General features: G+C 48.7%; 1 long non-coding RNA gene across 1 annotated transcript; it reads right to left on the reverse strand.

Annotated features, from left to right (window-relative positions):
• Positions 1–16,692: 16,692 nt before the first annotated feature.
• LOC105069459 (uncharacterized) lies at positions 16,693–55,615 on the reverse strand. The gene is made up of 4 exons (XR_006725052.2): positions 55,486–55,615; positions 25,643–25,802; positions 17,189–17,247; positions 16,693–16,933 (listed from the first exon to the last, which is right to left on the reverse strand). It is a non-coding gene; the product is annotated as an uncharacterized LOC105069459 (long non-coding RNA).
• Between the last annotated feature and the right edge of the window lie 16,474 nt (positions 55,616–72,089).

Here is a 72,089-nt window from a genome sequence, read left to right on the forward strand (position 1 = left end):
GTCAGGGGCTGGCACTCGCCCTGGGCCCCTGGACCGGCGTCCTTCTCCCACTGGTCTTCTCTCTCCTCCACTTTCCACCTGTTTCTGAAGGGCCCTCCAGGCTGCACCAAGGGTCACAGAGCCCTCCCTTCCTGCACGAAGGACAGAGCAGGGAGGCTGGCCCTGCCTTCGGACAGGCTCCCGGGGGCCTGACCATCTGCCTTCTCAGAGCTGGGCCTGCTCACTCAACCTTGTGTGTGCTCTTCCTCGGAGACAAGCCAAATTCCATCACCCGTCTCTCATGCTAGCCGTTCCCTGCCCCAAACCCGCCCTGCAACTTCCCCCAGGGAACTAGCAAGTCAGAAAATGTACCTTTTCCATGTGGCCGGAGTGGGCAGCCCTGAGAGGGGTGGAAACTGCTGGGGCGGGAGTCACGGTCCAAGTGTGAGTCCAACCCGGACCGCTGGGTGGCCGGGAACCTTCGGGGCATTTCTGCCCAAGTTCCGGCCCCGGGTTGCTGCCTGGGATGAGTGAGATGGTAGCAGCCTCACCGGCCAGTCCCCGTTGACAGGACTGGTGTCACAAGAGGAGCCCAGCCCCCAGCGCGGCGCAGGGCGCGGGGCGCACACACAATAGAGCACCGAGCATTGTTAAAGAAAGAAGCTGCTCTCGGGGCTGGCGGAGGGGCCTGCCGAAGACGTGAGACTTGAAGGCATCCCATGGAAAGAGCGGTGGCCAGGCCCTGTGCGCCCAGCAGGAGTGAAGGCCCAGGGAGCCTCGCGGAGATGCTCGGGGTGAAGGGGCAGGTCTGGCAGCGCTGGGGGGGGGAGTCGGGGAAGCAGCTTTTAGCGGTTAGCACAATGTGAATGTTACAGAGAAAGCAAAGTTCTGGGCTCTGGAGAGGGGGAGGGCTCCTAAGGACAATGACAGGCCTCAAGAGAGAAGCCGGGATGACACAGGACCCTGCAGTGACCAACGACTTAGCTCACGGCATCACTTACAAGCCCGTTCACAGGTACATCTTTTTCTCTTCATCTTCCTCACAACCCTGTGAAGCAAGTCCAACTGTCTCCTCATCTCCACTTTCAAGACCATTTCAAGCCAAAACGAGGCTCAGAGGGGCAGTGATTTCCCGAGGCCCCCACGGCAGAGTCAAGACTCCACCACGCGCCGGTGGCTTCGACCCTGTGCTCTGGGGAACCCAGCCCGGGTGAAGGCTGGGAGCTGCCCTGAGCGCTGAGGGCCTGGGTGACAAGGTGACAGAGTGGGTTGGAGCAGAGGTCTGCCCTGGGGAGCCCCCCTGGGGGCCCAGCGGTGATTCCTGAGGAAGATGGAGGGGCGGGCTGGGAGGCAGGGTGGACACAGAAATGCCAAAGCCACCCTGCCTGACTTCCTGCACCAAGGTGCTCCCTTTGGATGTCGCCTTCAGGGGAGGGGCAGGGGTGGAGCTTGCCCGCAGGGTCTGTGGACCCAGCTCAGCTCAGACAGCACCTCTGTCATTGGGTGAGCCTTCTCTGTGCCAAATTTTTTCACCTACCTCCTCTCCCCCAAGTGGACATTATAATTTCCACACTACAGTTCAGGACACGGAGGCTCTGAAAAATGAAGTCACTCACCCAGAGTCTCAGAAAAGTGGAAGAACTATCACTGAAGCCAGGATCTTCTGCCTCTAATGTCATATTCTTCCCAAAGCATGATCCAGAGTTAATGAGAATTGCCAAAGACTCGAGTAGCAACCAGGTACAGTGCCAGGTGCTTTATCTGGGTTATCTTTCATCTCTATGACCCTCCCTCATTTTATGGAGTAGGACTCTCAGGCTCAGAGAGGTTAAGTGATATGCTTGAAGCCACACAGCACTCAACGTAGATCTTCCTTGACTCCAAAGCCCATACTCTTTCCTCTATTGCTTATTTCCCAAACTGTATTCCATGGGATGTCCATTGGTATCCTGGAAAGGGTGGGTGGTGGGGAAGATGTTGGTGGACAAACATTTTGGGAAGCATTGGGTTAGACAACTATTCTTACATTAAGACTGTAATAATCCAATCTATTTTTTGAATCTCTGACACTGGAAACTGGTATATTGAAACTTACTTGGTCCACAGTCCCTTTTTATCACAAAGCATCGCATTTGTGAGGGATGTGCTGAACTCCAAGTAGAGAACCACCTCCCCAGGAGTGGCCAGGAACCAGTACAGAGACAGGCAGTCCAGGGCTGCTGTGGTGGCTCGGACACGGAGCTGGGGACCCAGGCTCTTTCTAGCTTCCCACTCTGCCACCCTTAACACATAACCTCCACCCTAGTGGCTGCAAATGACTGGAGCCCTTTCAGGCACCACAGCTCCATTCCAGGCAGGAAGAAGGGAAAAGGCAAAGAGCAAAGGTGAGTTGAATCTTTATACCCCCGAAGCTCCCCCAGCGGACTTCTGCTTCACCCCATCAGCCAGAAGCATGTCACATGAGCACCCTAGCTGCAAGGGAGCCGGGAAGGTTGAGTTAGTTTAAGGGGCACATTACCACCCAGATGGGATTCGAGGTCTGTGGGTGAAGGAGAATGGGGGAGTGGGTACCGTAAAACCCCTCCTGCGGTTGGGTTCTGCGAATCTGATTTGGAAAATGCTGCTCTACACTCATGCCATCTTATTTTTCCGCCCAGTGACAGTCAACTCATTCTTCCAGGCCCACAAATGGCCACTCCACCACCAAGGCCCTCGGAGTCCTCCGTCTCCTTCTCCCCACCCCTGGCTGCTTGGGAGACAACGTGCCCCTCATCACTGCAGCCTGTACCCAGGCGAGGAACAGGGATGTCAGCTCCCTGTGGCTGCTGGAGGGCAAGGGACATGACCCACATGTGCGGTGTCAGCCACAGGGCAAGCAAGCCCTGGCACGAATGTCCCATAACTGCACGAATGCGCTGCAGAAGCAGAATGTGGTCCAGGGTGCTTTGCTTGGTTAGCTGAAGCAGGTGCCAATCTGAACTGGCATAAATAGAACAGAAGGCACCTAAATAAGGCTCCAGGGCGGATACAGGTACCAGAGGGCAGCGATGCAGTCAGGGCTTGGGACGGGATGCTGCGGGTCTGGAAGGGCTTTGGGATCCCGTGCAGCCTCTCTCCACACGGGCCGCTTCATCCACCTGCTCTGAAGCCTGGCCTTTTCTGCTTCTCTGTCCAGGAGACAGAAACAAGATGCCACACTTGAGCTCCCGGTGAGATCAGCTCCAGACGCAAGCTGGCCCTCTTAACCCAGTTCCCAGGTCAGGGAGTGGCCCGGCTTGGGTCAGGTGTCACCCTGGTCCAATCAGTTGTGCCCCTCCAGCCCTGGGGGGAGGCCAGGTGGGGCTCACGTAATACAGTGGGTGGGAGGGGTAGTAAGGGCAGACACCCCCAAGACGTGACTACCTGCATTTCGAGTGTAGCGGGGGGGCGGGGTCAACAAATTATGACCCAGGTGCTAAATCCAGGCTGCCGCCATTTTTTATAAATAAAATGTTATTAGAACGCAGCTATGCTCATTCATTGCTGTATTGTCCACGGCTGCTTTTGTGATGCGACTGCAGAGTTGAAGAGTTGTGCCACAGACCGCGGGGGCTTACTACCTGGCCCTTTGCAAAACAAGTCTGCCAACCCCTGTATGACCAGGAGCAGGTGTGTCTGTCTGGGAGCTTGTGGGCAACTTGAGGGCAGGGATGTGTCATTCATTCCTGCATCCCTGAAGGACCCAGCACAGGTAGCTGGGTGAGCTAAGGAAGGAAGGAGGGTGGGAGGGAGGCAGGGCAGGAGCGGCGGGGGTGGGTGGGGGCCTTGCTAGTTTCCAGACCACTTCTCTGGCTTCTATGCTGGGGAAGGGGGTCGCTCCCTCTTGGTTCGCTCAGCCCCGCATCTGCTCTTAATTGAGGCGTAGTGGTACAAGCCTGATTGGGAATAGCAGGTGCTGGGCTGTGGTGAACATTAGGGAATCGTCACTTGGCGGGCTCCGGAGCTGCCAAAACGAAAGTGTGCCGACGGGCCAGATGTGCGCTCATTACCACCCGCTCTTCCTCTGAAACGTTTTAAGGGAACATTTGTTTGTGGAGGAGACACAGCTGTTCCCAGGGAAATGGGTTTCCCTCCTTTGGGCAGGGAAGCGGGGGAGGGGACTGTCGGGGGAGGGACGCTGGGGACCCAGGACACCGTGGCTGCATGACAGCTAAAGACCCTCCGTCTGGTCAAGGGCAGGGGTCCAGGAGGACGGCTCTTCGGAGGCTGGACTGTCCTAGAACGCCCATTGTGACTGTCTCCACACTCGTGTGAAGGAGATGGTTAGCCCCATTTCTCAGAGGAGGAAGCAGAGGCCAAGAGAGGCCACATGACCTCAGCCAAGGCCACACAGCTAATCAGTGATGGATTCCCAGCCCCAGCCCGGCCTCTGTTCTCCAGGACCACTGCTCTCACTCAGGCCTGTCTCCATCCCCTTCTGCTCTGAGCCGCATCTCTGATCTCAGCCTTGGGCCCTCTGCTTCCCAGCCTGTGTGTGTTTCTGTCTCTGCATCTCATTGTTAATTTCCCGCCTCTGGGCCTCTGTGTTTCCCATTTGATTTCACGCATCTCGTTCTCCGCCCTTCTCAGTGTCACGCTGTGTCAGTGGGTGAGCGGCTCTGTGCGTGCTCGTTCTCCCCTTCCATCCCTCTCCCTGCATCTCCCTCTCCATCTCTTTATGCCCAAGTCACCTCAGTGATGTCTGTAACATCTGAGGGCTTGAGGCCAGGTCTGTGTGATTTTGCCTCCTTGGGGTGGCTTGAATCCTTCCTTCTAATACACACACACACACTCACTCTCTCTCTCTCTCTCTCTCTCTCTCTCTCTCTTTCTCTCTCTTGTACCTATTTCTGTATATTTCAGAACAGTGTTTTTCAAGTTGTGTGTCGTGATCCTTGGTAGGTCAAGAAATCAATGTCCTAGACTGTGACCAGCAATTAAACAAACAAAAATAAAACAAAGTATCAGAGTGTGTGGCACGGACTATCTTGTAAATTGTTTTGGTTTTCTACGTGACTGTGTGTCCCGGGTTCCAGTGTAAAATATTTTCATTGTAAAATCTGGTTAAATAAATAAAGTTAGACAACCACTGAGTGGGGATGCTTTGGCTGCAAGTGCAGAAACCTCTGACCCAACAAGTTCAATAAGAAGGAACTTACTATCACCACTATAAGAAGCCCAAGGGCAGGGCAACCTCAGCACTAGTTAACCAATTGCCGGACAACATCACAGGGTGTCAGGTACTTTCCTTTCTCCCTCTGTCCTCGGCCATCCTCAGTGAGCCAGCTCACTGTCCTCATGGTCACAAGGTGGCTGCTGGGGCTCCACTCACCCCTGACAAGTCCATGAGAGAATGAGGGTCTGTCTGGTCCCATACATCCCTTTTTAGAATCCAGGAAAACTTTCACAGCTCATTAGTGCAGACACGGTCACAAGGCCACCCCTTAACCAATCACTGGCAAAGGAGTCAAGGCTCACTCTGATTGGCCAGACGACGCAGGAGGAAGTCGCTTCCCCGATGCACGGATGCACAGAGGATGGTGGACACTAGAGGCCTTGAGCTTTTTTTTATCAGGATGCAGAGGGAGAAGTCTATGGGCTGGGCTCCCACCCACACCTGCCACACCCTCTCACTGTCCCCTCTGCCTGGGTGCCTGCCTCAGTTTCCCTCCTAGTCCTCAGGGGATGCCACGGTAAGTGTGGGGTACCACTCAAGGGCTTTGTAATTATTTTTTAGGGCTGCTGTAACAAATGGCCACAAACTTGATGGCTTAAAACAACAGAAAGAGATTCTCCCACAATTCTGGAGAAGCCCAAAGCCAAGGTGTCGGCCGGAAGGCTCTAGGGGAGAAGTCTTCCTTGCTCTTTTGGCTTCGGGCGGTTCCTCGGCTTGTGGCAGCACCCCTCCTGCCTCTGCGTCCGTCTTCACACGGCTGTCTCCTCCTCTCCCCACGTCTTCCCTCTGTGTGTGTCTTAGAAGGACACATGTCTTTGTATTCAGGGCCTCCCTGGGTGGTCCAGGATGACCTCATCTCCAGATCCTTCATTACATCAGCAAAGACCCTTTTTCTCAAAAAAGGTCACATTCACAGGTTCCTGGACGTGGATGTACCTTTTAGGGCCACTATTCAGGCCACACCGGGGCCTCTGCTCACCGCAGCCCAGCCCAGCCTCTTACAGGCGCAGGGCCTGGAGTCGCAGACCCTCTCCCACTCGCCCCAGGAGGCCTTGACCTCTGAGCTGCAGTGTCTCCATCTGCCAAACAGAGACCCGGATGAGGAACTGAGGCAAACAGGCCTGGCCAGTATCCGGAGGCAACATGTTTTCCCAGTCTTTCTTGTTCCTTAAGAGGAAAAAGCCAATTGGCATTCCCACCCATTCTCCGGGGAACTGAGCCCTTTTTTGGAAACTGGGCTGAGGCAGTGGGGCCTGATGAGCTGTTAGAAAAACACCCCACGTCCTGCAGGAAGGTCAGGAGGCCTTAGCCAGCCTCCTGCTCCAGCCACTCCCTTGAGTCAAGGCACGAGGTCTAGAAGGTTCCTCTGATGAGGCTGCACCTGCGACCTGGGAGGGGCTAACCTGGCCGCAGCCACAGCCACGGTCAGGGGTACCGTCCCCCACCCCACCGAATGCCTCCCAGCTCCCCAGGGGCCCTCACACATCAGGCTCTGGCAACAACCCTCACGGCTCAGGTAAAGGGGCTGAAGTCCATTCATTCATTCAACAAACACTGACTGAGCACACCTGCCCCCCGCCGTCGGCCCCGCTCACTCACCACTGGGCTCCCCTCCGTCCATTCCAGGGGGTGTGTGTCCATTCTCCATCGAGGCTGCGAGTTCCTCCACACCTTGAACGGCACTTGCTACTGTCTCGTTGCTGCCACCACCAAAGGGTTTCTTTGTGGATGAACTAAACAGCCTTTCCTCCTCCGGGCCCGCAGCGCTGGCCTCCCCAGGGCCCCTGCGGTGGGGGCGGGGCGCTCGCTGCTGGGGTCCCACCTTACGAGTGGGCTTCTTTGAGCTGCTGCTGGGTTGTTCTTTGGAGGGGTCTCCAAGTTGCAGAGCGCAGGAAGGAGGAAGAGGGTTGTCCAGCTGTCACACGCTGCCCCCCCAAGCCCACCACCCCGACCTCTGGTCCCAAAGCCACCAAAAGAGATCAGATCCTCCTTCCCCAGGATGACCCCACCCTCCCTGGGGCCGGGGACTGTTTAATTAGAACACCTCCAGTCGGAAACGCTCATCCGTTGATGGGCAAAACAGACGCAGGCTTTTAAAGGACATGCCATAAGTTTGACAGTTATTGGATTTTTCAACTTGTTTACAAAAGCAATATTGTTAAATGGCCAACGGCCAGGCCTGGTTGTTTCTCCTCCTGTGCCTTCTGATGACAAGGAAGCATTTTATCTCCCCCAAGCCAGCTCCCGGGAGGTACGGGGAACAGCACTCCATTTTCCTATCTGTTTAATTATCCATTCAGCCTGTCTTATGCTGAAGCTCTCTCTCGTTCGTTCACAGCCAGATCTGTTCTGGAAGGCAGCAGAGAGCTCCCTCCCCATCCCGGACCCCTCGCAGCAGCTCCTGAAAGCAGCCTCGCTCAGAGAAAATGCCACCCACCCCAAGAAGCTGTCCCTTTGGAACAACGGATCCAAAAAGGGGATATAAGTGGTCTGGGTGACCCTGACGCTTGACTTAACATCCCTGGGTCGAAGGCTCCTTATTCAGAGGAAGAAGATTGCTTTCGGCAAAGTGGTTCCCAAACCAGGCTGCTGGACGCCAGGAGCCCGTGGGAAGATTTAAAACATAAAATAGACATGATTGTCATGTCTTGAACTTTCAGATTCTGATTTAGAGGAACTGGGTCCTCAAATCTGGATTTTTTCAAGTCCCCCGCCCCCCAACCCCACCCCTCAACAGGTGATTCTGAAAAACTAACAGCCAGATATAGAGGCTTTCAGACTGGAAAATCTCTGCCTGCCTTTGCCCCTGAGGTCCTGTGGTTTTCTGTCGTGGTGAAGCAAGAGGGGATGGGAGGCCTGGGTCTTTCTTCGGCTGTTCATCCCAGACCAAATGAGAACTTCACGGTCGCTCAGCTGGCTGAAACTGATGAAAGTCACACCTGATGGAAAGTCATCTCAGGTAAACATCCAGATGGATGGGGCTCCAGAACCATCAAGTAGCGATAAATAAACCGGCACGTACGTGCCCACAGGCAGATGTAAGGGCTTTGTGAAGGGTCTTATCACGCAACACTTGCCCTGGGAAAATTTATCCCTGTCCAGCTTCTGGTGGGAAAGTGCCTCCAAATAAAGGTGGACCGCACAGGGCAGCTGGCTTGGCTGCGGGATGCAGAGAGGAGGGCGAAGGTGGTGAGCCCCAGGTGCGAGCCCCACCCCCACCGCCCCATCCCGGAGCGCCCTCCTAGCAGCCCCAGTTTATCCCCCTCCCCAAGAAGTAGGCTGCAGAGCGGGGAGCAGGACCAGGAGCCCCTGCATTCAAACTTCCCCACCTGTCCCCTCTAGGTGGGTTGGAGGCTGGAGCGCAGACAACCACACGGGCAGTCACACTCACACTAAGGCTTAACCTCTGTGTGGCGCTCAGTCTCCAACACCCTTACACATCCATCATCTGGCTCCATCCTTACAACAGCTCTGTACGGGAGGCAGGGCAAGCCCATTTGACAGCTGAGGAAATGGAGGGTCCAAGACAGAACTGAGTGGCTTGAAAAAGGTCACAGGGCTGCCAAGCAAAGAAGCCAGAATTTGCCCTCAGATCTTCTAAGTCCAAGTCCAGAGCCCATGTGCCTTCTTTAGTATAACACGTGTACTTGGTTTCCATCCTTCTCAGAGTGCTTCCGTATACATGACTCTGCTGGACAAACTGAGGTCGGATCCTCAGCCAACAACTGAGGGAACTGAAGGTCCAAGAAGTTCAAGTGACCACAGCAGGAGCCCTTGTAAAGCAGGAGCTATATCTAAGAAGAAAAGATATAAAGCTGGCTAGGGGGGTGGGTAGCGGCAAGAAGATAAGGTTTGGAATCAGACTGCAGCTTTTACAAGCTGTGACCCTGGGCGAGGTTTTTCCATTTTAAGTTCTGTCATCTGTGTTAAAGGACAGTTTTTAAAATGTAAAGTAACCACTCTAATACAAATATAAAGACAAATGAATGTCAGAATGATTTTATTTAACTAATTAACGAGGGAACCAGTAAGGTGTTAAACACTGGTTCCAAGGAGAATTCAAAGATCTTACACACATAAGGCGATCTGAAATGAATTTATATAAATAGTTGCAAAACTGGTCAATATCCTCAGGCAATAGTTATTTGCATCCCAACAGGCAAAATTTATTTGCATCTCTGGACAAGAATCATTTGCATTATTATCAGTTTTCGACAACTTCTAGAATTGTTCAAATTGCTCAAGGACAATAAAATGTACAGATTACCCAGAAAGGCGCACTCTCCAAGACATCAAGCAATTTTTTTTTTTTTTTTGCTCATTTCAAAGAATTCCACAATTTTTTCCTAACATTATAAAACAGGGATGGTCCAAAGGGCTGTTGGGAGGACTGTGTGAGGTGGCATGTTTCCTGCCTGGAGCGATAAAGATGCCTACGAGGGCTCCCATCCCTGCCCCCATCAAAGATCGTCCCTTCCAGGATGGTTTGCTGGCTACCCAAGCCCCGGGGCTTTCTTGCCCTGCTGAGTTTGGTACAGGGGAAAGGGACATGACCCTGACGTCACCCAGACTTGGGGTCTGGTCCCAGCTCTGCCACATCCTCAGATAAGTAATTTCTCTGCTTCCTCCATCTCAATTTACCAGCAGTAAATACGAGGAACCGGACCAGCTGGCCTCAAAATTATCTTTAACTCCATAAATCTCGGCTTCACATTGACTGATATAGCACAACCGGAACTGTGGATTTTCTGAGATCAATCCATGGCACAGCTAACAGACATGGACTCGGGAACCAGACAGATGGATATTTGAATCCCAGTTCCGCTCTTACTATCTGTGTGAACTTGAGTCAGTGGCATAACATCTCTGAGCCTCCACTGCTTATCTGCTGGATGAAGTTACAACAGAGGCTCCAAATGTTACTCTGAGGGTGGATGTTACATGCTATCCCAAGGTTAATGCTCAGTACATGTCAGTTTCCATTCTCCACTTCCCTATATCCACTGGGTCCCCCTCTGGGTCACAGGTTCAGATAGCCCCTGCCTCTGCCCACGGTCACTCAGTCAGTCCGTGAACAGACCCTCACTGAGCTCTGGCCGTGCACTGCAAGAGTGTTTGTACTTGACTCCTGCGCTCGGGCAGTTTCAGTCTTGCCTCGGATCTAGGCTGAGGACACAGCTACCGTCAGGGGTGAGAACTCAGTCCTTAGAAGGGGCAGGCAACAGGCTGGGAGAGATCACGGGAGGTAGAGCTCGCTTTGGAAATGGTGCTAGGGTGGGCTTCCAGGAGGAGGTGACCCTTGAACAGACACTGCAAGACTTTTAGGCTAAGGAAGGTGCTCTACGGGCATAGGGGCCACTCAGACTAAGACTCAGAGTTGGCAAGGCAAGGTGGGTGCTGGGACACTGCCGTTCAGTTTGGCAAGGGCCCAGGGTACCTGCGGGGCAATCTTGGAGAAAGGGTCTAGAAAGGGAATGTGAGGTCTCGATTGCCAAGGGCTTTCAGGGATGGGCAAAGAAGTCTGGCTTTCACCCTTCAGATGGTGGGCTGCCGGTGGAGGCGGCTCTGGGACTCCTGTCTCCTGGCCAAAAGGGAATGCCACGGCTGGGGTTGCACCTGCTCCCCATCGCAGCCTCCCCAGTGCCTAGCCCATGGGGGGTCGCATAAATGGTCTCCCTAAATAAATACGGATTTCTTGTTTTCTAGCACAGTGCTTCTCAAACTTAGCACACATGAGTCCTTGGGGATCTTGTTAACATGTAGATTCTGATTATATAGGGCCAGCACTGAGCCTGTGACCCTGCATTTCTAACCAGCTCCCAGGTGACACCGAGGCTCCTGGTCCACGGGCCACGTGCCGAGTACTGACCGTGGGGTCCAGCATACCCTCAAAGCCTGCGGTACCCTCAGGACCAGCCAGAAACAACACAGACAGGAAGATGGGATTTAGACTAAATAGCTTTCTCTCCTCTCTCCTCCTAGTCTCCAGGCCACAGCTCCCAAAAGCCAGACTTCCTGGGTCCCAGCTGCTTAAGACTCACCCGCTAATGCACTGACCCACCCAGCCTGCCCCTTCCAAGCTCTATCGATTCTACAGGTCTTACTTTCCATCACCCTCACCATAACATACGTCTCACCCCCTCCAGACTACAGGGAAGGGGAGACTACTTTCCCTAAACCCTCCAGGAAAGTTTGGCTAAGCTGGGAAGGATGCCAGCAACTAGAAGGGGTTGACCAGCTGAATGGTCACTGGCTGATAAGAGCCAATCGCCCGTGACTGTCACACACAGTTCTAACCAGGCCTGAGTTCTAACCAGGCCTCGAATGAAAGGAGTCAGCCTCACGTGAGGTGTCACGGAAGGCTTCAGGATGAGGTCTGGCACCTGTCACCTCACATCACACAGGCACCTCTCAGCAGGACTCAGCTTAGATGGTCCCCCAGGCCCCTCTTCTCAGGTCAGGTGCCCTCTGCTCTGTTCCCAGAGCACCCCACACTCCTCCACCATCACCACCCAGATGACCTGCCCCCACCTGCTGCCCGGTAAAGAAAGCACTGTGCACTCCCAGCGCCTGCCAGAGGGGGCGCTGCTTCACAGTGTTTGAGAAGTGAATGTGGGGCCCACACCCATGCATGGATCAGCGGTTCCTAACGGGGCGATGTTGCCCCCAGGGACATGAGGCAATGTCTGGAGACATTTCTGGTTGTCACATCGGGGCTGGAAGGGTACGAAGGGGCTGCTGGCAGCTGGAGGCCAGGGCTGCTGCTAAATATCCTCCAGTTCACAGGACAGCCCCCACACAAAGGACGCTGCAGCCCCAAATGCCAAAGGTGTCAAGGTTGAGAAAATGAGTACACAGGGACATGGTACTTCCAGGGGATCTTTGTGGGGACAGCGTTTACTAGAGAAACCGAGACCCCAAAGAGGTGAAGTGACTTTCTCCGGGTCACACTGCAAGTTAGCAACAGCCTGGAAAGAAAGGCGGTCTCAGGACTCATCAACCACAGTTCTTTCAGCCACCACACCCCTCAGAGCCTCTCCACCCCTGCTGTCACGTCTCAGCGTCATCTTTGTCCCACCTCCCCGACACAGTCTAACAAGAACGCTTCGGCAGCAGTGTCTGGAAGAACAGCAGATGGTTGAGATCTTTGAGACTTTGAACACACCACTGACAGTAGGACTCTGAGCCCTCTCCCCAGGCCTGTGTTTGTGGAAACATTCCCACCCAAGAATTAACTGAAGCAAAATTTAAATGGTAACAAATAAGTAAAGGCAAACAACACTGAGCAAGTAATAAGACACTCTGAGATGTTCACAGTGCTGGATTTCTGGACAGTTAAATAGGTTAATGCACTTCCCAACGGCTTGTGGAACAATCTCGGTGACCACTGGGGATGTGGCGGCCACCTTGTTATACGTTACAGTTTAAATGACTCGCTGACTCAACCAGGGTCCAGGTGAGAGCCCGCTTCAGGGACAGCAGAGGGCAGGAAACAGATGACTCTGTGCCCACCATTCAAGCCGCCTGGCGGGCCTCACACTGACTTTCTCGTGCCCGCCCATTCGCATGCAGTTACCCCCAAACAAGCAGTTACATGTGCGCAAGTGAAAGTAATTTACTCAATGAAATATCTGTTATTAATCCATTAATTCCTGTAATCAATTATTTCCTATAATTCGTGGGCATGGGGGATATCCTCACGGCCCCCCTCCATGGGGAGTTTCATTTGAGAAGCCACAGAGTTGGCATGGCCCAAGGAGGGAGTGCTCAGATGGGGAAACTGGGATGGTTTGGGGGCAGTCAGTGGGAAGAATCTGTGTAGCAGACCTCAGAAGGGGGTGGTCTCCTATCTCAGGGCCAGGGGCGAGGCTCAGAACTCAGGAGTATCACAAAAACCCAGCCAGGGCGGCAAGTCTGTGAAATGCGATCTAGATCCCCTTTCAGTTTCCTTGTCTGCTAAGAAGGGGCTAACCACCATCCTTCCTCCCATCCATCGTCTCTTCCGTCCTGGTGTGTGCAGACTCTGGGCTGGGCACAGGGACGGAACTGGAGAAGAGGGAGAAAGAGAAGGGGCGGGGAAGGGGCCACGGATGGCGAGGCGCCGGAAATAGGGTGCAAGCTGGGTAAGTCAGGTGGGAACATTATTCAATGTATTGATGGTTAATCGTCACATGAGTTCCCCTTGGCTGAAAAGCCAAGTTGTACCACTTCACATCCATTTGGATGGCTAGTGTCAAACATGATATGAAAACAAAAAACCAGGAAACAAATGTTGGTGAGGGAGGCTGGAGAGACTGGAACCGTTGACTGCTGTTGGGAATGCAAAACGGTACAGCCACTGTGGAAAAGCATACAGCAGCTCTACAAAAAAATTACACAAAGAACTGTCATTCGATCTATAAATTCTACCTCTGGGTAGACACACAAAAGAAGTGCAAGCAGGGACTTAAGCAGATATTTGAACACCCACGTTCACTGTAGCATTACTCACATTCGCCAAAAAGGTGGCAATAACCCACATATCCATTAATAGATGAATGGATAAATAAAATGTGGTACGTACATCCAATGGAATATTGTTTGGCCTTAAAAAGGAATGCAATTCTGATATATGCTAAGACACAAATAAAACTTGAAGACATAAATGAAATAAGACAGACACAAAAGGACAAATACATGATTCCATTTATATGAGGTACCCAGAGACAGCGGTATAAGGTAGGCTACCGGGGCTGGGAGGAGAGCGGCATGGGCGTTAGTAGCTGATGGGTACAGAGTTTTTCCATCTGGGAAGATGAAAAGAGGGCTGGAGTTGGATAGTGGTGATGGCTGCAGAACAACAAGACGATACGCCACTGAACGGCACCCTTAAAAGTGGTGAAGTGGTCAATTTTCTGTTACGTCTACTTGACAAGAAAAAAAAGTGGAGAAGAAATTAACCTAAGCCTTGAATTCCTTTTGGGAGGGCCTGTATTTTGCACTTTTGGGGTTTCTGTTCAGTGATGCCAACAATGGCAATGCCTGTGTGGAGAGGAGGGGAGGAGGAAGGGAGGGGCATCTCTAGGTCAGAGCCCCCCCCACCCCAGGTTCAGAGATGGGAGCGGCAGGGTCCTTCCAGTCCTCTGTCCCCACAGCATGCATCTCCCATGGGTCAGTCTTCCAGATCTGCAGCCCTGGCTCCACTCTTTCCTGGCCTGAAGTAGCCACTGCAGCCACAAGCATCGCCCCCAGCCCCCCAGCACACACACAGGCCTCCACGTACCCTGGCAGGCCTTCTGTGCTCCTTTCCTGCCAACTTGGAAGGCCAGGTGCCTCATGTCCCCTGTACTCAAATCACAACGGACAACTTTGTTCCCAGCTGTGCCTTTGCAAGGACCATAACTTGTATCCAAAAAGTCCCGCCTTACCTGCTACCTGATAAAGCCCACCTCACCCCTCACGCCTCAGTTCACACCCCACCCGCCCTCCGAGGCCTCCCCTGAACTCGTGTGCGCCTCTCTGTGCTCCCACGGCGCCCTGCTCAGCCTCTCAGCACCTGATCTGTAATCGTCGGTATCTCCCACTGGATGGTGGGAGGGTGGAGCAGTCAGCGCTGATTGGACCCCCTCCCCCTTTTTCCTCCGTGATTAGAACCTAACTTTTGTTCAGCTGGTCCCCTTCTGCCTGACCATGGCAGTGACCACAGCTGCCAGGGAGGTGAATCCTGATCGGTTTACACCAATCACCGTATCCCATTCCCCTCCCCAGGCATTGGCTGAGGAGGGCACGTGATCTCATTCTGGCCAACGAAACGTGAAGGGAAATTTGCTGGGGGAACTTGCCTGTTTCTGTGTGCTTAAAAAGATGTGGGGCAGGGACAAGAGGAAGGTAGATTCTCTGCCTCTGAATCTACTCGTCAATATTTGCGAAGTGGAATTGCTGCAGCTGCCGTGTCACCCTGGGGGGTGACATCCCTACACACGGGGGATGGGAGGGCAGAAAGCGGCGCTATCAGGCGGGGTCCCGGCAGGAATCAGGAACCGTGCCAGTTATGTTAGGGAGAACTTATGGTGAATAATGGTCTGCAAGGTGCTAGGAATGTTAACTAGGTAACAGAGCAGGTAAAAACAGAGGTAGCCAGATACTACTTTTAGGGCTGGGGGAACAAAGGGAAGGGGTTGGAAACATTAATACTGACTTAGAGGAGGGCTGCGTGGAGCTGAAATGCCCACCTCTGGGAAGGGGCTGCTGGGTGGCTGGTGCTGGTGTCCCTGAGATCGGAAGACGAGCCCACGGGGGCCTGGACCCAGGCTCTGAGGAGGGGTGCAATGGGCCGCATCTGTGAGAGCTGGAAAAACAGCAAATTCATTCGGCCTTGCTACCCGGAGGAACGGCCTCCGCCAGGGTTTAGACTCCTGGCTGGAGTGATGCCCGCAGGCGCAGGAAGCCGTTCCTCCAGCCTCGCGGGCTCCCTCTGGCCCCCCCTGTTGACCGAGTCCGACAGCGAGCAGCTGGCAAAGCAAAATCGGGGCGTGTGGCGGTCCAGACCCTGCGTCGCGCAGCGGAGTGTGGGGACGGGGTCTGGGATCTGAGACGACAGCCTAATGACTGGTACAGATGGAGAGCACCCGAACCCCGCAAGACAGCGCTAGGACACTGAGCTGGAAAACCGGGGAGCTGCCCTACCTCAGATCTCCTTCATGAAAGAAAATAATGTCCCCGTGCGCTAGCGGCTCCTGGTGGTCCCGGTGGTCCCTCCTGTCACCGACCCAGCATCCGTACAGCCACGGCCCGGTCTCGTCAGCCCTGTTCCCCCCCCACCCCCACCCCAGGGCCCAGTGCGGGACCATGCTTGTAGCCAGTGTGATGCTGAGGGGCCCGGACTCGGACTCGGGCTGTCAATGTGCCATCTCAGGCCCGTTTTCACCTCTGCCAGCCCCCATTTCCTCAACTGCGCAGTGAGGGCATTAAGAACGGCTGTGGGCTCGGAGCCCCGCACAGACTAAGTGGGAGGGAGGTCTGTGTGGAGTGCGGACTCCTGCCCCCCATCCCATACAGCAAGCCCTCTGTTGGCACTGTTATGAGTCCTCAGCTCACTGGCTGCTGTTTTGACAAATGGGCTCCAGGATTGGCTCCCAAAGAACCCAGTTCCACCCTGTGCCTCACGGGTGTGGCCAGGCTCCATGCTTTACCTCCCTGGGCTCCTGTCACTGGCTCAGTGACCTGCCTAGTACTTGCCCCCCACCCCACCGTGTCTCTGGGTCGGTCCGTCTTGACACCTTCTTGTCTTTCACTGTCCCACGTGCTCCATGTGCTGCAGATGCCACATCTGCTGTCAGCCTAGACTTCCTTTCCTTGCAGCCGCATCGGGTCCTGCTCTGCATTCTGCTGCCCTCCCAGCAGCCTGTCCCGCTCCCCTTCCCGGGACCCTCCCTGAGACGGGTCAGGGGTGCTCATTTCCATGGTGTTTCAGCACTGTACTGGTTTCCTAGGGTGTTGTAACAAATAACCACAAACTTAGTAGCTTAAAACAACAGATCTTTATTTTCTCACAGTTGTGTTGTCCAGAAGTCTGAAACCAAGGTGTCAGCAGGGCCAGGGTCCCTCTGCAGGCTCCAGGGAAGGTTCCTTCCTTGTCTCTTCCAGCCCTGGTGGCCCCAGGCATTCCTCGGCTTGTGGCCGCATCGCTCTGATCTCTGCCTCTGTCTTCTCCTGGCCGTGTCCTCTGTGTCTCTGTGTGTCTGTTCTGTCTCTCACTGGATTTACACGTCTACAAAGACCCTATTTCCAAAGAGGTCACATTCTGAGGTCCCAGGTGGATATGAATTTGGGAAGGATGCTATTCAACCCACTACAAGGGGTTAAGACCCAGATCCCGAGAGGAAAACTGAAGACAGAGCAGTGGTCGCCCCACCCAGACATAAGGGCTCCTTCTGGAGCCAACTGTCACGTTTCAGCCCTGCAGCCACCTGGTGATCACCAGTGACTGCAAGACCCTCTAGTGGGTTACATGGTCCCCCCCCCCCCGTAACTCACCTACAGATTGTTGGTAAGGTCCGTCTGTCAAAGCACACTATAGATAAAGCCTTTTCCATCTGGGGGATGGTGGTAGAGCAAAGGGAAAAGGGAAAGAATTAAACAAATCAAGGCAAAAATCTTCATCATCCACAAAACCATACACAAAAACCAGGGCATTCCTCCGGACCATCGATAAATAATCCAGACCACAAAAATAATACATTAGACAGCTTGTGTAATGGTAGCCCGTGAAAGACTGTGGAACTTTCTAAAATTAATTTTCTTCATTTGGGTTTATTAAAATTGCGCTCATCTATCTCCCCTGTTAAATATTTTATTTTTTCATATTAATGGCTGCAATTTCAGCTTGTGCCTGTTTCTGTCATTAACACTGTACAAACTTAATATCATTAGTAGTTTTTCCCTTAATTATGTGACTAGAGAAGAAAAACATCAAAGTTTCCGTGAAATTGGAATAGTATATCTAAATTGCCTCATGTTTATTTTAACATTAACAGTAAATGAAGCTAATGGGCTTTTATATTATTAAAAGCACTCATTTGTGTCCTGCCTGTTCTAATATATAACAGAGCTTTAAAAGATGTTAAATAATTAGTTATTTAATAGGGACGGGTGGGATAGATCACGCGGAAGGAAAAGTTGAGGGTAACCAACACACACAGTTAAAGGAGTCTGTCCCTTTTAGGCCTTTCAGATGGGATTCCCTCTCCCCAGGTTCCCTGCCCCACTGTTCATGTGAGAGCTCTAATTTATAACAACCCTGGAGAGTTGAAGCAACAAAGTCTATAGCCGCAGGCTCGTGGAGGACACACGCGTGGGGCGGGGCGGGGGAGGGGACGGCAATAATGTTGGTGATTATTTCTGGGCAACTTCCATTCATAATTCAGTACCTGCAAAGGCCCACGTGAGGCTGGGGCTCGGGAGGTCCTCTGCAGGAGGGAGCCGTGTAGCTGCTGCCACCGCCCCCCGCCCCCCTACAGCCTCCTCACTGCCTCCTGGTAGCAGGGTCTCCTCTGCTTTAGGGGATGCTGATGGATGGAGGCATCGCTCTGCATCAGGAGCCCAGGGAGACCCAGGGAAGGACTGTGGCCGGTGGGCCCACTGAAACCAGTCACCTTTTCTTCTATCCATTTCTAGTCATTCTTAAAGATTCAAATTCCACATCCTCCATTAGTCCTCTCCTGGTCCCTCTGTTTCCTGAACGCCTGGAGCAGTGGTTCTCAAACTCTTAAAAAGCTTGCATCAGAATCGCAGAGGGGGCTTATTACAGCACAGACCGCTGGGCCCCACCCCTAGAGAGTGTTTGATTCCAAAGGTCTGAGTGGGGTCTGAGAATATGCATTTCGAACAAGTTCCCAGGTGATACTGGTGCGGATAGTCTGGGGGACCACACTTTGAGAACTACTCAAGCACACGTGGTCATTCCAGACCATTAGGCACTGTGCTTGTACTGGCTTGAAAGGTACTGTGGCCAAGACGTGTCTCCTCAAACAGACAAAAGGTTCTTTGAAAGCAGGGACTCTGGGCTACGTCTGTATATCCCTCAGAACACCACTAGCTCAAGGATGGGTTCATGGTGTTTGAGCCAGTGACTCCTGATGAACAGACTGACTTGTGGCCATGAGTTTCATTTAATCCTTAGAGAAATCTACGTCTTATAGGTGAGGGCGCTGAGGCTTAGAGAGATGCAGCAGGTCGCTGAGGGTCACACAGCTGTTAAGAGACAGACAAGACTTGAACCCAGGTTCATTTCCAGAGCCCTGGCCAATGTTTCTGAGTTGAGTGATTTCAGACATGGGGACTGGGGAGGACAAGCCCCTGTGTTAGAGGGAAATCGACTGCTTTTGTCATTTTGTGTTAAGGATTTGGGACTTCCAACAGAGTTATATCTAGTAGAGGAGAACAGCTCAGATGATTTCCCCTCTGTGATCATCTCAGTTTGGGGCAGACCACACATCGTAAATAAGCTGCTACTCTCCTGCTCCCCTGCGGTCAATTGATGCACTTTGTCACCCTCATGTAGGTGCAGTCTCAGAGTCCTCTCACGGTGCAGCAACTGATTGGCATCTCTATGGCAGGATGAAATATATTTGCCATTCATAATCTAGTCCAATTTCTCCACCACGCTGGTGAGAAAATGGAAGCCCAGAGAAGAAATGCAACTTGGCTACACAGCAGATTAGTGATATGTATTAGTTATCTCTTGCTGTGTAACAAATTATCCCCAAACTCAACAGCTTAAAACAACATTTATTGACTCACAGTTTCTGCATGACATGAATTTGGCAACAGCTCAGCTGGTTGGTTCTGGCTCAGGGTCCCCAATGTGGCTGCAATCGAGACGTTGGCCAGAGATGTAGTATCTAACTTCTTGACTAGGGCTGGAGGATCTGCTTCTAAACAAGCTCACTCACTTAGCTGTTGGCTGAAGGCCCAAGTTTCTCATCACAGGAGCCTTTCTATAGGCTGACTGAGTGTCCTCACAACATGGCTTCCCCAGAACAAGGGATCCAAGAGAAAATAATGAGGATTTTACAATGTCTTTAACAGCCTGGTCTCTGAAGTCACACATCTTCACTTCCACTTTATTCTACTTGTAAGAAACAAGTCAGTAAGTCCAGTTCACATTCAAAGGGAGGAGAATTTGTTTCCATCTCTTGAAGGGAGGAATATTAAAGAATTTATAGACACCGTGATGGAACATGGTCTAGAACTCAGAGTATTTTTTTCAATTGTGAAATAAATCATGCAAACATACATTAAATATACATATACAGTGTAACGCATAACTATCATATGAACACCTGACCTAGCTCTTCAGCACCCCTGATCTCCTGTGTACCCCTTTTTGATTGCAACTGCTTTCCCCCCCAAGATGGAGCCACTACTTTGACTTCTATGTTTTAATTGTATTGCCTTTTTCATTTTACCACCAGTTGTGAGCTACTAAACACTATAGTTCAGTTTTTCCTGTTTTCTGAACTTCATGTAAATGGGATTGTACTCTAATGATTGGTGTCTGGCGTCTTTCACCCATCATTACACATGAGTTTCATCCATGCTTGTGCACGTAGCTGTATTTTATTCATTTGTTTTGTTGTACAAAGGCCCTCTGTATCTTTAATAATTCTTTTTGCCTTTAAGACTATGCTGTTTGATATAAATATAGCTATACCAGCTTTCTTTCAGTAAATATTTTCATGATATGATTTTTTTTTCATCCATTTGGATGTATCCTTGCACTTTTTGTTTTTTGGGTTTTTTTTTTTTTTTTTTTTTTAGTATTTTTAAGTATAGTCTGATAGTCTTCAGTTTTTTAATTGGAACATTTACTCCACCTATATTTAATATAACTCCTGATATATTTAGATCTATTTCCACCACATTATTTTGTGCTTTCTATTTTCTCCACTTTTTCTGTGTTTCTTTTACTTTCCTTTCTTGCCTTTTTCTGGATTAATGGAATATTTTTGACCATGCAGAATTGCTCCATTAATTAGTTTGAGAGATATATTCTGTTTCTGTTCTTTTAATAGTTAGCCTAGAAATTATAACAACATGTATTTAAAATTTATCAGTAGCTGCCATTAATCAGTAATACCTTTACCCTCCTCCTGGCCTATGCAAGGGTCTTAGAACACTTTCAATCCATTTAATCCCTGATATCCGTGTTTCTGTTTTCATATTTTAAAGTCTTTCTCCCTTCAGCACAACCTTTGGGCTTGTCTTCTGGGAGGCACTGCTAACGGCAAGTTTCTTCCCTCTTTTTTTTAATCTGAAAAGCCCCATAGTTACTTTATTTATAAAGAAATATCCACTGACTGCAGAATTCTAGGTTAGTGGTTATTTTTTAATCAACATGCAATTAGTCTGTTCTCGCTGGCTCCCACAGTTGCTATTGAAAGTCTGCTACTAGTCGAGATACTTCTTTTGAATAGATTGCAACCTGTGTGTTCCCTTCTCTGGCAGCTTTCAAAGTCTTGGATCTTGGTGTGCTTCAATTTCACTCTAATGAGTCTATATGTGAATTTCACTTACTTAACTTTCATGGGATTCATTCATTCATTCATTCATTTCATTCATTAAAACTATGGAGCAGGGGAAGGTACAGCTTAGTGATAAAGGGCATGCTTAGCATGCATGAGGTCCTGGGTCCAATTCCTAGTACCTCTGTTAAAAATAAATAAGTAAATAATAAACCAGATTACCTCCCCACCCCCCAAAATAAAATAAATAAATAAATAAACAAACAAACAAACAAACAAACATAATTACCTCCCTCCCAACAAAATTTAAACAAAAATAAAATTAATTAATTTTTAAAAACCTATGGATCAGTATCTTTCTTCAGGTCTGGAAATTCTCAGCCATTATTTCCTGAATTATTGCCTCCACCCCATTCTCTTACTCTTCTCCATCTGGAACTCATTTCCTACAATATTAGATCTTTCATTTTAACTCTCTTATCTCTCAATTCCTCTTTCCTATTCCCCATCTCCTTTTCTCTCTTTGCTGCATTCATCTAGTTCACTGATTCTCTCTTCAGCTGCATTTAATCTGTTATTATACCCACCCACTGAGCATTTAGGTCAATTATGTTTTTTATTTCTAAATGTAACATTTCCCTCTTTTTAGAATCTATTGTTTCTCCTTCTGATATTTTCCTGTTCTCTGCAGATATTATCATCTTTGTCTTTTTACTCCTTTCCAATAGCAAGCATCATTGTTTTATATTTTGTACATGATAATTCCAATATCTGAAATCATGCAGATCTGTTTCTGCTTACTGTTTCCTCGGGTTCTCATTCCCAGAGCTTTGCTTCCTTGCGTGCTTGGTTATATTTTTGTCTGAGTTGTTCATTTTTCTTGGGAAATTACTTTTGCTAATTTTTTGAGGTATGGGATGAAAAGATCTGTGTTTGCTTCTGCCAGTGCCATTAAGGCATTATCAGTCCAAGACCCTTTGAATTAAGTTCATGGCTACAGTTGTTCTGACCGTGCAGCTGATGTGGACTTGGGCTGCAAATCCACTTTTCAGGAATGGCTCTTTCCCCTCCTTCCCTGCTCAGAACTAAGGCAACTCTCCTAACAGTCCCTGAGGGTGTGAGGGGTGAGGCAGTCTTCCTTCTGGCTCACATTTACCCTAAGGGTTCCCTTTGGAATCCCACCTTTATGAAGGAGGATGTCCTATTAGATTTCCCATCTTGGCTGAGCCATGGGTTTTCTTCTCTCCCCAAATACCCTCCGTCATGTCAAAACTGAAGGTCAAGTTTGCTGGTTGGGCAAATGCTCACTGGGCACAGGTGGCTTCAGGACTCTCAGAGTTCCCACCCTTGGCCTTGGTGCTTCCTACTATCTTGTGAGCTCTTTAATGCTTTAAGAAAATATTTTTCATTTTATTCAGCATTTCCAGTTGTTTCTACCATGACAGTCAGAACAGACTGGGATGGAGCAGTCTGGGGGCTGCTGCAGTGGTCAGGGTGAAGCACAATGGCAGCTTGGACTGGAGCCGGGAAGAGAGAAAGAAGTGAAAGATTGATTCATGTCAGGAGGCACCATCAACAAACCTCCCACTGTGGGCGCGGGTGCTCCGGATGCACGGACTTGATACAGTGCAAACTGTAGGGCTTAAGAGATGCAGCTCTTCTTAAGGCTCAGTTGACATGAACGGCAGCTTGATTTCAATGAACCAGTCCTGTGACCACATGGATTATTGTGGCTCGGGGAGAGTTGATCATGAGACTCCCTGGATAAGAGATTCGAAGCTCCTTCCTTAAGTGGCCGTGCCAGATGGACAGTCACAAAGACAGTGAGGGGGCCAAGGCGTCCAACCATCCCCCAAAGTGGATGGGGCCTTTCTACATCATGACTCCCCTGCACCCACTCATCTTGCTTCCTGGTGTAAACACCCATCCCCAGGTAAAGAGGACTACACAAAGGGAGCAGGAGGAGGGGAAATAAAGAATAGAAACAGATAATAGAGGTAGGAATAGAGAATCATAAAAGGTCAAAATTAAGAATGGGAATAAGATGATAACATTTTTTAAAGACAACTGTTCCAAGAGTTGAAAATCATGAGTAATACAAAAAGCTCATACAGCTTAATATCAAAAAAACAAGCAACCCAATCAAAAAATGGGCAGAAGATCTAAACAAGCAATTCTCCACAGAAGACATCCAGATGGCCAACAAGCACATGAAAAGATGCTCAACATCACAGATTGTCGGAGAAGTGCAAATCAAAACTACAATGAGGTATCACCTCACACCAGTCAGAATGGCCATCATTCAAAAGCCTATAATCGATAAAAGTTGGAGAGGGTATGGTGGGAATGTAAATTGGTATAGCCACTATGGAGGACAGTATGGAGGCTCCTTAAAAAACTAAAAATAAACATATTATCCAACAATCCCACTGCTGGGCATATATCTGGGGTAAAATATAATTTTAAAAGACACCTGCAACCCAGTGTTCACAGAAGCACTATTTACAACAGCCAAGACATAGAAACAACCCAAATGCCTATCAACAGATGACTGGATAAAGAAGATGTGGTATATTTATAAAATGGAATACTACTCAGCCATAAAAAATAATAAAATAACATTTGCAACAACATGGATGGGACTGGGAATTGTCATTCTAAGTGAAGCAAGTCAGAAAGAGAAAGAAAAATGCCGTATGGTATCGCTTATATGTGATATCTAAAAACAAGGACACAAATGAACTTATCTATAAAACAGACTCACAGACATAGAGAACAAACTTATGGTTACCAGGGGGAAAAGGGGGTAGGAAGGGATAAATCGGGAGCTTGAAATTTGCACTTCCTGGGGAGTGATGGAAATGTTAGCTATTTTGATTGTGGTGGTGGTTTCATGGGTGTATACATTTACCAAAGTTAATCAAACTGTACATCTGAAATATGCGTAGTTTACTGTATAGGAACCATACCACAACAGAGGTGTTTAAAAAAATAAAATTATGAATTATAATAATAATAATATATTATTATTGTTATAATACAATTATATTATTATATTATTAATAAATAATATAATATATTATAATATAATGTAATTATTATATAATTATAATATAATATAATAATATTATTATTATATAAAATAATATATAAATATAATCAAATGGATTTTTAAAAATATAATCAGCTGGATTAAAAAATAAAATATTAGAACCTGATATATATAAAAAGCTAAAAATGTATGAGAGGGATTCACTTGGAGCAAATAAAAGAGTGGCTTCAATTCAAAAGTAAAAATGATGATAAATTGTTTAAAGTGCAAAATTTGGCGAAATTGATACAAGGGGTCCAGATAGGGATGCGGGATAAGAAAAAGAGAGGTAGATAATAAAAAAGAAAAATCTAGGTAACGTGAGGCCTGAGAGCTCCCGGGGAGGGAGAGAGAACCTGGCCAGGAAGGCGCCTGCTCTCCCCCCGACCCCCACCCTGGACCGCGGCATGGGAGGCACAGAGGCAGCTGTGAGGTGGGGGAGAGAGCCCCAGTCTGGGAGCTGAGAGACTCCGTCCCAGCTCCATCTGACTGCATCCCTGCAGGGCCCCAGCCAGCCCTTTCCCGCCCAGCGCTCAGTCTCCTCGGCTCTAAGGAGGGTGGAGCCAACTTGATACACACGGGGTTCCTTCTGCTCTGCTGTCTGGACTGGGGAACGCTGCCACCAGCAAGCAGGAGACTGGGGAGCTTGGTTTTCTGGCTTCTTAGGGGAAGCACTGAATCTGGAGGCTGAGGGCCTGGCTTTGAGTCTCTAAGCTTCCAGAACACAGCAGAGAGCAGAAAACAGCTCTTCAGCAGGGCAGCAGGGGGCAGAGGGTGCTGCCCCCTCTCAGTTCCCCAGATCAGGACTGTCCAGGTAGGTCAGCCCACCTGTGAGGAAACCCAGCCACACGCTGCGGCCACGCGAGCAGCATTCCAGAGCTGGCCTTCTTCAGCCCCTCACAGTCTGTCTGTCTCTCTGAACACTCAGGCCCTTGCCTTTTGTGGTCTTTATCCCAGCCCCCACGCCAGCCCCCAGCAGGGACCTTGCTGAGACCCCGCTCAGGGCACGTATGAGGGATGAAGATAGTACAAGTGATAACTCTGCCTCTTGTCAATGCTTGGTAGGTCCCATGACTTCACCTGCATGGGTTCATTGAACCCTCATGGAGCCCTTTAAGGTAAGGGCTATTATTATCCCATTTTATAGGTGGGTAAACTAAGGCTCAGAGCACTGAAATAACTTGCCAAAGTCACCACCCAGGAAGGAGCTGAGCTGGAATGTAGACTCAGGCATTCGGGTTCCCACGTGGTGAGAGTCATCATTCTGCTATGAGGTGAGTGGGAGGGAGTGACCCCGGACCCCACAGCCCACCAGCGGGGACCCCCAGAAGAGGCAGCCACAGTGTGGTGAGGGCATGGATGAGACGCTCTTACCTCACTGTTGCGGGTGGGGACCCCACTCTCCAACGTGCTGGCTCGTCCCTTCGGATCTCCTCTGCTTTGGTGCTGGGGCCAATGGAATCGTCCGCAACAGGGCAGAGCAGCCCTTTCAGGATAAAACCCAAGGAAGGAACAGCCAGGGGACTGGTGTTCCCTGGCAAAGGGAGATGGAAGCGTCCCTGTGGAAAGGAGCCTTGGGCCTGGAGGACTGGATAGCCTCCTAGCAGGCCCTGCCCCTTCAGTCCGCTCTCACCACCTTCCTCCCAGGGTCTCTGAGACACGGCTCTGCCACATCTCCCACAGCCCCCAGCCTTTAGCTGGCTCCCAGTGCTCGGGACACGCTTCCGCGGCCCCACTCTGCCCGCCAGCCTCTCCTCTGACCCGGACAATGTCTGCGTCTTTAGGATTCCGCAGCCCAGCTTCAATCCTGGGCCAGTGGAGTCGATGGGCAGCCCACGCTCCTTCAGCGTTCAAGGGCAAACACCGGGTGGAGGCTGCTGCCTCTGCCTTGGACTTGTCCCCTCAGGACCCGATGAGGACACGCCCTGTCCATCCTGTGAGGCCGCGGACCTGACCCTACCTCCCCACAGGCTCCAGGCGGCGAGTCGAGTTCTTTGGTCTTTCATGAACTTTCCTTTCTGCCTCCTCTGAATGGTCACACCTGGCTTCCTGCACTAGTAAAGCCCCCTCCTCTGGGCCCCCGGGTGGTGGACTGGGGGTCTCCCTGCAGTAGCCCCCCCCCCCCAGAGAGGGCCCATCCCTTCCTCTCTCCCTGCAAGTATTTCTGGTCCTCTTAGCTACAACCTTTGACCTGAGGAGGCCTTTAAGCCCAAGCTAGGCCTGCTCTGGGGAGACACAGGAGCCCCTTCCTTAAGGAGGAAGGAGCCAAAGAGAACACTGGACCACAGCCTGGGGGGTGGGCTGGAGAGGGCGAGGACCAGAAACGGCACCCTAGCCCCGCCACCCAGCCATCTGATCAATGAACGTTACTGGGGGCTGCTCGGTCGGTGCCAGGCAGACGTGGTTTCTCCCCTAATGGAGCTTGTTGGGTAGGGGAGGGCCCGGGGGACAGCCGACACGCTGAGCAATCACAAGCTGTGTGGCCAGGGCTGGGGCCAAATCCATCCTCCCCCCTGAACCTCAGTTCCTCTTCTGTAAAGTGGGTGCATCACTACCTCCCCCTCCACGGGAAGTGGGATGGCTAGATGATACAACACATAGAAAGTCTCCCCTGTGGTGCCAGGGGAGCGTGGCATTTTCCACACTGGGCTGAGTTGTAAGAATGGGCTGCAAATAATTTAGTGAGTCACGAACAATTTCCTTTACAAAGGAAACAGAATAAAAAACATTCTATGTATTCTCCGAATTAAAAGCATGATTTTATGAAAATTCTACTTTAGTTACAAGTATGTGTGGGGGAGTGTGTGTATACTGGGTCACGTGGGAAAATGCATTTTTTTTTTCCAAAGAAGGCTGAAGGCCACTGACCTAGTGGTTCAGAGCAGGCTCCAACACTCATGACACTGTGCGACACGGATGTGTCCCTTCACCTCCGAGCCTCCCACTGTGAGGACTACAGAGACGGTGCAGGTGAACAAGTCACTCAGAACACCACCCAGGACATCACAGGGCCTCTTCATGTTAGCATTTTCATATTATATAGCCAGACCCCAAGAAAGGGCTAATTGTCTCTGATTTAAAACATGACCAGGAAAAAGGAAGTGAGTGTCACTGTCCCTGGGTTTTTCTATAGCAATAACTAACATTTTTAGGCGTTTGTGTGTCAGGCACCAACCTCATTTAACCCTCACAGCGACTCTGTGAAGTCAAGTCTATCATTATTCCCATTTTACAGCTAAGGAAACTGAGGTCATGAGAGGTTGAGACTAAGAGAGTGGGTCTCACAGGAGGAGCAGCCGGATTCCCACTCCTGCCCCAGCACCAGTAATGCCCTCTGTCCTGACTTGGGGTCTCCTCTGGCCCTAAAGGCCCCAGTGGCCCCTATTTTGAGCCTCCTGGGCCGGCCTGACTGCTCTGCCCTGGTTTCCTCAGCCACTGGCTCCCACGCTCCAGCTGTTTCTTACTTAAACCCCCGCTCCTCAGGGCTCCCAGAGGCCGCCTTCAGCACTGGCAGCAGCCAGGTAGCTGGTCACAGGCGAGCAGGAGCTGGAGGGAGCCTGGTCTTCAAGGTTGGAGCCAGGCCTGGGGGCTGTGGCCCTGCCGGCCTTGGCTCCAGCCCCGAGTGGCCAGGAGAACGGGACTCAGCTTCTGCCAAGGTCTGAGAAAGCACCTGAAAAGGGGGTCCTCCCCCCTGGAGCCCCCGACCCAGGAGATGACCCCTCAGCTGGAAGTGGAACGCCCAAGGTGCCACCGTCGTCGAAGCCAGCAGCACAGGCTGGGTACCAGCGCCGTGTCAGCCGCCGGCTCTTACCCCATCGATCATCCAGTCCTTAAGACATATTAAAATGGATTTAAAAAGACATTTTGCATTTTCTCTCCTTAACACCCACATTATTGCCACACATCGGCTTTTGTTTTAATTAAAATCGGTTTTGAAATCCTCCATGAAACTTCAGTGGGATTGTTAAAGGCGGCAATTTCCTTATCGGCAGTGCGTCCACACACATACTGTAATAGTTATTTTGCAACAAAGCGCAAGTCTTATTAATTTAGCTCAATCAAATCAGCACCACGTTAATTTATGGGGCTGTAAAAATCTGGCAGTCCCGCTCTACATCAAGGAACTTAGGGCAGGCAAGACACCAAGCGGGATGTTTATTTTGTACAATGGTCCCTAACTGCATTTCTGTGATTTAAAAGCTTTCCGAGGCGTGCAATGATAATATTACACGCATATAGAATTGTGTGTTTGCTATGCCTCATTACTCCCCACAGAGACCCAAAATCATTTGGTATTCAACGCCTACCTAAAATATTTCCTTTTACATACAAATATTTTTTCTGCTTTAAATGGCTTCTCTATGCTAAATTTTTTTCTTTTTCCGGGGCCTTGGAGCAAGATGGTTTCCTACGTGGGGTTCTATTTTGGTCCAGGATTGAGCTTTACTTGTGGTTATTTAAGCCGGTAGCTGGCTTTTCCTCCGTCCTTCTCTCTGGCCAGTCCCTCCAAATTCGAAGCACGTGATGATTTCCCTGGAACTGATTTTGCATTTTCTGCCCCCCTTCCCACTCCCCCTACCCCTTCCAGATTCCTGCTTCCTGGTTTACTTTTACTGATGTCTATTTCAGCGTCTAAGAATGTTTCTCTCTCAAGCACATCTTAATAACAAAGCTTCACAATAATAATTATAGTGATTTGTCAGGAGATGCAGTGTGGCAGCCAGTGGAGGATTTGAAAGGCACTGTGGGGTGGGGAAGAGCAGGCAGGGGGTGGAAATGGGGCCATGGAGGCTCAGAGAGAGTGAGTGACCTGCCCGAGGTCACACAGCAAGTGAGGAAGAGAAATAGACTCTGGGTCTCAACCCAGATCCTCTGAGCTCCCAATTTTCCCATTAGTAGAAGAAAGACCATAGGAACTGGAGGGAGGTCACTCACATGAAGGGCCTAGCACAAGGCCTGGCGCAGAGCAATGTTAGATATGATCATATTGCCCTTCCTCCACAAGGGGAGACCTCTCTTTCCTGGCTCCTGCCTGGCTCTGACTTGCAAAACTGGACTCACGGGGAAGCTACAGGCAACTGACGTTTCCAGTGCTCACATCTGCAGCGTTTTCTCCAGCGTACAAAGATGCTTCCATCTGCTCCCAGAAGGCACACACCTGCTCCGCGGATACAGACTAGGCACTGAATATTAACTGATGGACTCAAGGCAACCTGTCAAAAGACAGGCGGGCATGTCATCCCATTTAATGGAGGAGAAGCCCGAGAGTGGCAGAGAGCTTGGATGACCTCCCTCAGGTCAGATAGCCAATGGCCAAAGAGATTCCAACCCAGGGCTGTAGACTCCAAGGTCAGCGCCCTTTCTAGCACACTGGCCACCTCAGGTTCCCTGGCCAAGCGCCAGGGAGGCGGTGGCCAAGCTTGGGCAGGAAGCATGTTTCCTGTTGGTGGTATAAACAGACAGCACTTAGGAGACCCCAGAAGGTATCGCCAGCTCCCCTCCTGACTGTGGCTAAGCCTTAGAGAGAACTGTCCTCTAGGTTAAGTCATGCCTTTTCCCCACACATGTATTTGTTTCAGTTATGTAAACCACGCTGTCCACCAAGCTTCCTTCTCTGTCCCGTTGAGAATGAATTTCTGGTTAGTCTGGACAGCAGGTGAGCGCCCAGTGCCTGGCGGGGGCCTTCGTGTTAGGTGTGGCGATGCTGTTGTGTGATTCCCAGATGCCATCGTATCTTTTTTTTTCCTTCCTTTTACTTTTTTTCCTCTTATTTTGGTTTTCATTTAAAATTTTTTTTTTTTTTTTTTTTTTTTTGCCATCATCTCTTTAGTGACAACGACATGGAACTCACTCATTTCAGAGACAGTCCACACCATCGCTGGACAAAGCTCTGGTTTGAAATTCACCTTTCCTGTCTGGAACCCAGACCAGCAATGTCCATAAAGCGTGATCACTTCATTACGCACGGCCAGGCACGTGCTCTGATCTGCCCACTGCCAGGAGGTTCCAGAGCCACCTGGAGATGGAGGGTGTGACAGCTAGGCCAAGCGCCAACCCAGTTAAGTCACTGAGGCCAAGAGAGCTGTCTTCTGTGGACCTGGGCAAGCAAGGTCCTGTGTCCCAGGAGAGGGGAGAAGCAGAAGTGAAGTCACCGGAGAGGAGAAGACAGGCAAAGGGGTTCCAGGCCTAGGACAGACACACGACGCGCTGCGCGCACGGCCCCGTGGCCTCTAGTGAGGAATGGAGCCAGGAAAGTCGCAGGCAGTGGGCGGAGTTCTAAGCAAATCCAAAGCCTTTGGTTAAGTTCCAGAGAAAGACCATTAAGAAGGCAAGACGTGAGCTGAGACGGTCTGCTGGATGAAATTTCAGAGGAGGCTTCATGACTGGCCAGTGGTGTCAAGACTAAAAGCTTGACTGACAGCCATAGAAAACAAACTCATGGTTACCAGGGAGGGAAGGCGTGGAGACAGATAGATTGGGAGTTCGAGATTCGCAGATACTAACTACTATATGTAAAATCGATAAACAATAAGGTCCTACTGTGTAGCACAGGGAACTATATTCAATATCTTGCAATAACCTATAATGAAAAAGAGTATGAAAAGGAATATATATATATATGTGTGTGTGTAACAGAATCACTATGCTGCACACTAGAAATTAACACAACATTGTAAATTGAATACACTTCAATTAAAAAAAAAAAACTTAAAAACAAGATTAAAAAACAAAAAGACTAAAAGCTTCACCATTGACTTAATGCAACAAGTACTTTGGAAAACGTGCTGTGTGCCCAGCACCGGGTGGGCTCTGGAAAGAAGAGGAGGTGGAAAGCGTTCTCCACGCAGGCCCTGTCCTCAGCGGCTCGCCACTGGCCACAGGTCCCCAGGCTCCGGGTCCACCCTTTGTCTTGGTGAGAGAGTCAGTCCCCATTCTCGCCACATTTGGTTTCTCCAGAATCGAGTGGGTGCTGGCTTCGGGGCTGGGCCCAGGAGGAAATGGAAATGTTCTCAGAGGAGGCAGCTCTCTGGACATCCTAGCTCAGCCTCTGCAAACAAATGCTAAGCCTAGGCAGGGCCGGGTCCCGTGCTTAAACCAGCCTGGGAGCATCAGTCACCACGGACAAGAGGCAGGAACTTGGTTACTTTCAAAACGACTTCTCTCAAACAAGGTCACAGTGAGGTCGGAGCACCTTTGTATGAATTAGAAGAAGGTGCCCACCCCAGGCCAGACCTAGCCCCATAGGACCTCAGATGGGTGCATGGATCACAGGACAGGCTTCAGCATTTACAGTCCCCCGGGCTGGGCACACTTGTGCAGTGAACAACATGAACAACTGTATCTAGCAGCCTTGCCCCCAGACCCCAACTGCACATCCAAAACCCCCAGACCTTTGCAGTCATTGTGTGTGAGAAGATCCAGGCCTCGGCTCCTTCTAGACACATGGATGACCCCGGATCTAAGCCAAGACTCCCCCCAAAAGGAGAAGAAAGCTGTGCTCTAATACTCGCACGCATCCACAACCCACTGACTCAGAAACTCAGCATCACTATGTGACCTCTCCAGTCATTCCTTCTCTCCTTTCACAGAGGGACAGGTGGACATGGCCGGGAGAAGGGGAAAGAGCCCAGAGGACCCTTTCCACAGTCGGGGGCCAAGCCTTCCCCTCTTCTCGCTGTTCTGTAAGAAGCTTTCTAAAGAAGAGGAACCCCCCGCGGTAGCAGATGGCGGATAAGTAGGAATGGTAAATAGTTTTAATTACTGCATAATGTAAGTGAGACAATAAAGGGGAGACAGTGGAAGCAAGCTGCTGCTGCCGAGGCCCTGAAACTGTTGTGGGGCCCAATTTGTCTGGCATGTGCTGTTCTTAGTCTTGGGAGGGCTTTAAAGAGAACGCCGAAAATATTAATTGCCCGCCTCACTGGCCCATCCATCTTCACAACCGAGTAACACGCTTTTTTAATTTCAGGGGAATCGTTTTCAAATGGGAATCATGCAAATGAGTATTTTAGCTATTCATTTGTTTTACTGCGAGCGCTTTGTGAGCAAATGGCCTACAGCTTGCAATGAATTAAAAGACATGGGCACTGGAGACCGATTTTTAATACAAAGTCTTGACTCGGAGACGACCCCGACCAGCAGCACAGAAAATGTTGGCATAGCAACTTCGGGCATTTTCATGCAAATTGGCTTCTATATAGATGATACGAATGCAATGTTTTCCTTCAACTAATCATCATAAAATTAGTTTCAGTATATTTAAATGCCTCCACTTAATGCATTATATCCATATGCATGAAATTGCCTCCGCTAATGCAGTACATAAAACGCCAAAGACACAATGAATAGCCAAATTGCAAGCAGTTATGTTATCTCCCATAAAAACGGCTCCCCTCCCCCCCCCCTTTTTTTTTGTGAGTGTGGGTGTTATTGAATGTGTGGGCGCCAAAGGCATCTATCACAAATTGCTATTAATACACAGACTCACAGACACACACACATCCCACAGTCCTCTTCAGTTAAGTAACACTAAGGTTGTAACACAATCTAACAAAAACCAGACAAGGTTGGGGCTAGGCTGGTTGTGCTCGCCTGGGCTGGCCAACCTCCCATCGCACAGAGCCAGTAACTAGAGGACACAGTGGAGTAAACAGCACTTGACTTCTCTTGGAATTAGGGGTGTGGCGCCCCTCCCCGCCCCACCCCACCCCACCCCACCGTCAGTCACTGAATTGGGAGGCCTGAGAGGGATGTGTCTCAGCTGATTTTGAGAAGATCAGTTGGATCAAGAATTCGACTTGAAATAATCAAAGATGGAGTCACTGCCCCCGAAGACTGGCCCTGGTCGCCTGGAGAGATGAGAAAAGGCTGGTGAGGAAGGCAGGCAGGCAGGCAGGCAGCGTCCATGGAACCCCTGTGTTCTGGGTGCTGTGCTTGGCACCATGTTCTGTCATATTTACAACAGTGAAAAGGTCGACATGATCATCACCAGTCTTGTGCACCACGAAATGAGTCTCAGAGGACCACGTCTGAGGTCACACGACCAGTAAGCACCAGAGGAAGGATCCAAACCCATGTCTCCCCAACGCTGCACTTTCCTCTGGGCCAGGCTGCCCCCTGCTGGTGGCACTGAGTAACGATAGGCGTGGCTTTATTAGCCTTCTGTCCTCACCAGCAAGGCAGACGCTGGGAGGGTACAGGAGATAAGAGTTTTGTGAGTCTTTCCTTCAACATCGAGGCTTGATTCTCCTTCTGCATCTGATGAGTCAATACGGATTCCAAATTCCCCCAGGGTCAAGGGTCAAGAAGATTAGTCTTCAGGTGGACAGAGGGTAGCACTTTTCAACTCACTATCTGGGTCTCTCCCCTCTTCAATCTGGCAAGAAAGCCAGGGTTCTTCTCCGCTCCAGCCTTGGTGGATTTGAAATTTGGCTTAAATATATGGATGCCAGTCATGTCCAGAGTGAGGGTTACGAGGGAGAGAAGCAAGAGATGACTATGGAAAAACACAAGCCCTTCCTTTCCACTTGGAGATGGAGTTCCACCTCCAGAATTCTCCAATTCTCATTCCTTGGGGGACTCTGTGTTTGGCTTAAGTAGGGGTGTCACTTCCTCACAAAAATGCGTGGGGTTGCTATAGAAACAGTATGGCGGTTCCTCAAAAAATTAAACATGGAATTACCATATGATCCAGCAATTTCACTTCTAGGTATATACCTAAAAGCACTGAAAGCAGGGACTCAGACATTTGCACGCCCATATTCATAGCAGCATTGCTCACAATAGCCAAACAGTGGAAACAACCCAAGTGTCTATCAAGGGATGAATCAATCAGCAAAATGTGGTGCATATATGTACACAATGGAATATTATTCAGCCTTGAAAAGGGAGGAAATCTGGACACAAATTACAACACAGATGAACCTTGGAGACATCGTGCTAAGTGAAAAAAGTCAGTCACAAGAAAACAAGTTGTAATAGCCTATAATGAAAAATAATTTGAAAAGGAATATATACGCATAACTGAATCAGCATGCTGTATACCAGAAATGAAGGCAACATTGTAAATCAACTACACTTCAATTTTAAAAAATAATTTTTTTACAAGAATGCATGAGGTGGGAAGGCATCTTCCCCAAGACCCCAAGCATGTCACAGAATTCAGGGGCTAAACTCTCTGAACAGCTTGAGGAAGAGGTGGGAACAACTGTTCCTAATGTCCCAGGACTGCCCACCTCTTGTGAAACACTTGTGTTCAATACAGGCTTATCGAATCAAATTCAGTTGAATTAAATTAAGTGGTAAGTTGAGATAAAGTGAGGGAGACCCTTAAGAGTGACCAGATTACCTGGCGTCTAAGGCATAGATCAGGATCTCCTCTGATCTTATTCAGTTGGCCCATTTCCCCTTCCTTGTAAATCTCTCGTCTTCTGTCTTGTCTGGACGACACTCTCCACTCATGCCCAACACACACAAATACTCCTATTATATTTCTTTCCATTGGTCTTTTTTCTGTTTCCTCACCACCTGGAATTGTTTATGGCTACTGTGACTTTACAAACACTAGAGCAGGTTGGCACGCTCCCTTGTAAGTGCAACATGTTAATCCTCCGCATTGTTACACTTCCCAACGCTTATCTGTTAACACTGGTCCTGCGATTCCAATAGCAAGCACCAGGTGGCAAGTTTTGGAAAAACCCAATTATGGCAAATACCGCCCCTGGTGGCTATAGTAGGATTTGCAGGCAAGATGACCAGGTGGCAATTAACCAGGACTTGCGAGGGCACATCTGTATTTAAAAGCCAGCTCCTTTCAGCGACGGCAAGAGGAACTGCTCCTGAAGATGACCCACAGCTCTGGCTGCTCCTGTGTTCCCTCTTGTGCCTTTAGCTCCCAGAAGAACCAGGGCTGCGTTGTCTTCTTGTGTATAACTTGCCGTTCTTTGGTGCAGGGCTGCACGCTCGGTCCTAAGAAATCCTGGATCAGCTAGATTCTGAGATGAGTTCAAATGTTCCAGCTCATCCCGTTTCTACTATCGTTTCCAGATTCGGTTTTTAAATTGTGCTCTCGTGAAAAACCTCCTGTGGTTTTTTTGTTCTTGGCACAGGCTCCCTGATGAGGCTTCCTTTGCTCGTCTTCCTCCATGTCTGCACTTCCTCCTGCTGCCGGTGGGGGAAGCCGGATCTCCTGCTGCAATGGAATCATGTCATCCTTGGTCTGCAAAGTTGCCGCCTCCCTTTGGAGAACTCCCTTTGGCAACTGATAGCGTTCCCCTAGTTTACAAGCAGTTAGAAACAAAGAATCGGCAACCACGAGGACTTAGCGGGGATTCACTAGGAAAAATCTGGCAAGCTCACCTGATCTCCTCTCCTGATGAGATGCTTCACATGCATTTTGATTTCTGCCAAACATTTTCTTAAGTCTTCCTTGCTAGCTTTTGAACAAAATGGAGAGATGGGGCAAGATGAGAGCTTAGATACGCAGATTCACAGCTGGTTAATCAACCCCATACAAAGAACAAATGGTTGGAAGGTGGTCTCTGGTGAAATGTGGTAGGGCCCACCCTTGTCTCTGCTCTAATCTGCATTTTACTGCCTTGAATGAAGACTCTTAAAAGCAGACTTTCCATATTTCCAGGCATTGCAGAAGCACTTGAGTTACAAAATATTTCATAAGTGGGAAAAATCTTTAATGGGCTAGGAAAAATACGCTGAATGCATTATGGTGAAATTTAACAGACAAAAATGTAAAGTTTCCCATTGAAGGTCAGTCAGTTGGCTCAGCATAGAATGGAAAATGCTTGGCTTGGCAGTGGGTTCTTGTTTAAAATCTCTGTGGTTTGAATAAGATCTAAACCAATTCCTTACTAAAGATGGTGTATAGCTGCTAAAAGAATTAGTACCAGTTTAGGTGGTATCAGTGTGGTAAAGATGGTGGTGGCGCTGGACCCACTGAGGACTCTGTGATGAGTGACCACGGTGATCAGGATGATACAGTCATTTGCTATGAGTAACGCTTGAGCTATAAAAGGGAACAGGGACAAATCTGGTCCCTGGTGGACAACTCTGGGGGAAAGGACCACATCCTTTTTTACTTTTACATCCCCAATATCTACTAAAGAGCCTAACAGAAAAGAAGGTGCTGGTTATGACTGTCGAAAGAACGAATGCATGAATGATTGGAGAGGGCAGGAAGCTTTCTTTGCATGTTGGAAGGGCTTTCATAGGAAAGCGGGAGCAAGGGCCCCACACTGATGGCGGCCCGGGGCATCTTTGGTACCCTGAACCCCCTATCCTCTGAGCCCACCCACAAACCGATCCATGACAATCCATTTTTAAGACTCCAGTGATAAGTCATTTGCATATCCTACAGTGGAAGGAGACATCCACTCCTGGGTTCAAACTCTGTCTACCACCCGCTGTGTAAACCTGGGCAATTAACTTCCCTGCACCTCTTCCCCTATCTGCCAAATGGAAGTAAAATTACTGCCTCCTTCATAGGGTCAATGCAAGGATTGGAAGAAATGGCATATGTAAAGACCTGGCGCGTAATAAAGGTTCCAAAAAAAAAAAAAAACTGCAGAATGAAACAATTTCCTCTGAGCGCCTCTCATGCACCCACTGGTTTCCACTGATAACCAATACCCCACTGCCCAAAATTCTGCTCCTTCTTCACAGGCAGAGCCTCCCTTCCTCCGTAAGGAAACCTCCCTGACCTCACCCGGCCATGATTCTCCTTGCTTCTTCTGGTTCCCCAACTCACAGTCTGTTCCACACCCTGTTCCCTGGCTCCCGTGGGGAACTGGGGGGCATCTGCAGAGGTGCCCATCTGAGTCTGCCCTCACTGCCTCCCAGATCGACATCCTGGTGCTGTGCAGCCACTGGGCAGAGTGGAGTCGGGAACAGGATCCTAACGGGGAACTCGGGAGACCTGGACTCCACCCCTGGCTGCTAGAGAACTGGGCAATTCCAGTCCCCTCTCCAGTCCTCATGGAAAGTGCTCCAGATTGTCCCTCACATGTGGTGACTCTCTGTGATACTCCGGCTCGTGTCATCCTCAGTAACTACAAGGTAAAGATAGGTCCTTGGCAGAAGGGGGTACCTGCGTGGCAGCCATTTTTACCTTCCTAGGAAGACACAGGTACTTAGAGACAATGACATGCTGCCCCCTCCCATCATAGTCGTCCAACTATTTCCTTAACAAGTTAGGAGATTCAGTTCTTTAAACTCCTTTAGGAAGCACTGATGACCCACGTCAGGAGGACGTCCCTTGAGGCTCCTTGAACCTCCGGCTGGTTTTCTCAGAAATCAAAGCACCCAGGCTGGGAGTCTAATCTCTGGGGACCCTGAGAAGCTCCCTTCCCTCTCCGGGCCTCACTGTCTCCATCTATAAAATGAAAGGGTTCAGGTGGAGGAGCTCTGAGGTCCCTGTTAGCAAGAATGTCAAAATTATCTCTTCATTGTGGCCACACCCCCAGTAACTGAGGCAGAAATATTAAAACAGGATCTGGGGTTAGTAAACAAAGCTTATTAAATGGAACCCTCCAACAATCACTCCTCCAATCTCAATCAAGAGACCCAAATAATCTGGCTTCTCAATTTGCTCTAGCAGTTTCTTTGAATTTCTGCCGCTGATTAGTTCGGGTAGCCAGGTAATGGGGTCTGGCACACCTAAGCCATTCGTTCTGTTCGCTGCGAGGCAGGCTCCATCTTGGAAATCAGAACCAGGAGGTAATGGCTTTTGATGTATTGTCAACGACGGGAGAGCGAGGAGTTCTCACACAACGTCATCGCTGCCTGGGGTCCCACAAGGACAACGACCTTGAGAAGAAGGATGAAGAAGGATGAGGAAGACGGTGACCAGCCATCGCTGGGCATGGGTGGGGTGGATGTCCCGTGAGACAGGGCTGGCCGTGGCAGAGCCCATGGGCAAGCTGGTTGGGTTCTGGGGTGTCCAGTGGTGTCACAGCAGGGGAGCAGCGGGGTTGACAGTGGGAGTTCACACTGGGTGCCGAGAGGTGGAGCCAGAGAAGAAGCGGAAATTCTAATTCCAGGGACCAAGTGGACTTGCCATCATCAACAGCCGGCAGATGTCAGTGGCAAAGCTCAGGGTCTGGCTGGCTCAGAGTATGTCCATTCATTCAACAAGACTGACTGAGGACCTACTATGTGCCAGTGACAGCTCTAGACACTGGGGATACAGCCGTGACAAAGACAGAAGAGCCTGGCTCGCACAGAACTAATTCCAGTGGAGGCAGCAAAAAACAAATAATTCCATAATAGAATGTCAGGTAGTGGTTGGTTTAAGGGCCATAAAAAATAACACAAGGGAAAGGAATGGAGAGGGATGGGAGCTGCTATGGTAGATAGGGTGGTCAAGGAAGGCTTCCCTGAGGAGGCGACAGGGAGCAAGGACCTAAATGAAGCAGGGAGTGAGCCACGTGAATATCGAATGAATTTCACCAAAAGCTGCTCTTGTCATTGTGGGTGGTGGAGCTGTTAGGACTGCATTCAAGCTGTGAGCATCAGAAAATCCTGCTAATCACGGCTTGAGCAGACAGGGATGAAACAGGGATGCGGCAGGCAGCCCAGGGCTGGAACAGAGGGTGAAGGGGACCTTGGGACCCAGGCTCTTCTTCTCTTTCTGCTCGGTCATCCTTAGCGTGTGGCTCTTGTCCTCAAGGTCACGGGGCAGCTGCTCGCCTCCAGACACAGAGAGTAAGTTCATGACATGAAGGGGGAAAAGGAGCAGGCAAAAAAAGCCAAAGGGACATGAGCTGGGTACTGTCCCCATTAGCCCCACCTGATGACTTCTGTGACTTCCGGGCCAGAACTGGGTCACGTGGCCATCCCGCACCAGCCACTGGGAGAGAGAAGGGGTTGTAAGTGGGGACTGGGTCAGCCAGTCAGCACCAGTCACCCTGGCTCATTTTATTAGGGCCTTCCATTGTGGAGGGTGGCTTTGTGATGGCTTTCACCCGGGGACATCTTAAAGGCTCTTCTCTCCTCTGATGCACAGAGAAGCCCTGTAGGGAGTCGGGACACTGAGCCGCAGCTCTGCCACAAAGCTGCTGGGTGATCTCAGGCCAGTTGCTTCTGGTCTCTGGGTCTTGCCGGAGCAGGCACGAGACTCCTCTTTGCTTTCATGGTCTAGGGTTCCAGGTGCCACCCCTGTCCCAGCCACCCATAAAGCCTGCCACTTAGAGGCCTAAAGAACCCAGCTGGGTTCCCGGAAGGGCACACAGGATGGCCATTTTACCAAATAAGACACAAACTCTGACCTCACCTACGGGAACACAATTTAAGCAGGCACCAAAACCCAAAGCAATCAAGACACATATTTTAATGCAATATTTTAAAAAATCAAAAATCAATGCAGTAACCAGCAATGAAAAAGAATATGAAAAAGGAATATATGTACGTATATGGATGACTGAAATATTTTCTGTACACCAGAAAGTATTGTAAACTGACATATTTCAACTAAAATTTTTTTTTTAATTTTTAAATCGATGTAAAAAAAGTCCATAATTAACAAAATATCAAATTTTAAATAAAGACAAGATCAGTATTACCGATTTTCCCCCTTTGCTCCAGACTCGGCTGCGGCTCCGCATGGCACAGCGCTGATACTAACCCCATCTTTAAATTTTGGAATTTTGTTGATCATCAATTTTTTGCATTTTTAAAATAGCCTGCATTAAAACATGATTTCACTTCTGAGTATTTTGGTACCCACTTAAATTGTACACCCGACGCAAAGTCCTCACCCGCCTTTACACTGGTCCCCGCCCTGTCCCTGGAGGCCTTTAGGAAGCCCTTGCTGGACAGCGGCCAATCTGCCCAGCCAGGACTTTTGCACGTCTGGGGACGAGGTCACACTGCGCATGTGTAATTTTTAGCCCTTTGCCATGAGGTGTTTGGATTAAAGGCCCTGGTATTTCTTTCATAAGAAAAATCAGCTGTAGCCATTAAAAATTTAGTCCCACAAATTAGTAGCTCCTCTCTGAGATGCCGTATTTATTTAATCATAGGAAATTTAGGCCAAATCCTCTCCTGGGGTTTCCAGCACCTGCCTCCATTCCCCTAAGGAGTTTGTCACCAGGACCACGCTATTCGCACAAAATCCCTCTGCCTTTGGCTCCCCTGGCCCGCTGGCTCACAGGGAGATAAAACACCTTAGCCTCATTACTCAGATGGCTAATTGCGAACTGATTTAATTAAAGTATACAGATATTTCCCCAAGTTAGTTACATTTCATATCACTCCATTAGGAGTAATTGGCTGGAATGAGGAGCTGCAGAGATGGGGGCTGGCCAGGTGGGCGGGGAGCCAGGGGCCCCCTTGGTTGGTGGAGGTCTTGCTGCCTGACTGTTGGGGCCTTCTGTGAGTGTTCCTGGTGGTACAGGGTCACCAAGAGAGCCACTTCAACCCAGCCGCCTGTGAGGATGTCCCTGCATCATTTTAATCACATGCACTGAGTTGCTGACAGCCAGGGTTGGGAACCTGGGTTTCAAGCCCACTTCCACGTACGAGCTCTGGGACCTGGCACAGTCACCTCACTTAGCTGAGCCTCAGTGTCTTTCTCTGTAAAATGGGAGTAATAGTAATGCCTGCCTCAAATGATTGGTTCCAGATTAAACAGAACAAGCCTGGGAAACCTTTAGTATGGTACCTGGCACATACTTAACGCTTAATAAATAATATTTGTGAACAGGTGGGGCTGCAGAGTGAAGCAGTAGAAACCGCAGAAGAAGCATCTGTCTCAGAGTCAGAAACTTTGGGGTCTGGTCTCAGGCATGCCCCTAACTTTTGTGCAATCTTGGACAACTTCTTCCTTTCCCTGAGCTGTAGTTTACTCAGATGGCAAATTAGAAGAAGGAGGCAGAGACTGAGGTTTACCCACTCGATATCCATCCTCCACTTCTCCCCTGCTGGCTCAGCCCTGACTGGGGCAGCAATGTACTACCATCCACATTTCCTAGCCTCCCTTATAGTTTGGGCTAGTGCCATGACCAATTCTGGTCACTGAGACAAGAGCCAAAGTTGTTATCTTCTTGGGCAAGGATCCCAGCAAGTCTCCTTTAAAAGGGAGCTGATTTAGGCACCACTTCTACACTTCTCCTTCCTTCTTTCTCCCACCTGGAATGTGACACGGATGGTTGGAGCTCCAGCAGCCATCTTGTGACCATGAGGTGACTTTAAGGGTAAAAGCTACTTGCAGAACCACTTGGCCAAGCAGAAAGACAGAAGATGTCATTGTGGAGTTGTTGCCACAGCCCTGACCACCCTGGATTTCATAGCACATGACAAAAAAAATAGGCCTTCTTGTTTGTTTGTTTCTTTTTTGTTTTTGTTAAGCCTTAGCTTTCTGGGGTCTTCCTTCCTTACTGCCAAATACTATTCCTCACTGATACAGGGTTTCTTTCTCAATTGGAATATTCAAAGCTTGATCTCTGAGCAGTCAGAACTGCCTGCCCAAATCCCTTTCTGCACCAGGAGAGACCCCTTCAGCCTGTAGCAACATCACCTCACCCTCACCCTGACTCCAGCCCCAGTCTGCTCACCCATCTCAGGGTCTTCACTACAGAGCCAAGATCACCATACTTTGAGCCTGTAAGTCTCAAACCGTTCTCACAGGGAGATCAGGCCCCTGGTCTATATAGTCCCCAAGTGCCTGCACAGCCAGTCCCTTTGCTGATTGCCCATGGCAGGAGCAGGCAGAATGGGGAGGAGGCTTATTTATGACAGCTCTGATGTAGTGGAAAATGTGACAATTTGCTGCTGAAATACCGGTTTTAATCCCTGTTCTGTCCTTTACTGATTGTTTGATGGCTATAGATTGAATGTTTGTGTCCCCCTGCCCCAAATTCATATGTTGAAAACCTAACGCCCAGTGTTTTGGTATTAGGAGGTGGGTCTCTGGGAGGTGATCAGGACTCGTGGGCAGAGCTCCCATAAATGAGATTAGTGCCCTCAGGAAAGAGGCCCCAGAGAGATCCCTCGCCGCTTCTACCAGGTGAGGTTACAATGAAAATACAGCCATCTATGGGGAAGCGGGCTCTTACCAGATGCCTAATGCCAGCGCCTCGATCTTGGACTTTCCAGCCCAAATGGACAAAGACAGTGATCTTTGGAAAGTCTCTAAGTCTCTCTGGACCTTGGTTTTCTCATCTGTAAAGTGAGCATAAAAATAATAATAATATTGTACCCTTGTGTAGGGAATGGGGTGAGGAAGTGATTTGGATGTGAAATGCACTGCAAGTCGAAAAGCACAGTACATTTATCAGGAGTTATTATTATCGTCAGAGACCATTTTTGGAATGAATCTACAAGTCTTTCCTAAGCCCCTTCCCTGAGCCCAGCCCCTATAGGTACGGGGAGGGGAATACCAAAACAGTACAAGCCAGCGTCCTCCATGTCAAAGAGGAGGCAACGGAGGCTCAGAGAGGGTAAGTCACTTGTCAAAGGCCACACAGCTCAAGAGTGGAGGTGCTGGGATTTGAGCCTGGCTTTCTGAGTCCGAAGACTGCCATGGCCTCACTACACAGAGGTCAAGAGCTGTGGCCAAATCCAGCCACCACCTGATTTTATAAATAAAGTCTTACTGGACCACAGACACAATCACGTGTTTACACCTTGTCTGGCTGCATCTACATTACAGTGGCAGCGCTGAGTAGTGGCAACAAAGATTGTGTGGCTCACAAAATTTAAAATATTTGCTTGCCTGGCCCTTTACAGAAAAAGTTTTCTGAACCCTGATCTACAGTGTCCGGTCCATCTACCTGTCATCCAGCAACCACGGAATGACTCTCGCACACCTGACACTGCTGGGCACCAGTGACTGGGGGACAAACTAGCTGCAGACCTGGATGCTTCCCAGGTCACCAGTGAGGCTGGCCCCATTTCACAGATGAGGAGACTGAGGTTTGGAACCACTGAGTTTCCCCAGATCCCCGGGAGATTTGCGGCTGATGTGGACCAAAATGCAGTCTGGCACCTCGCTCTGTTCCCTCGTGGGGACTCCAGAGGCTTCATGGGAAGGGCTCACAGGCCCACATCAGGACCCCACGAGGGGAAAGGGATGGAGAGTCTGGAGGGAATCGGTCTCCCTCTCCCTCTCTCTTTCGGTGCCCTCTAATTCCCACTTGTCGGAAAGCCAAAGTAAGTTGCAGCATCTTGTTTGGGAAGAAAAAATGATACTTATGACCACTAATTCATGGACAGTTACCAAGGGCTACTGTGTGCTAAGCACATTAGAAACTCTCTTCTTCTACAGTGACACTGACAGGTGGGCATTGTAACTCCCCTGCTCCACTTTCTAGCTGGGGACATGGAGACCACAGGGATCAAATGCCTCACCCAAGGCCACGGAGGTCACAGAGCTAGGAAGCGGCAGAGCCAGAGTTAGACCTCAGGTCTGTCCGATTCTGATGTGCAGACAGGACGCCCCTCCCATCTTTATGTTCAGGGTTGGAGGCCAGTGAGACTGGCTTTGCTCACCTTGAAGAATTTATGCAAGGGGAAAAGTTTGTTCCTGGGTCTCTCAGTCACGCTGTTCTGGGACTTTGACCCTCAACCTTGAGCTTTCCTGCTTCCCTCAGGTTGCTTTTGTACCCTGAGGTGGCAATGACCAAGAACCAGGCCCCCTCCCGCAGCATCTGCTCTTTAAAGAGGATTAACTACAAAGGTATCTAGTTTTAAGGGTGGAATTTGAGGTCTCTGCAGGCCAGGCACAGGGGGCAAAGCTCTCCTGGATCCCTGAAGCAACAACCCAGAGGATACACACTCTGAGCCTTCTTCCAAAGCAGGCCTCAGGCTTCAAGCCACGGAGGATGTTGAGTTAGTGAGTGTCTGTCCTCCAAAGCATGCTGCCTACCAGCAAACCAGGGGGGTGGAGAGAGAAGCTGGGTTTCAAAACTGCTGCAGGGGAAGGTGTCAGGGGAGGAGCAGACTCCAGGTGGTAACTTGGCCTCTCAGGTCCCATCGTCACTCACCCCAGTCCTCACCATCCCTGCCCAGGCATCCTCCTGCCCCAGCCTTCGTCTGCACACTTGGGCCATCCTTCTCACACCTGCATCCAGACCCACAGGCAGTCCAGGAGCATCCCTGAGAAAATGGCTCACAGTCCTGGTCCTCTGCCTCTCTCCTCCCGCCTCCATCAACAGACGTCACCTCCATGCAACAAGCAGCCAGACCAGGCGCTGGCTCTGGGCACCGCGTGGGATGCCTGATGTCACAGCTCCCCGCCTGCCTCCATCCCTCGACCTCCTGCCCCTGCCGGGTCAAGTTCAAGTACCAGATGGTCCACCTTGCTCACCAGCCAAACCCCCAGACCCCTTCCCTCTGCCGTCACCCACCTCGCTCGCTGGTGTGTTTACTTAAGGCTGAATTCTGTATCTGGAAGTTCATTAATTTTTTTGTGGGTGCCAAAATGCGGATCATTTGTGCTTATCCTCAACTAAATAAGTCAGGTCATAAGAGGTAATGCCATGGGTAGTGGAATGTAAACAAACACATTCTACCTCAATAAACATGCTAATTTCCAGCTATAATATTCACAAGTAAAAGATCCATCACGCCGACCCTATTTGGCAAAGGCAGCGGGCCTCATCCGTCAGCGAGGGAGGCCCCCGCCAGTGCTCTGCGGGAGGGAAATAGTGCAACTTAACTTGCTTGATGACACCCTCGGGGGGAAACATGAGCCTCATAAATGAGTCTGGAAATGTGATAAAAGGATAATCTTGCATAAATGAGCCTATATCATCATTACCTGCGCCGACCAAGGCCAGGCGCAGGCTGTGAGTGATGGAGTCCCATTTCATATAAATTAAGGTCGAGGAGGCTGCACACCAGGACAGCGGGAGCTCCCCGTCCTCAGCGCGTCCCACCGGCCACGCTCACCCAAGGCCGCCGCACAGGCTGCGTGTGGGGCCCAGCGGAGGCTCCAGCCCTTGGCCGGGGCTGGGGGTCTGGGGTGGGAAGAGCAAAGCCAGCCTGGACCCTCCCTGGGCACGAGGGCATCCTTGGCAAAAGGTGCCTTGCCCTCTTTCACCACCTCATAGAAAAATAATGGATTATTTATTGACCACCTTGGAAACGCCAAGGCACTTGGAAAATTGAAATAAGATGAAGCCCTTGCTTTTAAGAATTGACCGTGGGCTCAGGGATCCAAAGCAAGTCTTCATAGCCTGCTTAGGTGATCAAGTGGGGAGGGGGCACAGAGGAGGGGCTTGGGTAAGGCGGGGAAGGTTAGGTCCACTGGTGCCTAAAGGTCGGTGGGGCACTTGGCAAGGTGAGCGGTGATGAGGCAGGACCCTCCCTCTCCTGCTGCCCATCTCCGGCTTACCCACCCCTGTGCACGCCGCCATCCCCAAAGCTCTCTCGGGGATGTTGGCCCTGCCTCCACCCATAGGTCTATACCTCTGTCCTTGCCTGTAAGTCCTTTTAGCCAAAGACAGAAAGATGAGGACAAATGCCCAGACCATGCACAGCATCTTGGAAAAGACCTGGTCTTAACACTCCTTCCTGAGCCTCCTTCCCCTCCCCCCACCCAAGGGCACGCTGTGGGTGCCCCACCCCAGACCCCCAACACATGGCTGAGGCACCCACCCCCCTACTGCTGGGAGTGTTGGCAGCTACAGCTCACAGCCATCCTCTTCCGCAGAGAAATGCCTTTGGCCAAAGAGGAGCCACTTCACCTGGGAGTCACCTCTGCCCGCCCTCTGACGTCAGACTCAGTGACTCGGGGGTACGGAGGCTGGCTCCCTTGACCGAAGGGGTTGGCAGTTCCGCTCCCAGGTGCAGTTCCTGCCCCAGAGCTCCCCGTGGGTCAGGCTGAGGCTGGATTCCAGCAGCACCCGCATCCTTGCTGCCCCATCCTGCTTCCGTCACTGGCTTCTCCCAGGAACATGTCCCAGACAAGCTGTGTGTGTCCCAATCCCCAACTTAAGACACCCTATTGTCCCTCTCAATACCCAGCTCTTGTGTCCTGTCTCCTCAAAGGCAGACGTGAAAACAGCTCGTCACAATGTGGTGCATTGGGGGCAGCACCCTATTATGACTAAAGTCCTGGGGAGCTCAGGGAGGAAGCGGCTAAATATGCCTGAGGGAGTCAGGGAGGGCGTCTCAGAGGAGGCGGCCTGCGGTCTCCAGCTGGCCGAGGTCAGGAAGCGTGTTCTAGGCAGAGGAACAGCACGCTCTTGAATTTCCAAAGCACTTTCCTGTATCACGTCACAGCAAATAGAACCAGGGGTGGAAAGTGGAAAGGAACCACCACCAGGGGCGAGGGGTAGACGGGCCCTCCGTTTGCAGTAAATGCTTTCTCCAAGAATGAGTAAATGTGTATAAACGAGTGAGCAGAATCTTTGTGAATATGCCTCCAGTAATAAAAAATGAGTGACATTGTATACAGTGAGGGCGACTGCTCCCTCAGTAGACCAGAAACTCCTTTACAACAGGGACCGGAGCCTGGGCATCAGGGGCATTGCCACAAGGCTTAGCTCTTCCCTTTGCTCAGAACTGATGCTCAGGAAGGACCTGCCCATGGCTTTCAACTGTTGACTTGGGAGAGGACTGTCTAGAGCAGAGGGGGGTTCAGGTGCATCAAGACCTTCACCCATTCATTTGCCAGCTTTGTGATGAGAGAGCAGACTCAATGACCAAGAAATAAGGAAGAGGGGAAACCACTGCGCACCTACTGTGTGCAGGAATTGTACAAGGTGCTTTCATATGCTGCCCCTTAAACCTCACCACAGCCTGAAGGTGGGTACTATTACGGCCATTTCACAGACAGTGACACCCAGTGGGACCGGATGTGTAACTGACAGAGTCCATTGTCCTTCCATCCTCCCTCCCTTCCTTCATCCCCACGGGAGGACGGCTTAAAATCAAAGTTGCAGAGGCCTGGAATGGGTTAACCAGATCTCCCTGGAGGCAAACGATCTGGAAGTCCTCGGGGATCCCTTTCAACAGGGAATCCTCTGATTCAGGTTGCCTGGGCCCCAAGGAGCCCAGATGGACGGCAGATCCCCCTCCCTGGCCGAGGCCCATCCCAAACCACGCCTCTAACAAGAGACAGCACCCTCCCAGGGACTGTATGATTCAGAACCTGCTTTCGGGTTAATGTTCTGAAAGGGAAAAGGGAAAAAAAAAAGTATAAATGCTGTTGAAAAACTGAGCTGACAGCTCCCGGGAAACCAGAGCCGCAGAAGTGTTAGTCAGAAGTGCTGGCTGAGAAATTGCTGGCTGCCGCCAAGCCCGGCCCAGTGGAAGCCTGCACATTCCCCAGCTGCGTGTTTCAAAGCGTGTTTCAAATACTTTCCGTGGTTTCCCCAGTGAAGGGCCAGGGGAGAAGCATCTGTCATTACCAACTTGGGTCTGCAAAACAGCTCGGCTGGCAGGGAGCTGTGAGATTGCAGGAGGTGGGGAGACCCGACTCAGAGCTTCAGGGACCCGGGAATGTGAAATGTGCCAGGGGGGTCGGGGGCACCCCCAACCTCAGACCCAAGGGGACAGGCGTGATCCTTCGACTCACGAGGTGTTCTTGCCAGGCAACCACCACCAACGCCCCTCCTTCTGGAGTGATGGGAGTGACAGCCTGGGCGGTTTCTCAAACGTTCCTCCGCGGTCCCACCTGTTGTTGAGCTCCTACTGGGGGCCACACATCATGCCGACTGTCTGATACAAAAACCCAAGGAAATCAGCACAGCCAGCATCACCTGCCTATTTTTCAAACCGGAAACTGCCAGCCATAAAGACACAGGAATTGCCCCAAGCCACACAAATGGCCAAAGTCATCAGTTCATCCTTTGTGTATTAAGGCCCTACCATGTGCCAGGCACCAGATCAAGGACTAGGGTGCAGATGTGGAGATGATAAAGCCGTTTTCAGTGAAGGGTTCAAAGTCTCATAGATTTGAGCCAATTGGGGTTGTCCAAGATGCATTTGTATCCCCTACCAAACTTGCCTTATTTAACTAAGCGAGGGAGGAGGGGCAAGGATGATTGACAGACCTGGGATGGAGGTGGGCGGGGGGCGGTGGCAGGGAGCCCTGGGTGATGACTTTTGGTCCAGTCTATAGATAACTTGCAGTGTGGCCCCAGGGGAGTCACTTCAGTCACTTTGGGTCTTGGTTTCTGAAGAATCTGCTATCCACGCCCAGACAACCTGCTTTTGGAAGTGCTGTTTGCTACACACCATTGCCATCACGCCAACGGCTTCTTCCTGCCAGCATCTGCCACTCTCTGCCCAAAGTCCTTCTTGGCTGAAGGAGGATGCTGAGAGCACGGGTAGGGCAGGCCAGAAACGCCGGGAGTTCAGGCCCCCAGGAGCAGCCCTCTACTAAAGACAGACTGGAGTTGAGGGACGAAGACCTGGCTTCCTGTCCCCTTGCACAGGACAACTCTGAAGGTGGGTGTCACACAGCCTCCCCGAGAGCTCCCAGGGCCACGGAGCCCCAGCCACCCTCGGGGGTCCTCTGCTCATCAAGTCCCCTGTGCTCTCTCCTTTCTGCCCTCCTCACATCCCCACTGGTGCTTCCTGAGGTCACCTCCCAGATAAACTTGCACTCAAATCCTGTCTCAGGCTCCGCTGCTGGGGGGCCAAACTGAAACACCTTCCTTGTCTGCAAAGGGCTTCAGCCACCACCGGTGACACCCCCACTATTGTACAGAAGGAGTGATGGAGGCCCCGAAAGGTAGAGATGCTACCTCACTGGCTGTGAGTTTCCCCGCCTTGTCCTCATGTCTTGGGAAAGCAGCTGTGAGCCTCACGGGTCCTGGCTCCAGCCAGGAGCAAGGCCGAGGGGACAGGGACAGCACAGTGGGGGGGCACCAATGTGGGGGTGCCCTCGGGCTGTGAGTCCCCTGTTGACCCCTACCCACAGCCTAAGTGGCCCCTCAGGGAGCCCTGAGGACAGGGGCCCTGTGGCGGGAACTGCAGAGGAGAGGGGGCAGCAAGCGGCAGGCCTGAGCACCTCAGCTCCTTGACCCAGCGGCCGCCCCCACCCCCCACCCTGGACCATCACCCAGGTGAGCCCGCACGAAATGCCCTCTGCTCCCCAGCTCTGAGCCCTCACACACACAGCTCCTCTAGCTAGAAAGGACGTCCCTCCCTCACCCCTGGGCCGACGCCTCCTCCATCTTCAGAGAAGCTCTGGCTTCTCCAGCTCCCTGCAGCCTTCCGGAACATCTGCCCAGCTCTGGCCAGCAGGGGTCACCCACCCCTCCTGCCCCTCCACGCTCTGCGCCCAGTGTACGATCCACAGAGAACCACTGTGCTGAATGCGTGCCCCGTCTCCCCATAAGCGCTCCTGGGGCCAGGCTCGGGTTTTTTATCCTCAGACACTGGCTCTTAAAGCTCTAGAAATATCTGCTGAGTAAAGAAGTGTAGGCAAATCATTCAAAACTTGTGGAGACCCCAGAGTTGTTGTCCTGTCCCCATCTTTGTTGTCTCTTTTTCCTTGGTTGGTCACAGAGACAATGGAGTTGAAGAGAAAGTCTTACAGAGGCGTGTGAAGGCCACAGACAGGGCAGGGGAGCAGCAGGCCCGCCAGGTGTGCTGGGAGGAGGGGGGAGCCGGGGGAGCTGGGCAAGCAGAGGGTCCTGGGCTTAACCTGCAGAGAACCTGATGGGGAGACCAAGGCCAGGGATCTGGGACCCCAGACCAGAGCCTCAGAGGGCCAATACTGCCTATTACAGAGCTCCATGGGCCTCCATTCAGAGACGAGCAATGAAGTGGCTTGTGACAGGTCCCTTCCTGGGGCAATTTTCCCAAAGTGCAGTGGTTTTCAAAGCTTTTCTAGCTATGGAATCCAAAAAAAAATCCTATTTAGACATCCAACATGTAAGTAATTGCCCTGGTTGACGTGGGGTCGGGGGGTCATGGGGTAAAGTTGCCAGCCCTCCTGGGGACCCTTTCTCCTGGAGACAAACCCTCTGAGAGTCCCCTGGGGCTGCACAGAGCTGTTTAGAAACCCCTGGCCAAGTGGCAAGAGCTGGATGGTGTCTAGGACCCAGGTTCTAGTTCCACTCTGCTACTTCAGGTTGTGTGATCCTGGGCAAGTCACTTCACCTCTCTGGGCCTCACTTTCCTCACCCCCCACAGTGGAGAAGATAACATCTCTCTCACAGGGTCACCGAGAGGCCCAAAGGTGGTAAGCCGGGAAGCTTTGCACCTCATTGTGGTCACACATACAATTTGTTGCCAGGAGGCCCAGAAGGGCATAAGAAATTGTGTGCCATCTTGAAAGACAGGCTCCCGGGGGCGTTAGGCCCTGGACTGCAGAACAGACACATGGCTGTGAGACTCGCAGCTGCCTTTCTTCCTGGGGTTTTGGGCCCCAGTGCTCACGAAGCGCCCCTTCGCCCCAGACCTCATTACTCAGCCAGCTGGGACCCTCGCGCTGTCACTGTTTCTCTTCCCTGGGTGTGGGGCTGGGACACGTGAGCAGGGAAAATTCCTCCCCTCACTGCTCCACCAGCCAAACCTCAGCAAACCTCAGTCCCAGCCCGGGACCACGGACCCCTAAAGGGAAACGGAGGCAGAGTGTTCTGGCTCCAGGAATCAGCTAATGGAACCTTGTTAATTACTATGTAAATTACTTTAATAGCCTAGCTCCCCCTCAGACAATTGTTCAGGGGCTCAAGGCCCTAGACTGGGAAGATGGGGTCTCCAGTGAGGGGAAGGAGCAGCCTTTCCTTGGCCCAAGAGCTCCCATGTATGGTTTCCCATGGGGCGGGAACAGATGCACAGATGGGGAACCAGGGGGAAAGATAGCTTCACATCTGCCCCTGGTCCACGGGATCCTGTATGTGACACTGAGATGCAGGGATCAAAGGTTGGAACTGAAAAGGACCTCGGATGATCTCTAGTACACCCTCAGCCTCTCGCTGCTTCCAGGGAGAAACAGAAGCCCAGAACAGGTGAGTGACTTGTCCAAAGCCACACAGCAAGGTGATGGACAGGCCAGGGCAAGAACACCAGCCTCCCATCTCCAGCCCAGGGGTTCTCAAACTGGCACCTGTGGGATGAGCTGGACCTGGGTGTCCTGCCTGAAACATCATATGATGAGATCTTCCCAATGTACAGAGAAAAATAAATAAATTTAAAGGGAGGCATTTTCTTGATTTTTTACTTTAAAAAAAAGGCACTATCTTACAGACACGACATGCAGTTATATTTTCTTCCATAAATGTGCTCTTGTATTACGGGATTAGGTTTGTCAAAATGTCATAGTGATCTACGAAGGACAGCATGACCTCAGGATCCTCTGACCTGAAGGAAACCCTCAGTCCTAAAGCACTTACTCTGATCTCAATTTTCTGGATGGGGGAAGAGACACAGAGAGATGCCAACAGACTTGTCTCAAGACTTCGGACTGATCTGCGCTCTTTCTGCCACACCACTGAGTAGAAGTATGTGTAAACTAAGAGTGAATCAGTTCTGAGAGCAGGGCTGGGAAGGGAGGTGGGGACGAGGGAGCAGGATGATACCATGGGGCTGTTGCCAGGATGATGAGCTCGTGAGCAAGGCGAGTGAGTATCTAACAGGCTTCCTGACATCTCCGTGGGCTGCTCAGGGCACCTGCTCCCCTCTGCAGCACAGGCTGAGTTTCAGACCGCAGGTCTGCGGGCTAGATGAGGGCTGGACTGGAATGATTTTACCATAACTTTGAAACCAAGTTCCCCTACTGAGTTTATGATTAATCTTTCTCTCCAGGCTTTATTCTCTTTCTTGTCCTGCCCCTGTTGCCCATAGGAATGGGGAGTAGCAAAGAGAAGAGGGGATATAAACCCACCATCGGAGCCCTCCTGAGTTCAAAAGTCCTTCCGTGTCCCCCCATTTCTCGATTGTAGGAAAAAGGCTTTATTCTCCTAGGCTGAAATGACTTCCAAAGAGCAGGTTCAAGCAGTTAATGGTTAGGACGACAGAGTCACAGGACTCCTAGTTCGTCCTGAAGGGATACAGATAACAATCTAGGGCGTACGTCTGAGCTGCTCTATAGAAACTAAGACCCCCACCCAGGTGGAGGATGGTGACTCCATGCCGAGCACAAGCCCTAGACCCCAGGCTGCCTGGGACCAGAAGGTTGAGATTCTTGAAATATCACCCCTGCCACCAGCCAATGAGAAGGTCCTCGAGCTGATCATGCATCCTGTGACCCTCTCCCCTCACACGGTCTTTAAAAACGCTTGCCTGAAAGCCATGGAGGAGTTCATTCAGGTCTTTGCAGCATGGGCTGCCCTTTCTCCTTGCTTGGTGCCCTGCGAATACACCTTCACTTTGCTGCAATTACCCGCTTTCTCTCTGCACACCAGCCCTTGCTCAGGAACAACAATGGCAGCTCTGTGGCCACTTACTGCCTGTGTGACCTTGGCATGTGGCATCACCTCTCTGAATCTTGATTCCCTCATCTGAAAAATGAGAATAAATTGAATACGTGCCTCCCAGGATGGCTGAAACAATGAGAGGAGATGGTGCTAGGCACCTGGGGCAGTGTCTGTCATGAAGTCATCACTCGCCTTCTCCCTCCTTCTGTCTCTAAAATGTAGATTTAAGTATTTTTAAATTAAGGTTAGGCGCACAGACCTGGGGTGTGTCACTGGGGACATGCAGGAGGCCATCAAAGCTCCCCCGGGTCCCCAGTGCCTTCCATGACTCCCCAGTGCAGTGCACCCGACCAGACGCCCTCAGTGCCCAGAAAGCCCCTCCCACCCCCAGAGTCCTCCTCGTATGTCCCGCAGTCCCAGCTCTGCCACGTGCTCCCCAGCTGGCTGTCGGCTCCCTCTGCCAGCCTCCAGTCCTCCCCTCAGCCCCGACTCGGGAAGCCTTCTGTGGCCTCCAGAGCCAGGTCCCCGTGTCCTCACTGCCTCCGCTGAGGACCCAAGTGCCTCCTCTCCTCCTCCTTTCCACCGCCTCAGGTGGCTGGCCCAGCACCACCTCAGCCTGGGGTTCTAGGTCCTGAGTGCGTCCTGGAATCTCCTGGAGGAGAAGGCAGGGCTGTCCTAACCTGGCCCCTGCCCACGGGAGCAGAAAGGCACGGGGGCGGTGAAGCAGCAGGGACTGTTAACCTTTGTGATCCGTATAAAGATGCTCTGTGTAAACCATGCCAGGCACTCTTTCGGTGTCTGATGAGCTGTGTCCCCTCCCGTGGCTGCTGCCTTCGCACCCCTTCCTCACCTCAGAGGTCATTGCCGTGGAGAAACCCCGTTTTCCCCCCACCCAATCTAGCTCTGGGTCCCTCCCCTACCTCAGCACTTCCGCAGGGGTCTGTCCTGGCCTGCCCACCTGCCTATCCCTACCCTGGGCTGAGTTCTAAGAAGAGAGGAGTCACGTCTCATTCACCTGGCATTGGCCTGGTTTTGGCTGCACTAAAGCTACTTAATCGGAAAGGGGAAATTGCTGGAAGGCTGTGAATGTGGATTAGGAGGGGCCCAAGGAGATGCAGCTTCAGGAAGGGCTGAAACCAGGAACTGGTCACCCTCCAGTCTTCCTCTTCATCTCTTAGCTCTGCTTCTCTCTCCTCTCTCTGCAGGCTTTTATCATGGAAGTTTGCACTCACCCCCTAACATGACAGATACACCATTTCCGAAGCGAGAAACCAACAGACCACTGTGCTCAGGGGGAGGGTACAGATCAGTGGTAGAGTGTGTGCTTAGCATGCACAAGGTTCTGGGTTCAATCCTCAGTACCTCCTCTAAAATACAAATAAATAATAAACCTAATTACCTACCCCCCCCACACACACACACAAAAGGAAAAGAAAAAGAAAAAAAGAGGAAGCAGTCAAAAGCTGCTTAGATAACTGTATGGCACTCCCCTTAAGCCCTTCCCCACAAAGAGCTTATAAAAGGGTGAGAATCAGAGATTAAGGAGTCTGAGAAGGAGGATGTCTGTGGAGCTGGTCTGTATGGCTACATCCTTACCATCAGTAACAAGAAATACCAGCGATCACTGACGGCATGCTTAGCACGTGCCAGCCCCCATGTTTAGCACTGTTCATGGACAATCTCATTGGACCTTTGCAAAAGACATCTGATAGAATTAACAAAAATTCTATCATTGTTCCCCATTTTACAGATGAGAAAACTGAAGCTTGGGAAGGTTAATAACTCCCAAATAAATTGCAGAGCTGACCCCAAAGCCCTGAAGCGATGTTGCATTTTGTGTCAGCCTGTGGGTGTGGCACATGGCGTTCTTGTGTGTGTTATACACCACGAATTCGTCTGACAGTGTTGACAGGTGTGCACGTACGTGTGTGCCCTCAGGGGTGCTAAGCACACATGCACGTGTGTGGGCCCATGTACACCTGCAGTGGGAGACTTTGGAGGGGGACCCCAGCACAATTCTGGGTCTGGCTGGCAAGCAGTGCTGGTGAAACTTTATCCAGCCACCCTCTTTGGGGACCATTTTTCTTAAAGAAAAAACTAGCCAACTGGAATGGCTGATAAGCACTGGGGAGGCCTGCAAGCTTGGCAGTTTTGATGGATGAAGCCCCAGGGGAAGGAGCTGTGTCTACAACTATCACTGTGTCCCGCCCAGTCAGAGGGCCCTGGGGGAAATAGCCACCGCACAAGGAGAAAGAGGAGGCTTTGAAAGACCCAGGAGGCAGCAGGGGCTGCCTTCTCTCACCCTTTCTCACCCACCAGGCAGGCTCCCCCAGCCTTGTTTCCAGCCTCCCTCCCAAGTGCTGCCACCAGAGCTGCCTTCTGAATACGAGCTCCATCCTGATCACAAGCTTGCTCCACAAAGCTCCCCAGCTCCCCAGCTCCCCATCACCCTCAACATAAAATCCGCCTCTGCCCAGCTTTCCTCCACCACGTGGCCCCAACCTGCCTTTCCAGACCGCCCTTCCAGGTAGGTGCCAGGGCTGGCACCAGGTTGAGGCGGGAGATGCCCAGAGCACAGAATATAAGGAAGCCCTCACGCTCGGGGCCCAGCCCACCCCACCCCACCTTCCCAGGGTACCTTCCACCACCCACTGGCACAGATCAGGTATACCCGTAGGCTGCTCAGGCTGACCTAAAGGTGCTGCAGGAAATTCAAGCCAGGTCCAGAGAGGCACTGAGCACCAGCTCCGTGCTGGGCTTCCACGACAGCCTGTCGCTGAGCGTCAGAGTACCCCGTTTTGGAAGCGGGTACCTCGCTGCTCTGAGGGTCTAATGAGCTAAAGCCGCAGAACCAGCGAGCAGCAGAACAAGAGCTGTTAAGACTACCTGGGCTGAGGACCCATCACGGGGAAGCTGCTGAAGGGCGCCCGTCTATTATCTTGTTGATCCTGGCAATGATCCAGAGAGGCTGGTGCCACGCTCCGTCCCTCCCTGTTCACGGATCCGCATTTGCCAGTGCGCCTGCTCCGTGAAATGTACCTAACCTCCAATCAGCCCTTACCTCGGGCTCAGGATCATTAATGCGCATGCGCAGAGCGGCCCCACGGGCACAGTCCCCGCTGCCGTCAGTCCAGCAAGGCGGCGCTCCGCCTTCCTGTTCCAGCTCGCGCTGTTAACGAGTGTCCTCTCTGACGTTCGCTTAGTGCTGCGCTCCTCCCATTTTTTGTACTTTTTGTTGGTGATTTTGTTATTTTAAATAGCCCCAAGCATAGTGCTGGAGTGCTTTCTAGTGTTCCTAAGTGTCAGAAGGCTGTGATGTGTCTCACAAACAGTTCTGTTAGAATCGGTGTGTTCGTTTTGAATCAACAACCTGTATTAAATAAGGTATCTGAACAGAAATACACATAAAACAAAGTTACGTATTGATCAACTGACAGAAATGTGACCAGAGGCTCACAGAAACCTAATCTTATATTTTCCCTAAGAATAATGGCTCAGTATTTGCTCACTCAGTGTTCCCAAGCTACTTTCCAGAACATGACTACCATGAATAATAAGAATTGGCTGTTTGTGCTTTGCTGGTGGAGAAACCATGGCTCAGAGAGGTTAAGTCACCCATCTGGGCTTGCGCAGCTAGCGAGTTGCAGGTCATTCCGAGAGGAGTCAGAAACTAGCCACCTGCTCTTTCATGAGGTGGGGGTAAATGCTGGTGGCCTGGGATCCAAAGGGGGGAGGTGGAGGGAGACAGAGACTTGGCGTTAAATGGAATTATCTAAAGTTCTTTTCCATGTATCTTTCCATCATTGCGACTGGATACAAGTGAAAGCCTGGGCTTGGTGTGTGTCAGTCCTTAACCCATCCCAAATCCTCCTGCTAACCACCCTTTTCAGTAAAGAAGGGGCAGCCCTGAGGTCCAGAGCCCACAGCAGTTCAGAGGGTCTAGCTGGAATTGAGTCACAATTAATTTTTTTTAATTGAAGTATAGTCAGTTCACAATGTTGTGTCAGTTTCTGGCGTACAGCACATTGCTTCAGTCATACACGAATATACATATATTCATTTTTATATTTTCTTCATAAGCTACTACAAGATATTGAATATAATTCTCTGTGCTATACAGTATAAACTTGTCTATCTATTTTATATATACCAGTCAGTATCTGCAAATCTCGAACTCCCAATTTATCCCTTCCCACCGCCTCCCCCCGGTAACCATAAGTTTGTTTTCTATGTCTGTGAGTCTGTTTCTGTTTTATACATAAGTTCATTTGCCTTTTTTTTTTTTTTTTTAGATTCCACATATGAGTGATACCATACAGTATTTCTCTTTCTCTTTCTGGCTTACTTCACTTAGAATGACATTCTCCAGGGCCGTCCATGTTGCTGCAAATAGCATTATTTTATTCTTTTTTATGGCTGAGTAGTATTCCATTGTATAAATATACTACAACTTGTTTATCCAGTCATCTGTCAATGGACATTTAGGTTGTTTCCATGGCTTGGCTATTGTACATGGTGCTGCTATGAACATTGGGGTGCAGGTGTCTGTTTGAATTAAGGTTCCCTCTGGATATATGTCCAGTCAAGACATACAAATGGCCAATAGGCACATGAAAAAATGCTTAGTATCACTAATTATCAGAAAAATGCAAATCAAACTACAATGAGGCATCACCTCACACCAGTCAGAATGGCCATCATTTAAAAGTCCACAAGTGATAAATGCTGGAGAGGGCATGGAGAAAAAGGAACCCTCCTACACTGCTGGTGGGAATGCAGTTTGGTGCAGCCACTGTGGAAAACAGTATGAAGATTCCTCAAAAGACTAAAAACAGACTTACTATATGATCCAGCAATCCCACTCCTGGGCATATATCCACAATTAATTTTATACTTGCCTTCAAATACAATACTTGACATAAATAAAGGGTCATTATAATGGTTTTTAGCGCTCAACAAAGTAATAGAAAGTTTCTTTTGAAATAGATCCACTTAAGTATAGGTACAAATATTTAAAGAAAAAATGTTAAGTAAATAATGGTAAGAAAAATCCCGAAGGTGGCATGCAGTGGTATATGGATGAGGCAAAAATCAGGAAGGTGATCTGAGAATATCTGATGTTTTGGGGGTGCTGGCAACATTCTTGATCTGGATGCTGAATATAAAAGGTGTATTAAAACATTTAATGGCTTAAACCATAGTGGCCTGAGCCAACAACAAATTATTTTACAGCCCTGGAGGCCAGAAGTCCAGAATGGGTTGGTAGGGCTGTGTCCCTCTGGAGAGGAGAATCTGTTTCCTTGTCTCTTCCAGCTTCCAGAGGCTGCCTGCACTCCTTGGCTTGTGGCCTCTTCCTCCATCTCCAAAGCCAACATCAAATCTCTCTCTCCCCTGCCTCCTTCTTTCCTTTATAAGGACCCTTTGGGTTATATTAGGTCCACCTGGACAAGCCAGGATAGTCTCCCTATCTCAATATCCTTAATCACATCTGCAAAGTCTCTTTTTGCCACATAAGGTAACACATTTGCAGGTTTTGCAGTTAGGATGTGGGCATCTTTGGGGGCCATTATTCCTCCCACACACGTGTTAGTGTGTGTGCATGGAAGCACGTGTAGGGAGGGTGAGGGCGTGTGGATGCACGTGCCCAGAAGCACGCCTGTGCATACATGGGTGTATGCAGAGCCCATAGAGCTGGGCGCTTGGTAACTAAGGCTCCTCCATGCACACAGCCAAGCATGCAGCTGCCATCTGCTGCTGTCCCCTCAAAGCCTCCTTTCGCAGTCCAGCGGCAGCCAGTGAGGTCGCTTTTCCCTCCCAGCTGGGACCAGGGAGGAGGGGTGGGCTGGGTAGCCCCGTGCTGGGGCAGGGCAGTGCCAGCAGTGCCCAGGGCTCCTGCTAAAGACATAGATGTCCTGGGTGGGAAGGCGGCCCCAGACTCCCCCAGCAGTCACTCGGTTCGATTGAGCTTTAATGGGCTCCCCCCAGCAAACCCGCGGCAGGTTTATCACCTGAATTCACAGGGAGGCATTTGGTCAGATTTCTGGCACCACCAGCCTCCCTCATCCCTAGTTTGGCTGGATTTGGGGATTTTACATACTGCCAGTCCATCTGCCTTCATGCTTGCATCATTTACTTTAAAAACTGAGGTGCCCCTTGGAAAGCGCTTATTAGTCAGAATAAAACATGCAGTAACAAGCTATTGTTTGTGTGCAACTTACCTTCCACGTCAGGATGCTAAACGTTTTACACATGTTAGAGCCTTTGACCCTCACGCCGACCCCACAGGGAGGCATTATTACTACCTGTATGTGCAGTTAAGGCATCTGAAGCTCAGAAAGGTGAGGTGACTTGCCCAAGGCCCTGAAGCAAATGAGTAGGGGTGCTAGGATTGGGGTGCAGGCCCTAACAGTAACCCACACTGCCCCGTTCCTGGGAAGGGAATGCCTGGGCGGGGCTGTGACTGCTGATCCACTCCAAGCAAACCTAGGCCAGGCTCTCCTGAGAGTTCTCCTCTAGAATTCCCCCTTGCCCTGAGGAAGGCAGGAAGAGGCCTAGGTTTGGAGCTGAGCCTCTGTCAGTTTCAGTGTGAGTTTCACAGTGTAATGGATGGTTTTGGGAAGACCTGGCCTGGATCTTGTGACGCTGAGGAAGAAACTTGCTCCCTCTGGGCCTCAGCACCTCATCTCCAGATTTGGGGAGGTGCACTCAATGACCTCTCAGAGCCTTCTAGGGCTGGCCCTGCAGGGCTCCCACAGGGACTGTGGCCAGCCAAAGGGCCGATGCGGGGCTTGATGAACTGAGGGTAGTCCCAGAACCTTGGTGACATGTGTCATCCTCCTTGAACCATGGGCCCCAGGCCCTAGAGAGGGGACTAGCCTAAGGGATTGGTCTCCTACCACTGTCAAGGATAAGGATAAAATCTTAGATTGGAGATTTTTTACACTTAATTTTCCTTCCTTAAAAATACATCAGTATATAAAATATAATTGCCATGCTGTCTAAAATGCTACAATCCAAATGTTTTCCCATGAAAACAACACAATGAGGGCTATGTCTGAAAGACACAGGAGCCAACCAAAAGAATGGCCGGGGCCGAAACAATTTAAGCAATCAAATAAATAAAGACGTATCAGCTTATAACCCAAAGTACAAAACATATATTCAGGGGTCCATGGTGCTATAAAATTAAAGATTGAATAAATAAATACATGAGGGAGACAAGACAAGTCTCTGATGCAAAAGAATTCCAAATAATTTATGTAGATACTCCCTCCTTGAGGAAGGGAATGAACATAAGCCCGCAAGAGTTAAGTGTGGGCTGTGCGTAGTGACTTCCTTCCAAAGACTGCAGGATGGGAAGGGGGAAAAAGAGCAACTTTACAGGGGAGATACCTGACAGACACTACGTCAGCCAGGTGATCAAGGGCCATGTCAACAGTGCTAAGCGATGTCGATAGTATGAGAATGTCATTCTAAGGGAAGTAAGCCAGAAAGAGAAAGAAAATTACCATATGGTATCACTTAAATGTGGAATCTAAAAAGAAAAAGACAAGAAAAAAAAAGACAAACTTATTTACAAAACAGAAACAGACTCACAGACATAGAGAACAAACTATGGTTACTGGGGTCGGGGGAGGGGGTGGGAAGGGATAAATTGGGAGTTTGAGATTTGCAGATACTAATATCTATAAAATAGATAAACAAGTTTACACTGTATAGCACAGGGAACTATATTCAATATCTTCTAGTAATTTGTGAAAAAGAATATGAAAACGAATATACGTATGTTCCTATATGAATGAAGCATTGTGCTGTACACCAGAAATTGACAAAACACTGTAAACTGACTCTACTTCAATAGAAATATTTTTTAAAAAATAGTACGGACCTTTATTCTGGTGTGATGAGAATGGCACTTTACCTCCAAGGTCTTCCTCCCTAAAACTCATAACCCACGGCCAATCATAAGAAAAACAGCAGACAGTAAGTCCAACAGACAGGTACCCCGATCAGTACTCCTCAGAATTGTCACAGACACCAAAAACAAGAAAACTCTGAGAGGTTGTTACAGTCAAGAAGAGTCTAAAGAGACATGACAACTAAATGTAGTAAGATATCCTGGATGGGATCCTGGAACAGAAAAACAGTCAGTAAAAATTAAGGAAATCTGTAAACAATAAAGTATGGACTTCAGTTAATGAGAACGTATCAGTATCAGCTGATTCACTATAACAAGCATACCGTACTAACGTAAGCTGTTAGTAATAGGGGAAGCTGGGTGTGGAGCACATGGAATTTTCTCTGTAAATATAAAGCTATTCTAAAATTAACAGTTTATTTTTACAGTAATGTACTAAATTGTAAGTTAATATGTACATTAAATTTTTAAAAACTTTTGTATGTATTATCTGAGTATTAAAAGAAACATAAAAACACAGATGAATTTACTTACAAAACAGAAACAGACTCACAGACATAGAAAGCAAACTTATCGTTACCAAAGTGGGAGGGATAAATTAGGAGTTTGGGATTAGCAGATACAAACTACTATATACAGAACAGAAAAACAGGGAACTATAGTCAATAGCTTGTAATAACTTATAATGAAAAAGAGTATGAAAAAGAATATATATATATATATATATATATATATACATATATATATAATTGAATCACTATGCTGTACACCAGAAACTAACACAACATTGTAAATCAACTATACTTCAATTAAAATAAACAAATAAAATAAAATAACAAGAAAAAAATTTTTAAGTAACATAAAAAGAAGAATAATTTTGGTATATATTCATTCAATTTCTTAGTCATATCTGTTTCTAATATCGTGTCACTGGTATTTTTCTAAAGAATATGTGTTTTTAAGAAACACGATCTCTTTTTTTCCCCTCAAACAGTTGCATGTAATCGTCTTCAAAGTTACATTTTATGATTAATAAAATGGAAATTGTTGACACCCTTCATGGACTTTTCTCTATAGACCATAATATTCTTAATAAGAATTTAGTTTTTCTGCAGAGGTACCTGATAAGCTCAGAGCAAATGCTGCTGACTGGAGAATATTCTCAATTCTAATTTCTTTGGATAGGAATGGTTCACTATTTCAGCCCCAATATTTTTCACAGGTGCTGTATTTCTTAACTTCCACTTAGAAGGTACTGTATTTTTACTTTCATTTAGAATTCCTTTCTTTAACAAATAAGAAGATAAAACTCTCAAATAAATTGACTTTATAATTCTTTTTAACATTTTGCCAGTTGTAAATGCTGCAAGGTCAGAAGACTCTGTCTTCCCTTCAATCCAAGTACAAAACATAAATGTTTCCAATTTAAGATAGGCACTCCATCAAAAAATTCTTTCCCAATCGAGGCATTCCAAAGAAAAGCTGGAGAATCTCTAAATTAAATCTTGGCCACCATATGTACTGTCATTACTTAATTTCTTCAGCAACTCCTTTGCTTCTGAAGGATAAATAAAAATGTTTTCTCACGTGAAATAACTGAAATTTGCTGAGACCTTTGTTTACAGTACCTTAAATTTGGTAAAAGTTAAAGTTTATTCTGGCATACTTGTTGAACACTCTGATTTTCAATTGCTTTTGAACAAAATTGAGAGGATTCATTGACAACATGTTCAATGCCACTGTAAACACTTAAAATGATTCACAAAGTAATTCTTCAAAGGCTCAAACACTTAAAAAATTCGACTGATGACAGCCAAAAGAGGAGACATACTGCTATGCAGGGCTATGCCAAGTCACACTTCAGCCTAAGACAGAAAGAAAATTGATAATACTAACCCTGTCTGTATTTAAAATGTGGATGTTTTGTTCATTGGGGCTTTTGAATTAATTTTGATTTTTAAAATACATATAGCATTAAAATATTATTTATCTTTTCTTTAATGGAGGCACTGGGGATCGAACCCAGGACCTCATGCATGCTAAGCATGCACTCTACCACTGAGCTGTACCCTCCCCCTAAATACCATTTGTCTTGACTATTTTGTTTCTTTGCTGCCCCTTAAACTTGGCGCCTGAAGCTGGTGTCTTATTCGCCTCTCCCTAGTCCTGGCCCTGCTGCCATATTGAAATATGTCTTATATTAAACATCTTTGCCACAAAAATATCATAGTGTAATTACTCTTTATGTATGTGTGTGTCTGTACATACAAATAACTACAGTTTCTTTTTCAATTGATAGACCAACACAGCTTGGTTTATCCCAATTTTCAATTATATTTGCACCACGCCAATTCCAAGTTCATTTCTGCTCCATGAATTTCCTAATTGGATATGAATATCGTTTTTACCATGCTGCTGTGTTCTACTAAAATTTATATTCATGAATTTACATTCATTCAAATTCACACTCGTAAGCACAGAGAATTCTATCTTCGATGCTGAACTTTTTCAATGAATTTGCAGGACTATTGGCAACACTGTCAGATGTCTCACCCTCCCCAGAATGAAGTCCCAAAAGCTTGATTTTGACCCCATTCTTGAAATCAACTGAATCTCTGTACGAAGCACTTGAGGACCTTGGTTTACAACTGCCGAGGGCTGGTGTGTTTGGTTGCAAGCAACAGAGGCCCTCCAGCTCAGATGGAGAGAGTTGGTGGTGGGGAGGGCTCCACCACGGGATCAGGGAGGGAAATTGATGGAGACCTGACCTGGTGCCGCCGTGGGCCAGGCTGATGGCAGACTACACAGAATCCAGGACAAGACCAGGCACACAGCGGCAGAACGTTTCCCCGGGGTCTACTTCCTTTTGTTCTGTTCCCCTCTGCAAGTTCTTTCCCAACAGTCAGGTCAAGTTCCCGGACCAGGCAACCTGAATGGCTGGATAATTCTTTGAGTGAGGACGTGGGTGGCCGGCCCGTCTGTGGATCGGCTGGCTGCTTGTCAGTTAGGTGCCAGGCTTTCGTCCCATCAGCTGAGACCAAGGGGTAAAGGGTGGCATAGGGTCACCTGGGGCAGAACAAGGCCACCTGGAGCACTTGGCATTTTCCTTAGGAGGGGCTGTGGCTATGGCCTCAGTGGGCACTGACTGGTGGCCCTGGTCCAGTCAGCACATAGCTGTTGCCAAGCCTCAGTGACTCCTCCTCCGGGCAGCTCTTCTCGCTCCTGATTGCCCATCTGATATTGATGCCCTCAGCTCTACCACTGGAACCTGCTCTCCATGTCCCTTTAGACAGACACCCTGGAAAGGAGAAAGTGTCCTCCATAGTGATTGTCCTTGTCTACCCTGAGATGATATTCCCAAAATTACCCAGAGAAAGCTACCAGCCTCTGCCTATGGGGTCTTGGAACCACCTCAGGACCATAACAATAAACATTTGTGAAGCCCTTGCAGAGTTTCCCAGCCTCCCTTGCCCCCTTCCCACGGGTGCCCATGTGACACTGTCAATGAGACATGAGGGCAGATTACTGCGTGAGACTTCCAGGAACCCCCTTAAAAGGGGGGAGTCTCGGCCACTGTGTACCTTTGGACCCTCCCCTATCCAGGACTGTGGGTGCTTAGCTCGAGGTGGAGCAGCCAACTTGGACCTTGAGTGACAGGAAAGATTCTGGCCCTCTGCTGGCATCAAGGAGCCACTGTACCAACATTGGGTTGCCTGCCTCCATATTTCTTTTACTCAAGGGAAGGAGGTGAAACTAACTTTTTTAAGTGTTCAGGGACTCTCCCAGAACATCATTCCTAACTGATTGAGCATCCAAATATCTCCTTTTGCACGGAATCCAATGCAGGGTAATTGGATGGAGCCATTAGGAAGCACACACACAGTCCAAGGTGGTGACACGCCACTCGTCCCCGGGCACTGTTTTCTCAATCAGGAGCAAGGAAAAGCCCTGAGAGACAGGACACAGCTCTAAGGATCATGAGGAGAGGGGACCCCCATCCCAACTCAGCAGGAACTCCTACTCAGATGGGACAGGGAGGGAAGGGACATTTATTATGTTATCATATTAAAATATATAGTTTGTAATGTTATAATATTAACATTATTATGCATCCATTCTAAGCAAGATGCTTCAGCTGTTATGATCTAATTTAATACTCAGAAGAACCTTGTAACTAGGTGATTGTTCCTTTTCATCCATTAGGAAACTGAGGCTCAGAGAGGCTAAAAGAGCTGCGGTCTTAGTTCGTTTGGCTGCTGGGGGAAAAAATACCATTGATTGGGTGGCTTATGAACAACTGAAATTTTTTTCTCACAGCTCTGGAGGCCGGGAAGTCTGAGATCAAGGCACAGGCGAGTTTGGTGTTCAGTGCCCAGCCCGCTCCCTGGTTCAGAGACAGTCTGCTCACTGTGTCCTCACATGACAGAAGAGGGCAAGGGATCTTCTGGGTCCCTTTTATAAGCATCCTAACCCCACTCATGAGGGCTCCACTCTTGTGACCTAATCATGTCCCAAAGGCCCCACCTCCTAATACTATCACACTGGGAATTAGACTTCAGCAGAAGACTTTTGAGAGGACGCAAAGACTTCTGTCTACAGCAGCTGCCCAGGGTCACGTGGTGGAAGGGGAGTGCTGCGGAGATGGGAACAGAGTCCAGACATCCGATGCCACTGCTCTGGTCTCTCCACTGCCCTGCCCTGCAGTAACCGTGCAGTGTGGGGGCAGCTCTGCCTACCCTCTTGGAGAATTGCTCATCCCCTCCCCCAACCCTGTGGTTCTAATGGGGGCTGCCAACTGCAGACCCTCAAGGGTTGGTGCAGAATCCAGGTGTGGCCAACCAGTGGAGCCGCAAAATGTGAGGCCAGGCTGACACATGCAAGAAGCCAGTCCTTACTCAGTGGTGTTGATGTGCAGAGAGAAGCAGCGAGAGCCTGGCAGGATCTCCTCCTCCCCCGTCCCGTGGTTTGGTTATGTGAGCCAATCCTTTTCGACTGAGCTAGTTTGAATCGGCTTTCTGTCACTTAGACCCTGGTGGGAATGTGATACGGTTCAACCACTTTGGAAAGCTGAACATACACATAACCTATGACTCAGCAATTCCGCTCCGGGCACACGCCCAGCAGAACTGAGCGCTTGTGTACACATGAACGCGTATGCTGGCGACAATCGCAGAAGCACTAGTCCTAACAGCCTCAAACTGGAAACAACCCAGACACTCCACAGGATAATGGGATAAATAAGCTGTGGTATATTCATACAAAGGAATGCTATAAAGTAATGAGAATAAACAATCTGCAAGTTCATGCAACCATGTGATTGAATCTCCCCATCATTAGCCTGAGTGAAAGGGTACATACAGGGGGGAGGGCACTGCTCAGTGGTAGAGTGTGTGCTTAGCATGCAGGAGGTCCTGGGTTCAATCCCCAGTACCTCCATTAAATAAGTAAATAAATAAATAAACCTAATTACCTCCTCCTTCCAAAAAAAAAAAGGGGGGGGGTTGCACACAGATATCCTTTTTGTGAAATTTAAGAACAGGCAAAACTGATCGATGGTGGCAGAAGTCAGAATAATTGTGTAACCTCTCAGGGTGGGCGTGGTACTCTCTGGGAAGGGGACACAGGAAACCTCCCTGAGTGGAGAGATGGTCTAGATTTTGATTAGGGTGGTAGTTATGCCTGTAAAATGCCACTGAGCTGTACACGTAAGATTACAGCACGTGGTACGCTTTATCATGTGTATGATAAAACCTCATTTTAAAAAAAGAGAGGTCGGCACTTAAAATACTGAGTCCAGCCTTCACAGGACATATGTGCGCAATGATGGATGTTCCAGCTGTCACTCTCCCACAGTAGGAGGGGGTGGGGGAGCTTTTTCAAAGCTGGGTTCTAACTGTCTTGGGACTCGATGAGCTGAAGCTTCAAACGAGTTTATATTCCTGAAGTGACATGGAAAGTAGTAAAAAAAAAAAAAAAAGAGAGAGAGAGAGAAGCAAGACAGAAGACCCCTCTTACAGAGTAGTTCTTGTGGGTCCTTTGCAAATGGTAGTCCTGCAAGGAAGGCTGTGATTCTTGTTCTAAGAGATCCGGACAGCTCTGAGCTACAGCCTCAAAAATATTAACAGGAAAAGGATGGCGGAGGGAGGAAGGGATCTCAGGGGTCAGGCTCCTGTCCCATGCATGCGCCCTCACACCCCCACACAGGTGTTTCTGATGCACAGCGTGACTGTGCTGCACTAAAACTCAAGTTACCTACAGTCTTAACTGCAGACAATCATAAAGTGGGATAAAATGCACAAGACCCAAAGAGGGAGGCAGTGGAGAGGAAAAGAAGATACCATAAATTGTTTTTAGAGACTTCACCTCGTCTAAGATGATTTAAATAGTAAGGCAGAGTCACTGTCATTGAAATTCCTCCCCTGTGCCATTCTGCACCCTTGATTTCATCCTATCCTCACAGCAGTCCTGAAGGTTAGTATTATTTCAATATTACATGTGAGCCACTAAGGATCAGAGAAGTTGAGTGACATACCCAAAGCCACACAGCAAATACCTGATTTGCCCCTCCCACCACTGAGTCACTCCCCAGTGCAGTCCGAATGATCTTTTTAATACATGATTCCAATCATGCCTTTCGGTTTCAAACCCTTCAGTGTGTTCCCACTGCTATTAAAGACAGACTACATCCTCACCCTGGGACCTGGCCCCTATCTCTCTCACGTCACTTGGCCACTTGCTTCTGTCAAATTGCCCTCAAAGGTTTGTGCTTCCTCCTACCCCAGAACTCTTGGTCCATGCTGTCCCAGAAGCCCTACCCCACCTCCTTTCCTGGGAGACTCCCCCCAGTCCTTCTGGGCTAAGGCCAGATGGCATCTTCTTAGAGAAACCTTCCTGGGCCCTCCCATTCCCAGCCTCTATCCATGCTCAGAGAATCCCGCACACTTTCCTCCCAGCCTTTACCACAATTTGTGATAATACATTTGTGTGATTATTAGTTAAATGTCAACCTCCCTCACTAGAATGCAAGCTCCCTAGATTTGCTTGGTTCACCACTGTATCCACAGAACTTAGCAGTGCACCCAGCTCACTGGGGGTTTTCAAATATTGGTGAGTGGATGCATGGATGGATGGATGAACAGTTGGCTGGATAGATGGATGGTTGCTGGATTGATGGCTGGCTGGCTGGATGGATGGACGGACTGATGGTTGAATGGTTGGATGGAAGGATGGTTGGATAGATGGATGCATATCTAGATGGAGGGCTGGATGGACGGGGCAGAGTGTTCCAATCCAAGTCCATCTGACCATAGGACCTTGCTCATTCTACCTTATTTCTCCAAGTCTGCAGTCCCAGGATCTTTATTAAGACCAAGTAAAACTAACATGGTTAAAGCTAAAAGGGACCTCAAAGATCCAGTCCAGAGAGAGGAAGTGACCTGCTAGGGTCACACAAAAGAATGGCCCAGGCAAGACTAGAACCAAAGCCCCTCATTTTTAAAAAGAACAGTGATCTTCAGGGGGATTCCTTAGGAAAGATTTGTGAGTGAGGTATTCTGAGTCCTTGCATGTTTAAACTGTTACCTAGCCTTTATATTTATGTTTGTCTGAATCTAAAAATCCTTAGCTTACACTTTCTTCCCTTGAGTTTCTTGAAAATGAGATTCCACTGTTCTCTTTCTTCATACGTTGCTATTAAGTCTGATGACAAACTGATTTTTTTCCCATTGAAAGAGAATTGGTTTTTGATTCAAGGCCAGTGGATTTACTTCTTTATCCCTAAAATGTAATGTCTTGGAGTTGACTGCTCCAGGTCTATTTTTCCATACACAGAGTAAGCTCTCTGAACACCTAGATGCAGGTCCTATTCTATTTTCAGAGAGTGTTATTGTATTATAGTTTTAATTTTTAGTTTTATTTAATTTGGCTTTTTTCTTTTCCAGGGACTCTAATGACATAAATGTTGAATCATCTTCCCTTGCCTGCCTCTGCTAGCCATCGGTCTGACTCTTTTTAAACCTCTTCCTTTATTTCATGTTGGTAGTCTTAGCTGTTTACAGTCCCCTACTATGTCATCTGTCGAATCCATTCTCCTTTGAACATCTTGTAGCTTTTTTTCTTTATTTCTGAGATGATTTGTCTTTTTTTGCTAATTCTTTCCTGAGTTTGGCAAACCCTCATTTTGCATCTTTCTGTTGTTCGTCTGTTTCTTTTCTGAGCTTTCGAATTTCTGATTTGAGGTGGGTCTTTATTTTCCACATCTGCAATGTTTGGATAAGGAGATTTAATTCAAGTTGGGGGGTTCTGCGGTAGTTTTGCTCTGCTTCATCAATGGTTTTGGAGAGAGAATTTTATCAGCTGAAATATTTTCATCCTCCTTTTCTGTTTTATAGTGTGTTGCCTGCCATTTTCTGCTGTTTGTATTATGGTTCCTGTCTTAGCACTTCAATCTGTGTGAGGTCAGTTGTGAGAACTCATCTTTCATTCCTGATATTGGTAACTATTTGCTCTCTTTTTTCCCCCTAGTCAGAACCTAGAGGTTTATCAATTTTATTGATCTTTTCAAAGAACAAGTTTTTGTTTCATTGTTTTTTTTTCCTCTATTGTTTCCTCATTTTCAATTTCACTGAATTTCACTCTTGCTTTTATTATTTCCTTCCCTCTGCTTGCTTTGGGCTTATATTTCTCTTTTTCTAGTATCTGAAGGTGAAAGTTTCTGACAGTGAAGGTGATTTGAGATATTTTTTCTTTTCAAATATAACCATTTAATCCTATCAATTTCCCTGTAAGCATTGCTTAAGCTGCATCACACAAATTTTGGTCTATTTTATTTTCATTCGGTTCACAACATTTTCTAATTTCCCATGAGACTTTCTTTTTGACCCATGAATGATTTAAATGTGTGTTAAGTTCCAAGTTTTAGAGATTGTCCGTTATTGTTCTGCTATAAATTTCTAGTTTGATTTCATTTTAATCAAATAACATACTTTTGTATAATTTCAATATTTTAAACTTGTGAAGACTTGTGTTTTGGTCTTTCTTGGTGAAGATTCTTTGCACATTTGGAAAGAACTTGTTTTCTGCTGGTGGTTGATGGAAAGTTCTAGAAATCTCAATTAGATCCAGCTGTTTTATGACTCAGCTCTTCCATACCCTTCCTACTTTCTATTCACCTGTTCTATTAATTAACCTGGGAGAGGAATGATGACGTCTCCGACTTTAATTGTGGAGTTAGTTCTCCATGTGTCCTTTCAATTCGATCAGTTTTTGCTTCCTGCATTTTGAAGTCCTGTTATTATATGCATACACACGTAGGACTGTTACGTCTTCTTGGTGAACTGGCCCTTTTATTGTTATGTGATGTGTCTCTTCATTCTTAGTCATTTGCTTTGCTCTGCAGTCTACTTGGACGGATGTTAATATAGCCTCTCCAGCTTTCTTTTGCTTGGTATTTGCATGGTGCATCTTAATCTTTTTTAACAGCTTTATTGAAATATAATTCACATGTCATAAATTCACCCATTTAAAGAACATTGTTCATATGAAAATGAACACATGTATGTACATGTATGACTGAAAAACTGTGCTGTACACCAGAAATTGACACACCGTTGTAAACTGACTATAACTCAATTAAAAATAATAATAATTAAAAAATAAAGAATATTGTTCAGTGGTTTTTAGTACATGTATCTCAGCCTTTTAACCTATCTATATCATAATTATATAAATATAATTATAGGCAGCATATAGTGGTATCTTGGGTTTTTTAATCCAATTTGATCATTTCTATCTTTTAATTGGTGTGTTTAGTCCATTTAGACTTAGTGTAATTATTGGTATGTTTGGACCTAGTTCTGTCATTTCATTATTTATTTTCTGTTTGCTGTTTTTTGTTCCCGTTTCCCCTTTCCTTCTTTCTTTGGGTTAATTTTTCTTGTCAGTTTTATTATCTTTTTTTAAAGTGAAGTATAGTTGATTCACAATGCTGTGTTAGTTTCTGGTGTATAGCAAAGTGATTCAGTTACACATATAAATATATTCTTTTTCAAATTCTTTTCCGTTATGGTTTATTACAGGATATTGAATATAGTTCCCTGTGCTACAGTAGGACCTTGCTGTTTATCTGTTTATCTAGTTTGTATCTGCTAATCCCAAACTCCTAATTTATCCCTCCCTCACCTCCTTTCCCCTTTGGTAACCGTAAGTTTGTTTTCTACGTCTATAAGTCCGTTTCCATTTTGTAAATAAGTTCACTTGTATCATATTTTAGTTCCACATATAAGTGATATCATGGTGTTTGTCTTTCTCTTTCTGACTCCCTTCACTTAGTATGATAATCTCGAGGTCCAACCATGTTGCTGTAAATGGTATTATTTCATTCTTTTTTGTGGCTGAGTAGCATTCCATAGTATATAAGTACACCACATCTTTATCCATTCATCTGTCGATGGACATTTAGGTTGCTTCCATGTCTTGGCTGCTGTAAATAGTGCTGCTGTGAACATTGGGGTGTATGTATCTTTTCGAATTAGGGTTTTCTCCAGATATATGCCCAGGAGTGGGGTTGCTGGATCATATGGCAACTCTATTTTTAGTCTTTAAAGGAACTTCCATACTGTTTGCCACAGTGGCTGCATCAATTTACATTCCCACCAACACTGTAAGAGAGTTCCCATTTCTCGACACCCTCTGCAACATTTATTTGTAGACTTTTTAACAATGGCCATCCTGACTGATGTGAAGTGACACCTCATTGCAGTTTTGATTTGCATTTGTCTAATAATTAGTGATGCTGAGCATTTTTTCGTGTGCCTATTGGCCATCTGTATGTCTTCTTTGAAGAAACGTCTATTGAGGTCTTCTGCCCATTTTTTAATTGGGTTTTTGTTGCTGTTATTGAGTTGTATGAGCTTGTTAAACATTTTTGAGTGTTCCGTTTTAATTTATCTATTGTATTTTTTACTATATTCTTTGATAATTTTTTGTGATTGAAATATACATACTTAACCTTTCACTATGTCCTTAGAAGAAATACTTTACTACCTTAAATGGAATGTAGAAATCTCACCACCAGATAAGTCCCTTTACCCTCCTTCCTTCATATTATAGCTGTCATATATTAGATATACATTTGAAACTTTATCTACCAATGCCATAACTTTTGCTTTTCACTGTCAATCACATTTCAGAGACCTCAAAAGAAGGTGAACAGTCTATTTACCCAGATATTTACCATGTCTGTTGTTCATCCTTCATTCCCAATGTCCCAAGTTTCCCTGTGGTATCATCTCCCTTCCCATCTGAAGAGCATCCATAAGTTTATTTTAGAACAGGTGCGCTGGTAACAAAGTCTCTTAATTTTCCTTCAGCTGAAGATATTTTTATTTCACCTTTATTCTTAAAGGATATTTCCACTGGATTTAGAACTCTGGGCAGGCGTTTCATTCCTTTTAGCCCTTCAAAAATGTTTCACTTCCTTTCAGCCTCCATGGTTTCTGATGAGATACCGTCATCCTAATAAATGTTTTGCCATAGATAATGTACTTTTTTCTCTGACTATCTGCAAGATTTT

This window comes from Camelus bactrianus, chromosome 6 (assembly GCF_048773025.1).
Source record: "Camelus bactrianus isolate YW-2024 breed Bactrian camel chromosome 6, ASM4877302v1, whole genome shotgun sequence".
Classification (NCBI taxonomy): domain Eukaryota; kingdom Metazoa; phylum Chordata; class Mammalia; order Artiodactyla; family Camelidae; genus Camelus; species Camelus bactrianus.